Raw genomic sequence first — 72089 nt, forward strand, 5'->3', positions numbered from 1 at the left:
TTTCAATGTGTAGTATAATTCCCCAGGTAGAAAATATAGTTTACATCACTTTCCTGAACTTGTTACATAAGAAAACACTTTCAAAAGTTAAAAAAAAAATTTACTACTATGTCCAGGAAATGCCAATACTCCCTGGAACAGAGTGAGAAATTCTGGCTTTAGTCGCATATTTGATTTTTCCTTAGGAGTGAGTTACACCCCAGTTTATGTTTAATACTTTCTGTCAGGTCCAGAGAATCTGTATCATTATGGAGGCCATATATTCTTGATTTGATGTCAACTTCAATCACTTGGTTCATTGTTCCTCTAGGCACTTCAGAAATTTTTCAGAATTTCTTGCCCAATTTTTGATTCAGAAAATATGTTCACTACACGTATTAAAAATTGTTTGGCCACTCAAGACAACATGTTTTTCCACAACTAAGAAATTGTTTGTGCTGTTTATTAAAAGTCACCTGATAACTGGATGAGAGAAGGTAAGGCACAAGAGACAGCTCTGAGTGGTGTAAAGTTTTGTACGTCATGGTTTTAGTCTGTTTCATAATAACTATGTGGTATTACTGAAAATACTTAACTTCCCCAAACCCCAGTTTTTGTTTCCATAAAATAAGTAATACCTTTGCTCACCTGAAACTTCAGTTCAGTTCAGTTCAGTCGCTCAGTCGTGTCCGACTCTTTGCGACCCCATGAATCGCAGCACACCAGGCCTCCCTGTCCATCACCAACTCCCGGAGTTCACTCAAACTCACATCCATTGAGTCAGTGATGCCATCCAGCCATCTCATCCTCTGTCGTCCCCTTTTCCTCCTGCCCCCAATCCCTCCCAGCATCAGAGTCTTTTCCAATGAGTCAACTCTTTTCACATGAGGTGGCCAAAGTACTGGAGTTTTAGCTTTAGCATCATTCCTTCCAAAGAAATCCCAGGACTGATCTCCTTTAGAATGGACTGGTTGGATCTCCTTGCAGTCCAAGAGACTCTCAAGAGTCTTCTCCAACACCACAGTTCAAAAGCATCAATTTCTCAGTGCTCAGCCTTCTTCACAGTCCAACTCTCACATCCATACATGACCACTGGAAAAACCATAACCTAGACTAGACGGACCTTTGTTGGCAAAGTAATGTCTCTGCTTTTGAATATACTATCTAGGTTGGTCATAACTTTCCTTCCAAGTAAATCAATTATATTTCAATAAAAAAATTAAATTAAAAAATTGTTAAATAATAAACAACAAGAAATTAATGACAAAAATAATAACAATTTTGCTACCTCTCAGTCATTGTGAAGATTCTTCAGGTCTTGGCAATAACACTACCTCATAAGGGACCTTTTTCTTACCATACCCTTTAAAGACTGAACCATTTCATGCTCACCCCCAATTCTGTCCCTGATCCCCCTCCCAGCTTTATTACTCTTTTTTAACACTTGTCATAATCTGACATGCTCTATAGTTCTTTCTGGTCAGAATATTTAACATGAGATCCGCCCTCAATAAATTTCTAGTGCACAGGATAGTGCTGTTAACCCTAGGCATACAACTCTAGGCTGTTGTATGGTAGACCCCTAGAGTTAATTCACCTTGTGTAACCGAAACTTTATGCCCATGGAACAGCAATTCCCTACCCCTGCCTCAGCCGCTGGAAACCACCACTCTGCTCGTAAGAGTCTGGCTGTTGTAGATAGCTCAGATGAGTGAAATCATGCAGCATGAGTCCTTCTGTGACTGACTTATTCCATTTAGCATAATGTCCTCCAGATCATCCATGTGGTTGCATATGGTGGGATTTCCTTCTAACTCATGGATAAATAATGTTCCATTGTGTGAATATACCACATTTCCTTTACACATTCATCTATCAATGGACACGTTTACATTGTTCCCGTATCTTGGCTAAGATGAGTAATGCTTCGAAGAACATCAGAGTGCCCCCTCTTTGAGATCCTGTTTTAAGTTCTTTTGGATATATTCCCAGAAATGGAATTACTGCATCATATGGTAGTTCTATTTTTAATTTTTTGAGGAATTTTCATGCTGGTTTTCAAAGTGGCTGTACCACTTTGCACTCCTATCAAATGGGACAAACCTTCCAATTTCTCCACATCCTAACCAGCACTTGTTATCTCTTGTTTTGTTTTGTTGACCATAGCCATCCTAGGAGGTATGAGATGATACTGATTTGTATTTTGATTTGTATTTCCTAATGGTTGGTAATGTTGAGCACCTTTCAGGTACCTATTGCCCATTTGTATGTCTTCTTCAGAGAAATATCTAATCAAGTTATTTGCCTATTTTATAATCAAATCATTTGCTTTTTGTTTCTGTTTTTGCTATTGGGTTATATGAGTTCTTTATATATTTTGGAAATTAACCTCTTATCAGATATGTGCCTTGCAAATGTTTTCTCCTATTCCATAGATTGCCTTTATATTTACTTCTTTATTTGTTTATTTTTCATACACCCCCAACTAGAATGATATTTTCATCTATTTAACCTTCAAAACAGACTCTGACACATGAGTAAAACAAATCAATTTTTGTTGGCTTAATACAATTTTTAACTGATCAAATTTATGGAAACATTTGGAAAGTGATATTGGACTAAATCAACAGAATTGGAAATAAAGTTGGCCCTTAAACAGCACAGGTTTGAACTGCCTGGGTCTGCTTAGATGTGGATTTTTTTCAACAGTACATACTGCTGTACTTACTGCAGCACAACAGAATCTCACAGCTGGTTGAATCTGCAGATATGAAACTTCAGGTACTGAAGAACTGTGGTTAAGGAGGTACTGCAAGGTTGGAGGGCCAACTATAATATAATAGTGGGATTTTCTACTCCACAGGAGGGTCAGTGCCCCTGCATCCCCTTCCTACCCCCACCTCTGTATTGTTCAAGGGTCAACTCCAGTATCAATGAAATTAGGTGCATATGAAAGCTTAATATATATTTATAGCTGATTGTTGATAATACTGGGAAATTAACTGATAGGGAATAGTCATTATGGGCAATTGTAACCACAGAAAAATCTGTAGACCCAAAGGGATTATGAGGAAAATATAGAATTGGGTGGGAAATGAAAGAATGAAGAGGGCATTGCAGACGGACAAAACAACATATACAAGATCATGAAAGAAGAATAAGTTTGTCTTTTAAAAGTGGTTTCTTTAAAAAATGGACCAGTCTTCAAGGGAAGAATACATGTCAAAGACTAGTGGGAAATGCATCTGTAAACTCACTGAGTCACTCATTCAGCAGAGGCTTGTTGTGTACCTCTGACATGCTAGACTTTGGGTGAAGACTAGTGACAGTTAAGGGCCTGATGATGGACACTTTGGATATCAGGCAAAGAACTTGGAAGATGCTTGTGCTATCCCATGGGGTTATTTTCAAGATTAACAAAATAGGATGCTCATAGTGCTCTGTAAGCCATTATGTTCTATCATGATGTATATCTATATAATTACCTAGCTGGAGATTGATCTGGTGAAAACTCTGTGTTAAACCATGCATTTAACCAGGTAGTAACAGGCAATATATTTCTGAAGATCACACAGTGTATTAGAATTTAGGAAGCAAGGTTGTGGGGAAAGTAAAAAAAAGCTATAAAATAGATTAAGCACCATGAAGAAACAGACCTGTTTCACACTTTAAGAACAGAAGTGGCTAGATTAAATGATAAACTCAATCTTTCCCAAACTGGAGCCAAACCTTTAAAAAACTAATCAAAAACTAATGAAACATTCTTCTGTTACCTCACTTAGAAGTTGTTAGGTGGAAAATTGCAAGTGACTAGAGGAAACTGATTACTGTCTGTAAGATCCAACATCTACTAGAAAATATAGAAAAAGCAAATCTATGTCACATGCCTCGGTACACTCTTCTGCCACAAATTAACCAGTTTAACAGCATGAATAATTTTTCTCAAAACATCCTTACTGCTTTTATCCTCAAAGAACTGATCACGCCTTTTTTCATTCTGACAAACTTGTCAAAACCTTTGCTACCTGAAATGGAAAATTCCTCATGGATTCATCCCTATGATTTTTAAGCCTCTACTATGTTCCAGGCTTTCATTAAAGGTTGGCAATCAAAGATCAATGAGGCATAACTCCTCCTCTTAATGAGTCTTAATTTGGTGAGAGAATAGACATGGGAGTCAAAGGTTACAGTATGCGGTGATAAATGGCATATTGTAGTAAGTATTTTGCAGGTATTCTGGCAGCAAGAAGAATCCAGGGGAAGTATCTGACAAGACCAGAGATGGGAGTAAGAATATAAAATAGACAGATAAGGTCACAAACTATTTGGACAAGACCTCTGTTCTCATGAAGATGGTCAGTCATGTCTTCTGGGAGGAAGGGACATTTGAGCTAAGATCTGACTGAGAGGAGTCAGTTTTGCAAAGAACTGGAGGAGAACCAGGTAAAGTCGCAAGTGCAAAATCCCCAGTGAACTTGAATGTTTCAGAAACAGAAAGATCAGCAAAGAGATGAAGTCAGAGTGTTCACGTAGAACCTTCTAGATAAGACAATAGGGTTTATTCTAGGTGCAAGGGAAGCTGCTAAATAGTATCAAAAGGGATACTTTGATACTGCTACTGCTAAATCACTTCAGTCGTGTCCAACTCTGTGCGACCCCATAGACGGCAGCCCACCAGACTCCCCCATCCCTGGGATTCTCCAGGCAAGAACTCTGGAGTGGGTTGCCATTTCCTTCTCCAATGCATGAAAGTGAAAAGTCAAAGTGAAGTCACTCAGTCGTGTCTGACCCAGCAACCCCATGGACTACAAGCCTACCAGGCTTCTCCGTCCATGGGATTTTCCAGGCAGGAGTACTGGAGTGGGGTGGCATTGCCTTCTCCTACTTTGATACTAGGAAGGGATATACTTTGGCTTGCACTTTCTAAGTTCTCTCTGTAATATATGTTGAGGCTGGTTTTGGGGACAGGAGGTGAGTGGGTACAGTGGGACCCATAAGATGTGAGGCTTTTATAGAGATGTCAGTGTATACCAATAGGGGAAGGAGATGTAGAAGGATTTGGGATGTATTTGGGAGACAGAACTGAAAGGACATGATGGTGAATTTAGTCTGGATATGGAGGAGAAGAAGAAGCCAAAGATAACCCTAGACTGTTGGCTTTAGCAGTTGAGTATGTGCTAATTTATCATATCATAATAATAACTCATGCTTTGTTATTTTTATTATGCACCACTCAGAGCTCTAAGCACTGTATTACCTCATGTTATCCTCACAAAAAAAGCCACAAAATAGGTACTATTACCATCAACCCTATTGTACAGATAAAGGAAGGTAGGAATGGAGAGATTAAGCTTACTTGACTTTTAAATTTCAGCCTATGTTTGAATCCAGGCTCTACTCACTCCAGAGTTTGTGTGCTTAACCAAGGCCTTATTCTGTCTTATATTCCACGGTTGCTCAAGGCTAAAGGATGGGCTGATTTTAGGAGGTGACATATTATGTTTGAGATGCCTTACATGGAAATGTCAGATACACAGTGGGATAAGTATGGAAGTCAGGGGACAGATCCATTTGGAGACTTCAGTGGGGTCATGGCACACTGAAAGAATTTAAAGCTGTGAGGTTCAACTTGATATATCGAACAGAAATCTCTAATACAGCTTAGAAGATGCTCCAGACCAAGCCCTGGAATCCTGCAATTTGCATTTCTCAGACAGAAACTCACTTGAGAAACTGAGAAGCAACATTCAAGGCAGAAAGAACCTCAGAGGAGCAAAGATTCCCAGAAACTGAGCAGTTATAATATTGACTTGTTTTCAGCCAGACTCTGTCCTCATAGTGGCAACAGGGATGCAACGGCTCAGCCTGTATCCTTTCAACCTTAAGGTTTATTGAAAAGATAGACTGTGCCCAGGGAGCAAATCTTGGGATTCTATCTGACTGGATCTTCTTCTTTTTTTTTTTTCCTTTTTCCTTTTTCCTTTTTTTTTTTAATTTTACTTTACAATTCTGTATTGGTTTTGCCATACGTTGACATGAATCCACCACAGGTGTACATGCGTTCATGGGCCCATTTCTGAATTCTGCACCAATCACTGCAACTAGGGAGCTCTAAGGTAGGGTCCCAACCATGATATACAGATGAAAAGTGGGGATGCCATCACTCACTGTAGCTTGTGTTTTGTATGAAACTATCACCAGAATTTTGAAAATTACTATGGATGAAAAATATTAGAACAATCTGATTTCCATGAAGACAATTCTTTCTCATCAGTTCCAAAGAATCTCAAAAGGTTGTCTTACCATCCAAAGCCTGCTAACACTCATGGTTGCCCATATCTTAACCCCCAAATATGACTTCTCATTCTAAGCCACTCTAAGCCTGATCTCAAGTGGGCAGGACTCAACCATGAATGATATGGGTAAATGGAAAATAGAAAATCACCAGAGCCTCATTTCATATCAACTGCTTTGCAAGTAGTTCTATTTAGAGGAAATGTAACCACATGGTTGGGAAGCCATTTCACCCACTCTCTTGCAAGAGTTTCTATCATAGAAGAGTTTCTGTCATAGAAAGTAAGGTTAAGAACCAGCCATGGTTAGAATTTTCAACATCCTTGGCAACAGGGGTTTTTTGGTTCCTTCTCTTTCTCTCTGAACACATCATCCACCCACTCATTTATTTATTCAACAACAGTTTTATTGAGCACTTATTTGGAGAAGGCACCATTTAAATACTGGAGATACAACAGTAAGTAAACCATGCAAAAATCCCTATCATGAAATTTAAATTCTAGTAGCAGGAGACAGGTAACACTAAATAAAAATAATATGTAAGTAATTTATATAGTAGTTAAGTATAGAAAGGGGGAAAAGGGATGTGCAGGGCCGTGGTAGGAGTTGCACAATTTTAAAGAGGCTGTCTACCTCTCTTAGACACTTTTTTCTGTGTCAACTACATTTATTTATGAAGAATGTTTTCCTAATCAGTTAAAAACATAAAATCAGTGATGCAGGAAGACACTTCCCAAAGGGGAGAGGTGCGGCCTTAGAGGACTCCAGTTTACCAGCCCTGGTTTTCAAAGCCTGCTGGGAGTGCAGGGATCAGAGTTCATTCTTGGGAAAGTGGAACAATCATGATTTATTCCAAATCAGCTGGGATGATCAGTGTCTTAGATGGTAATGAATCTGCCCGCAATGCAGAAGACCCGTGTTGGATCCCTGGGTGAGAAAGATCCTCTGCAGCCAGAGTGGCTTCCCACTCTAGTATGCTTTCCTGGAGAACTGCAGGACAGAGGAGCCTGGCGGGCTACAGTCCGTGGGGTCGCAAAGGATCTGATATGACTGAGCGACTAACACTTTCATTTTCGCTTTCATTCCAAATCAGCTGGGAAGATGGGCCATCTTGTTTTAGGGTGTGGGGAGCAGAAGGAGTTGGTAAAACTTTGGACTGCAGCTAAAAAGGCAAGTTGGTGGGGGAGGGGGGGAAGGGAGGGTGTTCTTTACTCCCTTGAGGATTCTGAGGCCCCCATCTGTGCCTCCCGCAGCAGATGCAAACTCCTCCATTTACAGCTGAGCTTTTCTGTTTCCCTTGCACACCCAGAGCAACAGAGGGATGGGGTGATACACTCCCCACCTTGGGGACACAGGCAGAAACCATCCACGTTACTGTCGCTTGCTGACACTATGGACTTGGTCGGGGTACAGAGGAAGCACAATATACTATCCAAGGCATGTGGCTCTCTACTAAATTATTTGAAATGTTGAAACCAATTAAAATGTATTATAGTTATGTTTGGGGAAGTTTTCAAACTTATTTACTAAATAAATGGCCTGACATTTGGGGGTATGTATCTCAGAAAAAGAAAATGTAAATGGAGTATACATAGGAAAAGATGATCAATTTAACAAGCTGTCAGGAGCATGTAAACTAAAACAATGTGATTCTCTTTACTACCATCAGGCTGGCAAAAATGGGGAAATGTCAGTGATATCTGGTGCTAGCAAGAACTTGAAGAAATCAACAAAGGAAGAGTTGTGGGGGGAAACTGCCAGTATTTAGCATATCTTCTGACCCTCTAATATTACTTCTAGAAAGTATTCCTATAAAATAAAAGCACAGATCAAGATATACATACAAAGATGTTCATTACAGCCTGTTTTATGTGGACAGAAAAATGAAATAACAAGCAAATTGGAACAGTTAAACCAATTTTGCTGTACTCATTCCATGGAATATTTTGCAGTTAATCAAAATGAACATATATACATAGGAAAGATATCCCTGATGTGTTTTTCTCTCTAAAAAAAGGGAAAGATATGTATACATATATATTATTGTTGTCGATGAAACTAGAAACATTATGGGAAGAGCTCTAGCCAACCATCACCATTCGATCACTTAGGAAGTTGAAGACAGAGAAGTATTTCTTTTTCTTTTTATGCCTTGATAGCATTTCAGACTTAAAACAAGCATGTATTAGGCTTGGCTGATGAACCAAGATACCAGCCACCAGCAGCAACAGTGTTCACAGGACTGAATGTTCCCTAGTATGTCTGCCACCAGTGTCTGTGCCCCCAGAGTGAGCAGCAGCCACCCTCAAACCCAAACCCACACCCACTTTCTACCACCGTCCCCCCAACTCTCCCAGAGACTCTCCAAGACTCACAGGAAGGTCTGGCCCAGGCACCTATCAAATTACTGCTTTTGCCCTGGGTCCTAGTGCGTGTGAAATTTTGTGTGCACCCTTTAAGAGCGAAGTCTCTTATTTCCCCCAGTCCTGTAGGTCTCCTGTGATTAAACTCCACTGGTGTTCAAAGCTAAATGCCCTGGGGGCTTGTCTTCCTAGGCGCTGGACCCCCAGGCTGGGGAGCCTAATCTGTGGCTCAGAACTCTCACTCCTGTGGGAGAACCTCCGTGATATAATAATTCTCCAGTCGCCCACCCCAGGAGGTATGGGATTTGTTTACATAGTCAGTCCACTCCTCCTACCCATCTCATGGTTCTTTCCTTATGTCTTTAGTTGCAAAAGATCTTTCCTGGTAGGTTCCAGTCTTTCTCATCAATGGTTGTTCTGCAGATAGATGTGATTTTAGTGTGCCCATGACAGGTAAGCTCAGGCTCTTTCTACTCTGCCATCTTGGCCTCTCTCTACTCTTCATCTTGAGTTTAATTTTTCCTGCAAATTGATTTTATATATTGTTTCCAGGAAGTGAGATACTCCCATGTCTTGGTTGTGTGACTTTTTAAAATGAATGATCCAAGGCTTTCCTCTTCAGTAAAAATGAGGCTATTACCACTGTTTTTAAAAAATTCTCCAGGAATTTCTTCTGTGTGAAATTCATCTTAACATGAACTCAGACCAAGGTTTTTGTTTTATGGGATAAAATATCCAATATGTACTTAAAGCTGGTGTATCTAAATCCAGGTCTCCTGCAGCAGCAATTTCTTTCAGCCCCTATTTTTATAATTTTTAAAAACACTAATAAAGTATAAAAGAGAAAAGCAAGGGGATGACCATGATAAAACATGGCCCCAAGAACCCAAGTATTCATTAAGAACAGTTGGGAATTTAATTGGAAGAGAATAAGCTTTCACTATTGAAAGCACACCAAACCATGCTGTTTGAGATCAGGTGGGAAATTTGAAGCTGCATATTAGAGAAGAGCTTAGTGGGGAGGGGATGATGAAGCTGAGATGGAAACAAAAGGACGTGGTGAATGCCTGCAAATAGTTAATGTATGGCTGCATCACCCAACATCCATTCTCCCACCCCTCATGGCATGGGAGCCTCAATTTTTAGCTGGATGCTTTGTACTCCAAATAAAAGCTGTATTTCCCACCTTCTTTGCAGTTAGGTATGACTCTAAGTTCTGGCCCTGGTCTGTGCACACAAAAGGTGTGCTTCCAACTTGAAACTTTGAGCTTCTTCTCCCCCAACGTACCTCTTAACTAACACACCTGTCCTGTGGAAGATGGGTCACAATTACTCTAAACCCCAAATTTTGAAACTGGGAAAAATAGATAAGTAGATAAAATTCAAGAGGATAGATTTTAGATCAATGTAAATGATGGTCTAATGCTAATAGGTGAGATTATTTAGAGAAAGAGAGGGATGTTCCAGGAGGCAGTCTTTCTTAATTGTAAGCAAATGATACAGTGTTATAAAGAAGTTTCTAGTATAACATGCAAAGTTGAACAGCATGCCCTTATTGTTCCTTTCCAATTATGAGACTCTGTGCGCCTATGAGGGCTTCCCAGGTGGCTCAAGTGCTAAAGAATCCACCTGCTAATGCAGGAGACACAGGAGATGGGGGTTCGATCCTTGGGCAGGGAAGATCCCCTGGAGGAGGAAATGGCAAGCTACTCCAGTATTCTTGCCTGGAAAATCACATGGAGAGAGGAACCTGGTGCTCTACAGTCCATGGGGTTGCAAAGAGTCAGATACAACTTAGCAACTAAGTACAAACGCTCACACACACAGAGACATGCTCCTAGGAAATCCAGATTTCAACACATTTCTGTCTTGGCGAAAAGGAGATGCTAGAATCTCAGTACCGTTTATTTTTCTGAATCCTTGTTTACACTGCATGCCTGCTTGCAGTGCAATGAACCACTTCAGGGGTGTCTGACTCTTTGTGACCCCATGGACTGTAGCCCACCCATCTCCTCTGTCCATGGGATTCTTCACTCAAGAATACTGGAGTGGGTTGCCATTTTCTCCTCCAGGGCGTGTTTACCTTATCAATAGAAAACGTAAAATCCTAGAATTATCCTAGGCTATTTCCTCAGCACTGATTCCCTGTAAACCAGTTGGTCACTGAGTTATATCAATTTTACCTCCTAAATACCTCCAAAATCCATTTCCCTTCTCCAGCCTCACAGGCTTTTTTTTTTTTTTTGCATTGTTCCATTCCAAAAATACTTCCTGAATGTCTGCTCTAGGACAATGCCATACTCAGCACTGAGGACACGATGTTGAGTAAGACTCAGTCTGTCTTCAAGAAAGATATGTGAGCAAATAGAAAATTACAGTATGATGTGGTAAAAGCTATGCTTTGCAAGAGACCTATAACCCAGCCTGAGAGTCAGGGCTGGGAAGAGAGAACATAGAAGGCTTCCTGGAAGAGGCAACACCTGAGGTGAGTTTTAAAGGCTTCATTTTCTAAAACTTCATCTGTTAGTGCCGTGTGTCCTGACCTCCACTCCACTGCACCTTCTCCATGACTCCATTATTGCTTATATTTCACCATATGATTGTTTATCTATCTTCATTCCTAAGTCCTAAATTGCTAAAAAGCAATTATGAGTTTTATTGATAATTATGACCCCACTCATGACCATGAGGTCAGCAGACACTAAGCATTTAATGAATATTTACAGAATTGATTGGTTTTCATTTTAGTGAACAACTCTCAGCCCTAACGAAGGATATGATTCTCCTGACTTCTTAGGATGGGTAGTAACTCATAGCACAGTTCTGCAAGTACTTTTTAGAGTTTCTGCCGCTCCTTCTCCTCAGCCTGATAGAGCTTTCACTTTTTGTTCCTGGCACTGTGTGCACATCTGACCTCTCCAGAACCTCCCTAACAGTGACTCCCATAGCTTCCCTCCCTGGGAAGCCGTGTGGACCACGGCTACCTGGACAGAGACTGTTCTCCCTGAGGGTCGACCGGGGCAGGACTAGGGCTGTACCACCTTCTAGCATCCCTCGTGGCGAGCCACAGTCATCAGCCCAGTGGAATGACTGACTGGGTGAGTGTGCTTTCGTACCTCCGTCTCTGGAAACAATGACAGGAGCTCTGAAACCAGCTTGAAACCTGAACATCGTGGCTTGACTTTTTCTAAACTGGTCTCTGTGGGTAGGTTAAAATGATCATGTTCGAATTTCCAACTATTTTTCTAAGTTGGACCAGAATGAGGCAGTGGAAATTCATTAAAATGCAGTGTTTCCCAGTGTCTGAGACACGCTCCGCCTGGGGTTAGGAAGATGATTCTACAAGGTACACAAGGGAGCATGTTTCAGTTGAGACTATCTTTGTTTAAGTCTAACGACCTGTGTTAAAAGTCATATATTTATTTACAGCCACCTCTGAGTTGAGGCGAGTAAAAGAGTATGTTGATTTCAATTCCTTGTTGATGTAAATAATGACACAGATGCCCTTAGAGGACATGGGTAGAGAAGCACCGTTCACAAGCTTCAAATTTCACACCAACCAGTGATGATCCTGGCAGCAGATATGCCAGAGCTGAAAGAAACCTTGGAAGTTATCTGCTCCAATTTACTACTTTATTCACTTATTCACTCAACAAATATATATCCAGCACTTACCGTTTAAAAGGATCTGGGTAGAACTGCAGTGAATCAGAGAGGGACAGTCTAGTGGGAGAAACAGATACTAAATCTCAAAGGAATTACAAAGACAGGTTCTGTGAAGAAGTAAAAAGGGTATGAAAGCATTAATGGCAGGATGGTATCTGAATGAAACCTTAAAGGATCAGGAGAAATAAAGCAGGCAGAGCAGGGCTTGAGGGTGGTATTGGGGACAGGTGGGGGAAGAGAACAGAGTGTGTGAGGTCCTTTGAGGGCGTGTATCTGGCGTAAAGGAAGACCTCAGTCCCTCACTGGGCAGATATCTGTACCGATCGCCCGTGGTAGTTAATTTCAGTCAGGATTCATCCAGAAACGCAGGCCCAGGAAGTGAATTGGCCTGACGGTACACCTCCTGAGAGAAGCAGGGCGCAGGCCTCAGTCCATTCTCTCCAGAGTTCACGCACTTACTTTGTGCTGCTGTAGTGCCCTGCATTTAGACCCCCTTCTGGGTGCTGGAGACCCTCCAGGGAACAGAACAGGTAAAGGTCCTGCCCCCACAGAGCCTATATGCTGACATGGTGGAGAGTCAGTAAGTAAACAAGTCAAGCCAAGCACATCAGTGAGAGAGAGGTGGTTTAGAGAAAAGTGAGGAAAGACGTGCTTGATGCTTTGGATGGATGGCCCCCTGAGGATGCATGCAGAGCCTTGAAGGAAGTTGGGACAAATCAGATCTCTTGGTCTCACTGAGGGCTTGTTTTTACCACTCCAGGCTGTGTGGTAGTACTCAGGCTCTTTCTGCTCTCCCTGTGCTAAGAGCAGAGTCAAACCCTTAGCTCTAATTATATGCTGCCAGACAAAACATTTTAATAGGAAATGTAGTCTCCTAGGTGTGATCCAGGAGGGATCTGGCAGAAGGAATCTTCCCCTAGGAATGCTAAATTGCTTGGGGATTCTGGAGCATCCTGTGGGCATTTGGGGTATGCAGCTACTTCCCAGTATGCAACCATCACTGGTTCTGGTAAAGTCTAGAGTAGGACCTGTAATCAGAGGGAAACTCTTACCCTGAGCCCACAGTGACGCACCCGATATAGTTTCCTCCCTGTGCACCAGGACACCAGCTCCTCTCTTCTTAACTGCCTTTTCAAAATACTAGTCTTTACTCAAACACACTAAAAACCATGCTTTTCCCTTTGGTATTTTAAAAAAAGTTTGTGATTGACACCAGCACAAAGATACTGCTTTCTTGTTCAGTGATGATGTTTAAAATCCTACAGTGCTTCTGAGTTTATCAGCTTTTTAACTGTTCTGGGCAAGCAAAAGAATTTAAGAAACAAAAATGTCTAATTCATCAACAGGGAAGGGACATATGTCTACTTGTGGCTGATTCACATAGTTGTACAGCAGAAACTGATACGACATTGTAAAGCAATTATCCTCCAATTAAAAATAATTTAAAAACAACTTTGAATTCAATTACTCCAAAGTATCAGAATAGAGGTGAAATTTTATCCTGAAGGACCTAAAGTTGTCTGATTGGTACATGTGAATATTTCACATCCCCTCTAATACCTGGAGTTCCAAAGTAATGAAACAGCCTAAGAATGGTAACCAAGATGGGAGACTCTCGGCTCTGTGGAAAGTGAAAGTGAAAGTGAAGTCGCTCAGTCGTGTCCGACTCTTTGTGACCCCCTGGACTGTAGCCCACCAGGATCCTCTGTCCATGGGATTCTCCAGGCAAGTATACTGGAGTGCGTTGCCATTTCCTTCTCCAGGGGATCTTCCCAACCCAGGGATCAAACCCAGGTCTCCCGCATTGCAGGCAGACACTTTAACCTCTGAGCCACCAGGGAAGCTGGGCTCTGTGGAAGCACAGCACAAATTCAGCTGTGAGGGTGCCCGTTCCTAGAAAACACTGAGGGCCCTGAAAGTGAGGCAATGAGAGACCATGGATGGTTCACCACTTCCTCTTGGGTCCATGGGAAAGCCGGGGGGCAGATTCCTGACCCCCAAGATGCCAGCTATTCCAAATATTTCTCAACAAGGAACGCTGCCCCATTACTGATGGCCTCAAAGCCTGCCCTGGGAAGCCCTAAGTCAACAGCATGAAATGAAAGCAGAGTCCTCCAGGCTCCCTACCCCCAAACCCCTCCACTCACCACACCTTTCCCTGCCTGTGGACCTGTCTGATAATGAGGTCCCCAGTGGGATTCAATTGAATTCAGTTACTCCAAAGTATCAGAACAGAGGTGAAATTTTATCCTGAAGGACCTAAAGTTGTCTGATTGGTACATGTGAATATTTCACATCCCCTCTAATACCTGGAGTTCCAAAGTAATGAAACAGCCTAAGAATGGTAACCAAGATGGGAGACTTGTGCACCCAAGGGGCACAGGGTGTTGATGGGGAAGGCAGGAAGGAGAAGGGACAAGAAACAAAGGGGTAATTTTGGAATATGAAAGAGAAGGTAGTCCCCAGTGGATAGATACATGACTGCAGCTGCTGCTGCTGCTGCTAAGTCGCTTCAGTCGTGTCTGACTCTCTGCCACCCCATAGATGGCAGCCCACAAGGCTCCCCCGTTGCTGGGATTCTCCAGACAAGAACACTGGAGTGGGTTGCCATTGCCTTCTTGTGATTGAAAAGACTGGATGGTGAGAAAACAAGAGAAGAGATGCCAAGGATGAAAACCACAAAGGCCTTCAGGACACCCTGTCTATTCCTATCACAAAACACCAAGTCCTGGAGTTGTCCGTGTGCAGCAGAGGCAGAATGGATGCTTTGTGGAAATGAATTAGCCATCACACAAACTGCTCTCTGAAACTGCTCATGATTACTATGCTGAAGCAGGCCCGTTTGATGTAAAACAATACTCGGGCTGTATGACTCATTCAGCTGAAGGGCTGGCTGTATGGGTAAGGTTTTAGATAGTATGGCAAGTTTCCTGTGGTAGAATCTGAACTGCATTCAGACTTCTATTTGGCCTCTAATAACATTCTTAACTGCATTGCACCTGGAAGGAACATAATCAAGCTTTAGCATCATTTCCACTTAGTTCCTTGTAGTCTATGTAGCTTGAGTTATCTGTCAAAAATGTGTCTAGTAAACCATTCCAAGCAGTTAGTTTACATGTGCAACCATTTGATCTGATCTGATACTTACCCATTGTACTGAATGAAATTCTAGCATACTCTCTTAGAAAGGACATCCAGGACAAAGAAATACAACTTATTTCATTAAAATCAAAATCTGCTAGGGGCTAAGATCACACTGGGCATAATTAATTATCATCAAGCCCTACGCTATGCTATGCTTACTCCTTAAGTAGACAATAATTATATACATGGCATCTATGTAAGTCTCACTATATTGTATCCCAGAAATCTGTCATTTTCTTTGAGCAAATACTACATGATTTAATTATGGTTATGCACTTTTAGATTAAACTCATACAATGCACTTGGGAATGACAAAACATGTTCAAGATGAAAGCATTCTTTGAAAATACAGAAAATGTGCATATTAATGACAACTTATCTCCAAAATGTTATTGCATTAAATTCCTCTAGTCATCTAACTTGCTGTTAGTACTATGTACAAAATATTTAAAAGGAAATACACTGCTGTAAATTGATTTCTGGCTGTGCTCATTATATTTCAAAATAATAATCAAATCAATCCACTTGGCTCCTTGAATTACTTAATACTTTCCAAGAATTGTTTAATCCAGGAAAGAAGAATATCCAGTTCACTGATGGCTTTGTAGATTCCTTTCTTTCCAATCTGCAGATAAAGTAGAAATATTAGAAGCAGAAATATTTCATATCTTAGAAAAAAGTACTCAAAGACAAGAATTTGGTATACTAACCTCATAAAATGTTCTTTTCATCCTGGTAATGGATTTCATCTCTCTAGCTGATGAAACACAGGAAATCTAAGAAATTAGCAGTAAATACAGAAATATTGCTGAAGAAGGACTAGTATTCACTCTTCCATCCACTCAACCAGCAATTTTTGAGCATGTTGTGGGCATGAAATACGCTGGCAAATAAATAATGCCTGGCCTCTGTCCTAACAGAGTTTACAGTTTCATGAGAGAGAATAATGATAAATTTTAAAAAAACAAATGAAAAATTAAAATTTACAAACTGAAACTAAAGCTGTGTTTGTAATGCACGACTCTATGATAGGGATCAACAGAAACTACCCTCTTTCAACTGGATGGTCAGAGAGGGTTCTTTTGAGGAATGACACTTAAATTAAGGTCTGAAAAGGGGGGGGTGCAGCAGGTATATGAGGAAGTGAAGAAAGAAAAGAGGGATTTGGAAAGGATACCCAGGTGGAATAATTAAGGGAACCTGAGCGAAAGGTGTGCAAATGTCCTGAGGCAAGAAAGACTACGCCTTCCAGAAACTTAAAGAAACCATGGCTGGAGCAAGAGAGATGCTAGAAAACACAAGAGATGTGGGAATGATGAGGAAAAAATTTTACTTTTTGAAAAATTGCCCTGGCTATTTTAAATATTGATGTTGAGTCCCAGGAGAAAGCACCAGGAAATGAATATTAGTTTCTAAATTAGGAGGAAGAGTAAGCTAGTGTCTTGAGAAGATAGCTTGTAGCCTGACTTGGGGTGGAGAAATTGGGAAATGCTGATCTCCTTTGAGGAGGTGAGTTTTCAAATATGAGCACGAGAATCACTTAGGAGTCATGGAGGAAGAAATTCTCCATCTTCTTTTCCTCATCTTTTTCTCCCACAGATTCCCATAGGGAACACCTTGCATAGGAAGGTAGAAATTCTTCCTGTGAAAGAGGCTTTTGTGATGAGGCATGGAAGAGCTACACACAGAATGTGAAGGTTCCGTCTGCAGGACTCACAAGCACAAGGGCTGAACCTCCCTGTGATAAGAGCGATCAATTTAGATCAGATCCTGTGAGGCCAAAACAACGTGGAACCGTTCCAGGACCAGAATAGCCAGAATAGCCAGGTAGCCAGAATCAGAGCATACAGTTAGAAAGAATTCATTCCTTTATTAAACAAGCATTCATGAAGTGCCTACTAAGTGTCACATCATGTGCCAGGCACTAAAGACATAATAACGAGCAAAACAGAGCTAGCAAATAGATAGGGGTAGACGGGAAAATCAACAAAATACAAGATCAATAATAGAAGATAAAAATCCAGCAGTTCTTCTTTACCCCAGTTTCCCTCCATGTGAAGATTGTTAGATAAAAATAATAGTAGTCAATGTGTATTTTGTTAGCATTCTGTGTCAGGCACTAATATGAAGGCTTTGGTTATATTAACTCATTCAGTCCTCAAAACAACCTTATGAGGTAGGTACTATTATCACCCTCATTTTACAGGTTAGAAAACCCAAGCATTGAAGTTAATATTCTGTCAATGTTCACATAGTATTAATAAGTGGAAGAGCTGAGATCTAAACCCAGGTATTTTGACTCCAGAGTATGTATTTAAAAGCCACTATATTACACTATTTATACACTATTATACTATTTTTTTATATTAAAAATCCTGCATAACTTGGAAAAGATATTCCAGCCAAGCCATTCTCCTGTTGAAAATCTTAAATATCCAGTTCCAAAGAAAGATTAGTTCAAAGATCTCTACTCTGTATTCAGTTCAGTTCAGTCGCTCAGTCGTGTCCGACTCTCTGAGACCCCATGAATCGCAGCACGCCAGGCCTCCCTGTCCATCACCATCTCCTGGAGTTCATTCAGACTCACGTCCTTCGAGTCCGTGATACCATCCAGCCATCTCATCCTCGGTCGTCCCCTTCTCCTCCTGCCCTCAATCCCTCCCAGCATCAGAGTCTTTTCCAATGAGTCAACGCTTTGCATGAGGTGGCCAAAGTACTGGAGCTTCAGCTTTAGCATCATTCCTTCCAAAGAAATCCCAGGGTTGATCTCCTTTAGAATGGACTGGTTGGATCTCCTTGCAGTCCAAGGGACTCTCAAGAGTCTTCTCCAACACCACAGTTCAAAAGCATCAATTCTTCAGCACTCAGCTTTCTTCACAGTCCAACTCTCACATCCATACATGACCACTGGAAAAACCATAGCCTTGACTAGACAGACCTTAGTCGGCAAAGTAATGTCTCTGCTTTTGAATATACTATCTAGGTTGGTCATAACTTTTCTTCCAAGGAGTAAGCGTCTTTTAATTTCATGGCTGCAGTCACCATCTCCAGACTCTGTATTATCCCAGGGGAAATACTGGGAATGCCTCTAAAAGCCTAAGCTAATTGACAGAGAAAGACACACAGAGACAGAGACTTCAACCTGAAAATGCACAGTGTGATAATAAACAAAAGACGAAAACCTCTGTGTGTGTGTGTGTTTGCTCCCTTTGTTCATTTGTTTTCCAGATTGGAACTGCAAAAGTAAATTCTAGAAATACCGAGTCTAGTTCCAGCCAGGAGAGTAGTTCTGGAAATAATCATTGTAGAGAAGACTGCCTATCACTTTTTAAATAGAGAATTTGGCTAGATGCTAAATCAGTCCAATCAGAAATTATCTAGTATAAATGTAGTTGGCCCAAACATTGCAACTGGAAGAGAGGACTTCATGAGGATAATCAATACTTTCCGATTCCAATATATCCATAGTTCTTAGATGCCAAGAGCAGTCACAAGGAACTGAATAAGCTAGTCATAGGGCACAACACCAAGCATGGCTGTGTCAGGATTTAAAATTTTAACACTAGAATCCACCTGCCAGTGCAGGAAACAGGGGTTTGATCTCTCATCCAGGAAGATCAGCAACTAAGCCCATGAGCCATAACTACTGAGCCTTGCACTCTGAAGCCTAGGAACTGCAACCACTGGAGCACGCACACCCTACAGCCCTTGCTCTGCAACAACAGAAGCCACTGCAATGAGAAACCTGTGCTATGCAACTAGAGAGTAGCCCCACTTGCCACAACTAGAGAAAAACCCGTGCAGTAATGAAGAGTCAGCATAGCCAAAAAAAAATAAATATTAAAAAAAAAAAGATTTAACACTGAAAATGTGAAACCAAAGAAGCCAACCAAATTCTGGACATTACAGAAATTAAATGTCATTAAGGCATTCCTTAATGATGAGGCCCTCTCCCCAGACAGCTTGGGCCTACAGGGCCTCCCATAAATAGGGTAGGAATTACAAGAAAGGTTTCTGACTTCACTCTATCTAAGGCACACGCTACCCTAAGAAGAACAAAGAGAGCAGAAGAGGAAAAAAACAAGGTTTGGCAAAAAATAAGAACCCATCACTTAATAGTGGCAGTGTTTCCTCTAGAGCTCTGTAGGTTTATGGGATTCTTTCTGGTGCCTTGAGATCATTTACTATAAATGACCTCTAGTAAATGCAAGAGGTTTTCATTTTCCTCACTGTTATAAATATGTCTATAGACCCAGTAGGATAGCCTGATTTTACTGCTAATTCCTATTTCTTTGCTTGGAAGGAGGAATTTACAAAACAGTGATTCCCTTTACCTTATATTTCAAGGTATAGTTCCATTTGCAGAAAACAGCATGGAAAACCAAAGGGCAGCAGTTTTGTTCTAAGAATGGCTGCAGGATTTGACAGACTAAGGCAAAGCAGTTATGATCTGGACAAGAGGCAATGTATTAGTAGGGCTGGAATAACCAGGGACTGGCTCAAAAACAAAAAAATAATGTGTGTGTGATAGTCACAGAATAGCAAACACAAGGCAACAGCCTAATCATTCACCATTAAGTCAATGGATATTTATTGCATACTTACTATACGCTAAGCATATAATCGTGTCTCTGACTACAAAGCATTGATTTTACTTAATTTATAAAAGTGCCCTAAATGCTGAAAACCGCCTTGGGGCACAAGCAATGGCTCGTAACTGTCAGAGACAGCGAAGGAAAATCGCAATACTATGTGATGAATACTGTGATTTAAAAACAAAAACCCATTCTGGGGACACAGCAGAAGCCATCTGAGGGCTCCCAGAGCCTTCCAGAAGGAAAAAACAAGAGAGTTGCATCTTGAAAGGTGACTAAAATGGAGTGGAAGAAACAGAAAGAATAGATGAGTAGGCAGAAGAAGCCGGATGCTAGAAGGGTGGAGAGAACAGAGATTTTTTATTATTTAATTTGTTATTATTGTTATCATTTTGGGGGCAACACCTGGCAGCATGTGGGATCCTAGTTCCCTAACCAGGGATCGAACCTGGGCTGCCTGCATTGGGACTGTGGAGTCTTAAGCACTGGACAACCAGGGAAGTCCAGCAATGATAATTCAAACACCCTTCTGGTCTCAGATTCAGTTACCTGTGATATGGCCCCCGACCTCCAGCCCTCAGCATCCTCTTGTTTGCCCCCTTCATGGCACCTATCAAAATATGAGAGTTGCTGAAACTGACTGAGAGTATTCTCAAAAGAGTTCTGTACAGAAAGAGATATTATCTCTAAATTTTTGTGGAATTTCCAGCATCTGGAATAGTGTTCAGCAACACTAGATACTCAGTGCTTGTTTAATGACTGAATCAATGAATGAAATGCAAGCATCAGCTTAGAGCTTTGGGGTTCACAAAGTCCACTGGTTTAATATTAATAGTAGTCTGAAGTGTATACTGGGCATTAGTGAGCTCTGTTTAAAACAGTTTGATGAAAAAATTAATGTAATCCTTAAATCTGAATGCCTAATATCCACAACGTGTTTGAAAAATCATGAAAGTATGTATTGTGTATTATATGCTGCTGCTAAGTCGCTTCAGTCGTATCCGACTTTGTGCGACCCCATAGACGGCAGCCTACCAGGGTTACCCCTGTCCCTGGGATTCTCCAGGCAAGAACTATGGAGTGGGTTGCCATTTCATTCTTGAGTGCATGAAAGTGAAAAGTGAAAGTGAAGTCACTCACTCACATCTGACTCTTCGAGACCCCATGGACTGCAGCCCACCAGGCTGCTCCGTCCATGGGATTTTCCAGGCAAGAGTACTGGAGTGGGGTGCCATTGCCTTCTCCGAAAGCAAAAATGAATAATCCCTCTCCACTGATAATTCTGAGGAAATGAAATAGCTTGGCCAGGGAGTGGACAGCTGTACATGTCATAGTCTCTCACCTTGCATTGTCACAAATAATGACCTCAAATTCTTCCTACAAACAGACTTTTACTATACTATAGTCTTTTGTGAGCATGTACTATAGTCTTTTATGAGGCTTCCCAGGTGGCACTAGTGTTAAAGAACCTGCCTGCCAACACAGGAGACCGTAAGAGATGCGGGTTCAGTCCCTGGATTGGGAAGATCCCCTGGAGGTGGGCATGACAACCGCTCCAGTCTTCTTGCCTGGAGAATCCCATGGACAGAGGGCTGGAGGTCGGGGGCCATACCACAGGTAACTGAATCGCACAGAGTCAGACACGACTTAATTGACTTAGCACAGCACAGCACAACTAAGGAATAACTTTGACAGAAGAGAAATTCTATAATATAATCAGAAAATATATTTACCAAAGTTAAAACTGATGACTTATAAATGACCTCTTTATCTTTCACTTAAAGTAACACTATAAGTAAAACACTAACATTAGGCACTAAAAAGGTATTTGATTGTTTAAGAGAATCTCTCGTTTGGAAATCGTTGAGAAAATGTAATTGAAAGAAAATTAGTGTTCTGAGTATGGAAAACAGTAAGGAAAGATATGAACAATTTTACAGAACTACTACGTATTAGGCACTTTGACATAGTATTTTATTTAATTCTTCCAAAAACCACATGATGAGATTATTAGTATTGTTAAAGACAAGTTTAGGACTTTATAGTCAATGAAAGAATAAACCAAGATTAGTCTTACTTCCTGCTTCAGTTTTGATCAGTTCAGCCAATTATGATTTTTAAAATATTCAAAATTGAAAACATAAATAATTGGCAATGCTTCACAACTTGATAAGCTAGTTGCAACTGATGATACAAATTACTTATCAAACATTCTACAGGAATTAGAGACACAAATATTCTATTTGACAAGACTTACTAAACTTAAAAATTAATCACATACAATTAATGTAAAGGAACAGAGCTCTCTAATTACCAATTACTATTTAGACTCTCAAGATATTAATTAAAGTAGATGATGAAACCTTGAAAACTAATGTACTCTTTTTCCAGTTTCAACTTGGAGCACTAGCAATTACGCAAATTATCCTATGAATTCAACTAAGCAACTATTAAATTCCCTTTCAAGTCTGAGAGTTTTTCTATAAGAATCTTTAAAACATCTTTTTACAAAGAGGCAATTTCCAAATATCATTTAGACAAATACCATGGGATCGCAAAGAGTCAGACACACTGAGAGACTTCAACTTTCACTTTCACTTTTCAGGGCTAACAAAGATTAAAAATAAAAATATGTATGTCATCCATTGCTTTTTTTCTTTAAACAATTATGCCACCTGAATTACCCAAATCAGACTTATAAAATATATAATATTTTACTAGGTGCTGCAATACCTGGAATGTTCTCAGAAACAATCAGATGACATTCAAATATAGTGGTGCTGGGATTCCAGACATTGGAGTCTATCGTGAAAATCGTTGTAAGGCCGTGTCTTAAGAATGGCTCAAGAAGACGCCAGTCTCAGTGGATTTATAGAGAAACCCTAAACTTTAAAGATCATCCCCATGGAAAAGAAATGCAAAAAAGCAAAATGGTTGTCTGGGAAGGCCTTACAAATAGCTGTGAAAAGAAAAGAAGCAAAAAGCAAAGGAGAAAAGGAAAGATACAAGCATCTGAATGCAGAGTTCCAAAGAATAGCAAGAAGAGATAAGAAAGCCTTCCTCAGAGATCAGTGCAAAGAAATAGAGGAAAACAAGAGAATGGGAAAGACTAGAGATCTCTTCAAGAAAATTAGAGATACCAAGGGAACATTTCATGCAAAGATGGGCTCAATAAAGGACAGAAATGGTATGGACCTAACAGAAGCAAAAGATATTAAGAAGAGGTGGCAAGAATACACAGAAGAATTGTACAAAAAAGATCTTCATGACCAAGATAATCACGATGGTGGGATCACTCACCTAGAGCCAGAAATCCTGGAATGTGAAATCTAGTGGGCCTTAGAAAGCATCACTACGAACAAAGCTAGTGGAGGTGATGAAATTTCAGTGGAGCTATTTCAAATCCTGAAAGATGATGCTGTGAAAGTGCTGCACTCAATATGCCAGCACATTTGGAAAACTCAGCAGTGGCCACAGGACTTGAAAAGGTCAGTTATCATTCCAATCCCAAAGAAAGGCAATGCCAAAAAATGCTCAAACTACCGCACAATTGCACTCATCTCACATGCTAGTAAAGTAATGCTCAAAATTCTGCAAGCCGGGCTTCAGCAACATGTCAACCGTGAACTTCCAGATGTTCAAACTGGTTTTAGAAAAGGCAGAGGAACCAGAGATCAAATTGCCAACATTGGCTGGATCATCGAAAAAGCAAGAGAGTTCCAGAAAAACATCTCTTTCTGGTTTATTGACTATGCCAAAGCCTTTGGATCACAATAAACTGTGGAAAATTCTGAAAGAGATGGGAATACCAGACCACCTGACCTGCCTCTTGAGAAACCTATATGCAGGTCAGGAAGCAACAGTTAGAACTGGACATGGAACAACAGACTGGTTCCAAATAGGAAAAGGAGTACATCAGGGCTGTATACTGTCACCCTGCTTATTTAACTTCTATGCAGAGTCCATTATGAGAAACGCTGGGCTGGAAGAAACACAAGCTGGAATCAAGATTGCCCGGAGAAATATCAATAACCTCCCTTATGACACCACCCTTATGGCAGAAAGTGAAGAGGAACTAAAAAGTCTCTTGATGAAAGTGAAAGAGGAGAGTGAAAAAGTTGGCTTAAAGTTCAACATTCAGAAAACGAAGATCATGGTATCTGGTCCCATTACTTCATGGGAAATAGATGGGGAAACAGTGTCAGACTTTATTTTGGGGGGCTCCAAAATCACTGCAGATGGTGACTACAGCCATGAAATTAAAAGACTCTTACTCCTTGGAAGAAAAGTTATGACCAACCTAGATAGTATATTCAAAAGCAGAGACATTACTTTGCCAACAAAGGTCCATCTAGTCAAGGCTATGGTTTTTCCAGTGGTCATGTATGGATGTGAGAGTTGGACTGTGAAGAAAGCTGCGTGCTGAAGAATTGATGCTTTTGAACTGTGGTGTTGGAGAAGACTCTTGAGAGTCCCTTGGACTGCAAGGAGATCCAACCAGTCCATTCTAAAGGAGATCAACCCTGGGATTTCTTTGAAGGAATGATGCTAAAGCTGAAGCTCCAGTACTTTGGCCACCTCATGCAAAGAGTTGACTCATTGGAAAAGACCCTGATGCTGGGAGGGATTGGGGGCAGGAGGAGAAGGGGACGACAGAGGATGAGATGGCTGGATGGCATCACTGACTCGATGGACATGAGTCTGAGTGAACTACGGGAATTGGTGATGGACAGGGAGGCCTGGCGTGCTGCAATTCATGGGGTCGCAAAGAGTCGGACACGACTGAGCGACTGAACTGAACTGAACTGAAACCTTAAAGAACCAGAAAGACTTCTCAAAAATGAAAAGGAATTTATGTCCATGAGTTGATAATGAAGCTAAGAGAAAATAACAACTCATTGATCACCTTGTAAGAATATTAGAAAATCAATCCTTATATTGAAAACTGATAAATAATGAAAAAGAATTACATGTTTCTTTTTAACAGTACAGATGAAATTGTTGGAGCAAATGAAATGACAAGTTAATTAAAAATATAATGTCATTTGGTAACTTTTAAAAATATCTCATATATTTGCATAAACAGTTGACCATAAATAAAATTGTACACTATCTAGAAAATCACAATATTTAAAACAGGTAAGAACCAGAATTACATGTTTATTCTGACTTTCTTATATGATAAGGTCCTCAGGACAGCCAAACAATTAGTTAGGGGAGATTCTTTTTACATAATTATCCCTATTTATAAATAAAGGAAATAGAATTTCAAAAGCATTATTGTGCAATGTTTTATGAATTAATAGATCTAAACAATAATTATCAGAGACTGATAACAGAAATAGAGGTCATATAGTACATTCTAGAAGCTAAAGGAAAGGTGGATCATGTGAAGTAGGAAAAGGGGAAATATTAAAAAGAACAAATTCAGACTTCCAGTAACAAACGCCATAATGTCTAAGACGAAAAATACGCTGAATGGGACTAAAGTAGCTTAGATATTACAGACTAAAAGATTTGTAAATTTTGTAAACTTGAAGATATAGCAATAGGAACTATCCACAATAAAACACAGAAGAACATTGCCATTGACCATAAAAACGAGAACAAGGATGCTGAACAGTTTTAACTCCATACACTACTGGTAGAAATGTAAGCTGATTTAGCCACTCTAGGAAACAGCTTGGCTGTCTATTGCATAATTAAACACACACCTAACCCATGATCCAGCCTAGATGTTTACCACTGCTACCTCTCAATTGTTTACTCAACAGAAGTGTGAATCTCTCTCCAAACAAAGACTTGCATGGCATTTCTCCAGGCAAGATTACTGGAGTGAATTGCCATTTCCTTCTCCAGGAGATCTTTCCCACCTACGGATTGAACCCCAGGTCTCCTACACTGCAGGTGGATTCTTTACTGACTGGGCCACTGGGGAAGTATATAAATATTAATAGCAGCTTTATTTGTGATAATGAAAAACTGGAAAAAATAAATAGCCATCAATAGATGAATAGATAAAGTGTGGTATATCATTACAGTGGAATGCTAATTGGCAATGAAAAAGGGAGAAGTAATCAATACACTCAATAAATGAATGAATCTCAAAATAATTATACTGGGTAGAAGAAGTCAGACTTTAAAGAATATGACACATATATAGATTTTCCTCATCTTATAATTGTCTCAAGTCCTAATAAACCTATTTTAGTTGAAAATATCTTAAGTCAAAAATGCATTTAAGGGACTCCCCTGGATGTGAGAGTTGGACTGTGAAGAAGGCTGAGCGCTGAAGAATTGATGCTTTTGAACTGTGATGTTGGAGAAGACTCTTGAGAGTCCCTTGGACTGCAAAGAGATCCAACCAGTCCATTCTGAAGGAGATCAGCCCTGGGATTTCTTTGGAAGGAATGATGCTAAAGCTGAAAGTCCAGTACTTTGGCCACCTCATGCGAAGAGTTGACTCATTGGAAAAGACTTTGATGCTGGGAGGGATTGGGGGCAGGAGGAGAAGGGGACGACAGAGGATGAGATGGCTGGATGGCATCACTGACTCGATGGACATGAGTCTGAGTGAACTCTGGGAGTTGGTGATAGACAGGGAGGCCTGGCGTGCTGAGATGCATGGGGTCGCAAAGAATCGGACACGACTGAGCAACTGAACTGAACTGAACTGGCAGTCCAGTGGTTAAGACTTCTTTCAACGTAGGGAGTATGGGTTCAATCTCTGGTCAGGGAGCTAATATCACACATGCCTCAAAGTCAAAAAACTGAGACATAAAACAGAAACAAGGTTGTAATGAATTCAACAAAGACTTAAAAATATGCATAGTATACCTAACTTTCCAAGCATCATAGCTTAGTCTAGCCTAGCTTAAACATGTTCAGAACACTTACATTGGCCTACAATGGAGAAAAATCACCGAACACAAGCCTATTTCATGATGAAATGTTGAATATCTCATAGACTTTATTCAATACTGTAATGTAAGTGAAAAACAGCATCATTGTTTGGGTACAGAGCAGTGGTGAGTGAGTTGGTTGTTTACCCTCATGATCTCATGGCTGACCAGGAGCTGGGGCTGCCTCTGCTGTCCAATATCAAGAGAGAGTACTGTGCCAGGAATCACTAGCCCAGGAAAACTGGAAACACATACCTTTTGTACCTCTATAAAGTCAAAAATCACACCATTGTAAGTTAGGGATCATCTGTAAAACCATTTACATTAAATCCTAGTAAATGCAAATAAATCTACAGTGACAGAAAGCTGATCAGTGGTCCTCTGGAACCAGTGTTGGGGAGGGAGAAGGAAGGAGATTACCAAGCTAAACAAAGAAACTTTGAGGGGTGATGGATGTGTTCATCATCTAAATTGTGGTGGTGATTTCACAAATATACACATATGTCAAAACTACCAAATAACACACTCTAAATCCATTCAGTTAACTGCATGCTAATTATATATCAATAAATCTGTTAACAAATACATCATAAATATAAACATACAACACAAATATAAACAAAATTATCACTCCTATGATTGTATTTATGCATGGGATTTGTCAAACTTTTAACAGACCTAAAGCAATTTATTAACCTTTCTCTAAGCTTTTTCCTTCTGATCTCACAGTGAATGACACCACCAACCAGCCAGCTTTCCAAGTAGAAACCTTGGGCTCATCTCAGTCTACTGCTGCTGCTGCTAAGTCACTTCAGCTGTTTCCGACTCTGTGCGACCCCATGGACAGCAGCCCACCAGGCTCTTCTGTCCTTGGGATTCTCCATGCAAGAACACTGGAGGAGGTTGCCATTTCCTTCTCCAATACAGGAAAGTGGAAAGTGAAAAGTGAAAGCGAAGTTGCTCAGTCGGGTCTGACTGTGCGACCCCATGGAGTGCAGCCGACCAGGCTCCATGGGATTTTCCAGGCAAGAGTACTGGAGTGGGGTGCCGTTACCTTCTCCACATCCCAGTCTGGGCTTCCCTAATGGCTCAGATGATAAGGAATCTGCCTGCAGTGCAGGAGACCTGGGTTTGATCCCTGCAGAAGGGAATGGCTACCCACTCCAGTATTTTGCTTGGAGAATTCCATGGACAGAGATGCTTGGCAGACTACAGTCCATGGGGTCAAAGAGCCAGACACTTCCACTTTCATCCCAGTCTGCTCTCTTCCTCAGACTCTCCTTGTCCTTCCTTATGGCACTAGTGTGCACACTTTAGTCCAAGCACATTATTGCAGTGCTCTTTTCATTGTTTGTTTTGCCTGGAATCTCACCCCTGCAGACATACAGATGGCCAACAGGCACGTGCAAAGATGCTCAATATCACTAACCATTAGTGACATGCAAATCAAAACTATAATGAGGTATCACCTCACGCTGGTCAGATGGCCATCATCGAAAAGTCTATGAATAATAAATGCTGGAGAGGATGTGGGGAAAAAGGAATCCTACAATGTTGGTGAGAACGTAAATTGCTGCAGCCTTTTTAGTTTTCCATTTTAAATATAGCAGTGTGTACATGGCGATCCCAAACTCCCTAACTATCCCTCCCTTCCCTCGACTCTTTTCCCCTCTGTGAGTCTGTTTTTGTTTTGTAAAATAAGCTCATTTGTATAATTTCTTTTTCGATTCCTATAAGGGATATTATACAGATATTTCCAGAGATTCATTCATCAGTCAGAATCACCACACCTAGGAATGTCTGCATCCAATAAAAAAAGAGATGACTGGAGTGGATAATAGATGCTATTTCTGGTTTTCTTTTTCTAACTCCAGATTCTATAGACCAAGACATGGATTTAGTCTCAGAATCAATTCCTCGAAAGTCTGCCCAGGTTTCAGTAAGAGAGTGAGGAGAGCTTTAAAGCAACCAGCAGAGCCACATGGAAGGGGGAGAAGAGTTTCTGCAACTTGCAAAGCTTTGATTCATTGGCACATTCAGAATTAATGATAGCCTGAGGTCCCTGGAAGGAAGGGGGAAAAAAGAAACAAAGTGACAGTTACGCATCAGGGGGAGGGCACAGCTGCCCTGCCTAGGAAAGCTGCCCCCACGCCTATCTCCCCAAATTAAAGCAGACGTTCAAAAAAGAAGAAAGGGAAATATCACATGTAAAGAAATGTCACCTACTTCGCATTTTATATCTTCTCCCTCCTAACCTCTGCCCCATCCACTGATTCAGAATTCCACATAGAGCAGCAAAGGCCCAGTTAATTTATATTACACGTACTTGCTTCTGTAGCCAAAAAGAAAAAATGGTGATTGCCAGAGAAACTAAATGCAAGCCTGTTATTAAAATTAAACTGATATTGATAAAATTAAACTCAGATATTGCTTTAGGGAACTAAAACAATATCTGAGGCGACTTTCTAAAGCTCAGCTTAATTTTTCGACTCTCTTTTTTACAGTTTCACGGAGGCGGTTTGTTTACTCCAGCACATAAGCTCCTTAGCTTGTGAGCCAAATTAACCAAAGCTAATAAGGGTTGTATTGGGAGGGGAGATTAGAAGGAAAGACCAGAATTAGGTGGCCCTCAGTATGGTTGGCTAGGCGATGTGCTTGTATTTGGCCACAAGGGGGAGCCAGCCGCCTTGGGAAGCCTCCACGATCAGCCTGAGAGGTTGTGCCGCCCTACTTTGTAATACCCTACTCCCATCCTGCAGTAGCCAAAGTCTCTCAAGAAAAGCTCTTGACAAATTAAGGTCTCTTTAGGAAATGACTTCTTCCACAACAAGTCAAGGAAAATCAGAGTTCCTAGATAGCTCTATGGTTTCTAAGTTTTTCGTCTGAAATATTTCTCAGTTTAGGTTATAACTATTATGTGGTCTCTAGCTATATGAGCTGAAGAAATAAAATCAATGATCAAAGCAAACGTGGCTTTTGGGAGTTCCAGGTGTCCAGATATACTGTACTGTATCAGACAAGGATTTCTAGTACCTCAGCATCATTAACAAACTTCATTTACAATAATATTATATTAAATTGGATGGCTCTGTTCCTTATTATTTTAATGGAATATGAGAGTTTTGGGGAAACTATGCAGCTTATTTAACTTATATGAAGAGTACATCATACGAAATGCCAGGTTGGATGAAGCACAAGCTGAAATCAAGATTGCTAGGAGAAATATCAATAACCTCAGATATGCAGATGACACCACCCTTATGGCAGAAAGTGAAGAACCTCTGATTTAAGGAGCCTCTTGATGAAAGTGAAAGAGGAGAGTGAAAAAGTTGGCTTAAAACTCATCATTCAGAAAACTAAGATCATGGCATCTGGTCCCATCATTTCATGCCAAATAGATGGGGAAACAATGGAAACAGTAGCTGACTTTATTTTGGGGGGAGGGCTTCAAAATCATTGCAGATGGTGACTGCAGCCATGAAATTAAAAGATGCTTGCTCCTTGGAAGAAAAGCTATTACCAAACTAGACAGCATATTAAAAAGCAGAAACATTACTTTGCCAACAAAGGTCTGTCTAGTCAAAGCTATGGTTTTTCCTGTGGTCATGTATGGATATGAGAGTTGGACTATAAAGAAAGCTGAGTGCCAAAGAATTGATGCTTTTGAACTGTGGTGTTGGAGAAGACTCTTGAGAGTCCCTTGGACTGCAAGGAGATCCAACCAGTCCATCCTAAAGGAATCAGTCCTGAATATTCATTGGAAGGACTGATGCTGAAGCTGAAACTCCAATACTTCAGCCACCTGATGCGAAGAACCGACTCACTGGAAAAGACCCTGATGCTGGGAAAGATTGAAGGCGGGAGGAGAAGGAGATGACAGAGGATGAGATGGTTGGATGGCATCAGCAACATGATGGACATGAGTTTGAGTAGCTCCGGGAGTTGGTGATGGACAGGGAAGCCTGGCGTGCTGCAGTCCATGGGGTCACATTCGGACACAACTGAGTGACTGAACTGAACTGAATGCAACCCAAGTCCCAAAGGAGGATATAACTTAAACACAAACTAACCAAAGGGAGCATAAATTTGTTGTATTTTTTACCCTACTGACCAGCTCACCCTTATAAAAGTTCTCTGCACTGTAGGCTGGAATTTGGATTACTGTGTACTTTCATGGACCACAAGAAAAAAGATGTCCTGATATTTTAAAACTGAAAATCTGCTACCAACAGCCCAGATTTTAAGTTTCATGACCCTGATGCCCAAGGATAGAAAGCTCATTACCTTCTGGCGACCCAAGGACTGTAATAACCTTCTCTACCCCCTACTTTGTACCACCTACCAGTACAACCACAGGAGACTGGAGACAGCATACTTAGAACAAAATCCACGCCACAGAAAAGACTCAACACTTCTCACAGAGGCAAGCCAACTAATATTGCACAGATCCTGGCTTGGTTGTTTTGCTTTGTTTTGTTTTTCTGTACTGATCTTTAATATCATGGGCGTTAGAAATACGGTCACTTCTGCCTTCTTAATTAATACCCCATTGCTTAGGGTACCACAGTATCAACCAATTTAGGTGCCAAAGAAGAACACACTTCTTTTATCACTTTCTTTTGATTGAGACTTTGCCTTGTAAAGGATACAATTCTATACTTACACAAATAAATATGAAAAAGTCAATCTAAAAGCACTTATCAATATGGGAAAGAGAGAGGAGGTAAGAGAAAGTGAGCAACAGAGAAAGAGGAAAAGGAGAGAGAGAAAGGAAAAAAGGAAAGAAAGGAAAGAAGAAAAACAATGACATTCTAGAAAAGTGTTTGGCACATCATTGGTTCTTCAGAAATATTTGTTAAATGAATGAATTAGTTGGGATTTGCACAAAGAGACTGATCTCAAAAACTAAATATTGACCTGAGGCGCATCTCATGTTCATTTAGCTCTCTTCAACTTATTTTACATGTCATTCCTTAAGAAGTAGTACATAGTGGCATGACAAGTTACGCAGGATTATTTGATATAGTTTCCCTGGTGATGGATTCTCCATTTGGACTACAAGCCAACAATTAAAAAACCCCTGTACTCACCCTTTGGGGTGAAGACAAAATATGCTATCTTCTAGGTGGATGTCTAGGATCAAAACCGTATTTGCTGTGCATACTTACACAACGGCTCAATTTCTGCCTAAGGCTATGAAAGTCTTCCACAAAGTGCATTTCCTTGCAAACCTGTAATTGGAGTTGACCAAAAACGTCTTCCATGAAGAAGGACAGAAGTTGTTCCTGGAATCTGCAGTTTTTCTATAAATAAGATAGGAAAAAATTGTATAAGGTAAACCATGAGCAGCTTTTGTAAAATGAATCAAAATATCCCCCTGATTATTACTTCATGACCATCTGGAAAAATTCAAAATGCAAGGAGAAAAGCATGCCACAAGCAGAAATGTGAGAAAGAAAAGCACCCCCTGGCTTACCATAAATAGCTTTTTTGTTTTCTTTTTTAATAACCGTATATTTTTTATGCGATCTTCCTACAATAAAACAAAGAGAAATAAGATTTATCCAGCATTTCAAATGTCCCTTAGGTCTTCGTTTCTAAGCAGAGCCTAATACTTACTGGAATCGTTGCTCTGAGGCTTGCTGCCTTGACATAGAGAGTATCAACGGCTTGGGACAGGGTTCCCGTTGGGTAACAACTTCCAGCAAAGGATGATTGCTTGTGCTTAGCAATGGCAAGATACAGAGTGACAAAGAGCAACCCAGATCTCAAAATGCAACTCACCCACATTTCCTTCCACCCCACTCAGCTCGTGTCACTACAGTAACCAGACAGTTACTTGTGCTGGCTAGACGGGAGGGTAACCTACTTACTTTAGCCCTCAAGGTCGCCTCTCCAATGAGATGCTGTGAAAGATAACTTACAGTTTAGAAAGAGGAAGATCACTTCAGTTCTAATTTTTTAGAGCTTGCTTCATAATCAAAAAACATTGACCACACCATACTGTGACATTAAGTAAAAGCTCAAATTTACTGGCAAGATTGGGGCCCTGTTTCCAAAAAGAATTCAGAACCTCAGATGTGTCTCACAAGAGATTTCATTATTTTAAAAGCCAAGCAATGCCAGTAAAAGAATCCTGATCTCCTGGAGGCTGTGTGACTGTTCTTAAATATGGGAAAAAAATCTGCTTTTGTAACTAGTATCCCAGAAAAAGTGTAGAATGAGCAGCCCTGGGAAGCCTGCTCATGGCCTCATATGGGTTTGACATTTGTCCTTTGCCAGATCCTTCACCTGCCCACCCGTACCCCACCAGAAGCCATCATTCTGCAGCCCACCATCAAGACTCAAGAGAAAAATTTTCCAACTGTTTTCAAGAATTTTTCCACCTCATACATTGTAACTCCCTCAACATATTCAAGACTTTTTTTGAACCAGGACCTGGAATTAAGACCTACTTAATTAACTTACCTAATTAATCTATTAATTTAATAGGTTCTCTATCATGTGTCCATGGGATTCCCTGGTGGCTCAGATGGTAAAGAGTCTGCCTGCAGTGCCAGAGATCCGGGTTCTATCCCTGGGTCAGGAAGATCCCCTGGAGAAGAAAATGGCAATCCACTCCAGTATCCTTGCCTGGAAAATTCCATGGATGAAGGAATCTGGCAGGCTTCAGAGTCGGACACAAGTAACTGCACTTTCTTTCTTTCTTTCTTTATCATCTGTCCAAGCTAAGCACCCAGACTTTTCCTTTAACTCTAAATTTCCAATAGAGTGAAAACTCCTTACCTTTCCATCTCTGAATTCTCAGCACCTACTGTGATGCCTCAGGTAAAGAAGCAACATGTTCAGTATTAGCTGAATAATACTTCCCTTTCCACATTATGAGATGCTGCTATAACTGCTTTGTTTTTTCGTTTATTCCATTAACAAATTTTTACCAAGCATCTATCTGTACAAAGAACAGTGCTTGGAACCATGGGCCCACATACTAAAGTAGACGCTCCATGGACTTCTGTCCTTTACTCTGTCCCAGTTCTTCCCATGGCGACAAGTATGGTTCCTTTTGCATAGCATCCCCAGGATAAGACGTGGACACAGCTCAGAATCATATACTGAGAAGCAGCGCTAGGTCACCAAAGCCCAGACGAATGGCACCAACCTCAATCTAGGCAAGTTAACACTAAAACTCTGGTTGTGAGTAAGAGATTCGACAAAACTAGGAAGAATCAGTAAACAGGCATCAGAACACAAAAGTGAATTCAGGGCGTCAAAGGAGGAAAGAGAAAGTATTAAGTAAAAATTGCAAGTGAGTGAGTGAGTGAGTGAAGTCGCTCAGTTGTGTCCGACTCTTTGTGACCCCATGGACTATAGCCTACCAGGCTCTTCTCTCCATGGGATTTTCCAGGCAGTAGTACTGGAGTGGATTGCCATTTCCTTCTCCAGGGGATCTTCCCGACCCAGGGATCGAACCCAGGTCTCCCACATTGTTGACAGACCAGGGAAGTCAAGCTCCCAAACACAGGGAGTATTTTCCATTGTTTCAAAAAGTAGGTGGATCAGGACTTCCTTGGTGGTGTAGTTGTTAAGACTCTGGGCTTCCCAAGCAGGGAGCATGGGTTCGATCCCTGGTGAACTAAGATTCCCACGTGCTGTGTGGTATGGTCACAATAAAGTATAAATAAAAAAACAAGTATGATTCTAACTGATGAACAAGGTCAATTTTTAAAAAGTGACTTAAAAGAAATAAAACAAGATTCGATTTTTTAAAAAAATAAGTGGATCTCTTTGGAGAGCCCAAATGTCATTTCCACAGAAGTACCTCTGCTAATTAAGGACACTCCCTTTGAAATGAAATGAGAACTCTTCCCAAAGACCTACCAGAAGACTGTCGATCAGGAGTGCAAAGTGGATTGACTGAAGTTTTATAAGAGTTCAGGAAAAGGAAGAATGGGTTTTTTTTCTTTTTTAACTAATTAATTATTTTAATTGGAGGCTAATTACTTTACAATATTGTAGTGGTTTTTGCCATACATTGACATGAATCAGCCATGGGTGAACATGTGTCCTCCATCTTGAACCCCCCTCCCAACCCCCTCCCCACCCCATCCCTCAGGGTCATCCCACTGCACCAGCTTTGAGTTTTTAACTGGGAGTAGCTTAAAGGATGTTGGAACTGGATGTGGAATATCTTCAGGGTTTCTTGGTTTTGGTTTTGTTTTTTCAAGCAGAGTGATGCCTATTGTTCAAAGTTCTTTTAGACAAAAGAGTGTGAACATTAGGAATCAAAACCCCAAATGCTTTCAGCAGGCATGGGATTAACACACTGAGTGGGTAGACATAAGACATCAGGGACTTATACTATACATGGCCACCAAACGTAAAGTCTATCCAGTCGTATAGCCTATAGCAATAAAAACACCGTACAGAATACTGCTAGGAGCATACACTGCCTTGAGCAGCTAAAATCTGGGGGCCCCGATATGTACCAACAAAACATACATGCAACTCCAATTGCTAATATTGACAGTCAGCGGGGTTGCTGGTTTTTTGACCTCTGATAGTTGCACTTCCATAAATATTTTGTCTCTCAACTCCTCATGATCCAGGAAAGATCACGTATGTCCCAAGAGTGCTTCTGCTTTAGCTTTCAGCCAATTTAAGAAAACCAGTTTTTTCAGGACTGAAAACTGTGTCACCCCAATGATCACAGTCATCCTATACCTTAGTCAGCAGACCTGCCTCGTTAGAGTGCATTAAAGACTCAAATCTGACCTCACAGGATGACTAGTGAACAGGGTACTCAAAGCACAGATCCTGAAGACAATTCCCAAGGTGTGTTCCAAAAGTCCTAAACTGTAAAAGAACCATTAGAAGAAGTACACGGTGTCCTTCGGGTGCCAATTTAAAAGAGAAGTTTCTGCTCATTTGGATTTATTTTTATTATATCACTTCCACAATTTTCTTCTACAGACTTGTATAAAAATTGCTGTTAATTACAAGGATATTTGGTTTTGAAACTCAGATCCACTTCTCATTAGTTATTATGGCATTGGGAAAGTTACTAATCCTCTTTAAGCTTCAGTTTGTGTCATCGTTAAAACAGGACAATAATTACACCTACTGCAAAGGGTTATCATGAGCAAAAAGTATAACAGTATGAATAGAATGGTTAGCACAATGCCAGCTATAGCAGCTCTCTGAAAGTGGTAGCTACTGCATTATTAGTTTTCAAATAATAAATATGTCTTAGTCCGTTCAGGTGTTCTAACAAAATACCACCCTTGGTAGGTTTCAAAGAACAGAAATTTATTCCTCACAGCTCTTCAGGCTGGAAGTCCAGGATCAACAGGCCAGCATGGTCACTTTCTAGGAAGGGTTCTGTCCTGGGTTGCAGTCTGCTAACCTTTCTCAGTGTCCTCACGTGCTGGAAGGAGTGAGGAGCTCTCTGGAAACTCTTCTTTAAAGGCAGGAATCCCATTCACCATGGCTCTGCCTTCATGACCAAATTACCTCTCCAAAACACCATCAGCTTGGTATCTAGGTTTCAACAGACAAACTGGAGGTAGGGGCAGGGGGTAAAAACCCAAATATGCAGACCATGGCACAATGCATGTGTAACGCTCTGAATAATGTTCAAGTTCATTACAAGCCTGGAGAAGCCCTGAGAAACGGGTGAAGAAAATGAGAAAAGGGAAGGATGAACGATCTGACAGCATTTCAGAACGTGTGCACTTGAAGCGTTCCGTTTACCCCCCACACACCCAGAGGGCAGACTAGGGCCAATGGAGTGAATATTTTAAGGCTGCCACTCCTACATAATATGCAAGAGACCATTCAAACACTTTATCTGCCCCAATGCACAGTGAATGCCCCAGTTCCTAAAGGCTGACATGACAGCCATTTCCCACGAAATTTAAGTCCCTTCCCTCCCAGAAGAATGCTAGCAGCTAGCAGCTTGATTTTCAAACATGTCCAATAAGCAAAATGAGATCACCAGCTCCTGCAGAGAGTCACAGCTCACTCTGAGTGCTCAATGGTGCATCTGCTCCTCTGTAGGAGGAAAAAAAATGGGGATTTTTAATTTGCTAAATCGTTTTGTTGACTCTAAGATGCTTTGTTTTCACATGTTAATATCTCTGAAATCCTAGCCTGTTTTCTAATCCATGGAGTCTTACAATTACATCACTGAATCAGAGTCTGTACAGTCGTCTCTTTCTAATGGCATCATCACTTCAGTTGAACTGTGTGTGTGGCTATTACTGTGGGTATTGAGCTTAAGTGCTGTTCAGATGCCTTTGGAGAGGTTATCCTAAGATTTGGCCTTGACACTAAAGTTAATGTGTTTATAGAAAGGCGTAGAGCAACAGTGGACTACAAATCTGATATTAGAGAAGTAAATATTTGTCTTTGGAAGAATGACCAAAAATACATATTTTCTTGCAAAGCAACAGCCACATGCTGAAAGTTAAGAAAGCACTGTATTGTAGTTTATTCAGCAACATGTTTCTTGGATGGTAAATGAAAGAATACTGCAACTTTCAATATATTGCATCTTAAATTTGTTGATATTTGATGTTTAATGACCTCAAAGATGGGTATGATCCTCAGGATCATAAACCCCTAAAATCAACGCAGACGTGAATAAGAAGCAGATAGATCTATTTAAACCAGTCATCCAAAGAAAACCAAAAACAAAAGACACTGAAATCCAATGTTTTTCCCAGGATAGAATCAGAAGATATAGACATGAAATAGTTATAGATAGATAGTTTGTTTCGTACAATGATAGCTTGAGTTTTGTCCCCTCAGAAATTGTAGGTCCTGCTTTACTGAACCATCCAAGAAATCTGTTTATCTTATATTTACATCCTTATAGGGATGGATGAGAACAGGTTAGAGGGAGGAAGAAGAGTTCTGTCAATGGTCTGTGTTGAAGAAAGGGGGTTATTGAAGTTGGATACATGAGCAACATAAGGAAGAATCAGCTTGGAAATTCACTGAGGGTCTCCCCCTATGTTCCAGGCCTTGTGCTAGGCAGCTGGTATTCTATATTTTCACTCTTCATCATTAATTCGTTCATTCACCAGGTTCTTAAACTGAGTCCTTGTCATCCCCCAGGCTTATTGGAGGTTGTTGGGAGAAGAATGATTTTGTATCCTAATGTTCAGGGTATAACTAAATACTTCCCATTATACTTGAGAATGTAGTTAGTCTTAGAGCATCTGGTATTGCTCCATTTTACAGAGAAAAAAATCAGAGGTCCAGGGAAGTTGAATCACATGCCTGGTGACAGTTCAGAAAGGCAGAGAATTCCACCCATGTTTGTGAGACTCCAAAGCTCATGTGTTTTCCACTCTGTGTGTGGGCTCCCTCCACACCAGAGAGCGGGACACAAGGAGTGTTGGAGGCATTGGTGGACACCACAGGAAACAGAAGATGGGAAAACAGTGACCTAAGGAAAAAAGAACAAAAAGACAAAAGTAAGGAATAATAAAACAAATCTTTGTGATATTGTATAACCCTTGTATATTCACTATAGGAATATCTAATCTTATATCTAATCATAAATATTTTCCTTTCCTTGATCTTCCCAGTACTTCTAAAAACGGTAAAGGAGCTTTTGTTTTGTTCTTGGTTTACAGGTAAGAGAGCTGAGACTGAAAGAAGTTAAATGACTAGAGTCTGAAGGTGCAAAGACAGGAAGCAGCAACCTGGGCTTTGACCCAAGTCTTTGGACAGCAAATCCCATGGTGTTTCCACTGTACCATTTTGACTCCAGATTAATAAGTAAACATTATGGATGATGGAGTTCAAGATCTTTTGATGGACAGTGAGAAAAAAACAACACACCAATACAAAAAAAAAAAATTTATTATCCATTCCAATAGCTATCAGGCAGTATCCCATAGCTTTGAAGAGCTTCCCTGGTGGCTCAGTGGTATAGAATCCACCTGCCAATGCAGGAAATACAGAAATGTGGGTTCAACTTCAAGTTCGATCCCTGGCTGAGAATGATCCCCTGGAGAAGGAAATGATAACCCACTCCAGTATTCTTTCCTGGTAAATCCCATGGACAGAGGGGCCTAGCAGGCTACTCCCATGGCGTCATTAAAGAGTCAGACACAGCATAGCAACTAAACAACAGCAATAGCTGTGTTCAGTTCAGTTCAGTCGCTCAGTCATGTCTGACTCCTTGTAACCCCATGAATTGCAGCACGCCAGGCCTCCCTGTCCATCACCAACTCCCGGAGTTCACCCAAACTCACGTCCATTGAGTTGGTGATGCCATCCAGCCATCTCATTCTCTGTCATCCCCTTCTCCTCCTGCCCCCAATCCCTCCCAGCATCAGAGTCTTTTCCAATGAGTCAACTCTTCACATGAGGTGGCCAAAGTATTGGAGTTTCAGCTTTAGTATCATTCTTTCCAAAGAACATCCATGGCTGATCTCCTTTAGAATGGACTGGTTGGATCTCCTTGCAGTCCAAGGGACTCTCAGGAGTCCCAACACCACAGTTCAAAATAATCAATTCTTCGGTGCTCAGCCTTCTTCACAGTCCAACTCTCACATCCATACATGACCACTGGAAAAACCATAGCCTTGACTAGACGGAACTTTGTTGGCAAAGTAATGTCTCTGCTTTTTAATATGCTATCTAGGTTGGTCATAACTTTCCTTCCAAGGAGTAAGCATCTTTTAATTTCATGGCTGCAGTCACAATCTGCAGTGATTTTGGAGCCCCCCAAAATAAAGTCTGACAGTTTCCACTCTTTCCCCATCTATCTGCCATTAAGTGATGGGACTGGATGCCATGAATTAGTTTTCTGAATATTGAGCTTTAAGCCAACTTTTTCACTCTCCTCTTTCACTTTCATCAAAAGGCTCTTTAGCTCGTCTTCACTTTCTGCCATAAGGGTGGTATCATCTGCATATCTGAGGTTATTGATATTTCTCCCGGCAATCTTGATTTCAGCTTGTGCTTCTTCCAGCCCAGCATTTCTCATGATATACTCTGCATATAAGTTAGATAAGCAGGGTAACAGTATATAGCCTTGATGTACTCCTTTTCCTATTTGGAATCAGTCTGTTGTTCCATGTCCAGTTCTAACTGTTGCTTCTTGACCTGCATATAGTTTCTCAAGAGGCAGGTCAGGTGGTCTGGTATTCCCATCTCTTTCAGAATTTTCCATAGTTTATTGTGATCCACACAGTCAAAGGTTTTGGCATAGTCAAGAAAGCAGAAAGAGATGTTTTTCTGGAACTCTCCTGCTTTTTCCATGATCCAGCGGATGTTGGCAATTTGATCTCTGGTTCCTCTGCCTTTTCTAAAACCAGCTTGAATAGCTGTGTAGGTGTTGGTTATCTTAGCATTTTCAGTTTTGACATGTTGGTAGGGTACATATTGGTCATTTGTTCTCTGGCAATGAAAGGCATGACATCCATAAAACCTGCAAAGAATATAGTACCCTAGCCATGATTTCAAAATAGCAAAGAAGTCATAAGCAGATTTCTTATAATAACCCACCACAACTGGGATGAGAGAAATGCACCTCTGCCACAGTCTGCCTCACCCTTAGCCCAGAAGAAGAAAAGAGAGAGAAGAGGACACACCACGATGCACCAATCCGAGCCTCCTCCAAAGTTTTATCAAAGCACGTGGCTTAAAAAATAGCCTTTCTGACTCATTTTCTAAGTGCATTAGAAAGAAAGTTGACAGTGATAACTGCAAGAATTGAGACAGAATTTAGAAATTGCAACAGTGAGAGTCCTAGAAATAGATGTATCCTTTCCATCCAAAAGGGTTCATCGCTGGTCCTCCTCAGTCCTGAGGTTCTGGGGCAGGCAGCATACGTGCCTGATAGATTGATTCTACTCAGACTAAGCAATACACTTGAATTTCAACTTGCAGGCCACTAGAAGCCTGATTTTTCCCTTACAGACTTCCTCTCACATTCAGCATAAAAGTGAAATCCTTTCAATGGCCTAAGGGCCTGATTTGCTATTCTTTTATTCCTCTCAGCTTTCCTTCTATTTCCCCCATCCCCCCACCACCCCGCACACCTCTTTAGCCACGAAACCTCCATTCCAACTCGCCAAAATGCCTGTATCTCAGAGCCTTTGCACTGGCTCTTCTCTCTGCCTGAAATGCTTCCCCCACTAGATATCTATATGGCCAGCTCTTCTAAGTCTTTCAAGTCTTTGTTTAAATGCCACCTTCCCAGCTGGTCTTTCCTAGGATCCGTTAAGGGCTAAACTTTGTCCCTCCAAAATTCATATGTTGAAGTCCTAACCCCCAGCACCCCCAGAATATGGCTATATTTGGAGGTATGGCCTTTAAAGAGGTAATGTTATGTGGCAGCCTGGATGGGAAGGGAGTTTGGGGGAGAATGGATACGTGTATATGTATTGCTGAGTCCCTTCTTTGTTCACCAGAAACTATCACAACTCACAACATTGTTGCTTAATTGGCTATAACCCAGTACAAAATAAAAAAGGTTTTTAAAAAGAGGTAGTCAAGTTAATTACCTGTCTGGGCAGGTCCTAATTCAATGCAACTCATGCCCTCATGAAAAGAGATTAGGACACAGACATACATAGAGGATTCTTCCCTGGTGGCTCAGACGGTAAAGAATCTCCCTGCAATGCAGGAGACCTAGGTTCGATCCCTAGATCAGAAAGATCCCCTGGAGAAGGGAACAGCTACCCACTCCAGTATCCTTGCCTGGAGAATGCCATGGACAGAGGAGCCTGGCGGGCTACAGTCCATGGAATTACAAAGAGTAGGACATGCTGCTGCTGCTGCTGCTGCTCAGTCACTTCAGTCGTGTCCGACTCTGTGCGACCCCATAGACGGCAGCCCACCAGGCTCCCCCGTCCCTGGGATTCTCCAGGCAAGAACACTGGAGTGGGTTGCCATTTCCTTCTCCAATGCAGGAAAGTGAAAAGTGAAAAGTTAAATTGAAGTCGCTCAGTCATATCTGACTCCTAGCGACCCCGTGAACTGCAGCCCACCAGGCTCCTCCGTCCATGGGATTATCCAGGCAAGAGCACTGGAGTGGGGTGCCATTGCCTTCTCTGAGTAGGACATGACTGAGAGACTAACACGATACATGGACAAGGGCTTCCCAGGTGGCGCTAGTGAGACAGAGGAGCCTAACAGGCTGTAGTTCATAGGGTCACGCAGAGTCAGACCCGACTGAAGCGACTTAGCATGCACACACACACAGAGGAAAGACCATGTAAGGACACAGAGAGAAGGTGGCCATCTGTAAGGCAAGGAGGGAGGCCTCAGAAGAAACCAATCCTGCTGACATCTTGAGGTCAGACTTCATCTCCAGAACTGCCACTCAGCCTGTGTGCTACTTTGTTATGGCAGCCCTTGCAGGCTAATACAATACCCTAATGAGAATTAACCCTATCCTCAGCTCCTCTGTCTCCGTTTTCTGTTTTATTTTTTCCAAATATCTCGTCATTATCTAACATACCTTTCAGTTATATGTTTTGTTTACTATCTATCTCCTTTTGCTAAAATCTAAGTTCTATCAGGGCAGGGAATTTTTTTCTGCTTGGTCATTGCAGTTATTTTAATGCTATTAATAAATATCAACTAGCATATAGTATATGCTCAATAAATACTGTTGGATTACTGATTACACTCCCATCATCACCACGGAACACTCGGTGGGGTGAGAGAAGACCAAAAGACAGTCAGGGCTCTAAGGAGGAAGGAGAAAGAAAGTGGGTGCTGACCTAAAGATAATAAACTCTGCCTCGGCAGCTCGACCCACTTCTAAGCTATGTCGGGCAGCCACAAGCAGCTCTTTATCTTCTCCTTTTACCTATAAGATCTGCAGAGCCCACAGTGGGCTCCCCTTCCGCCTTCGATATTGTTTCCTGTCTCTCCTCTGCATTTCACACCAAACCAGACGTGTAGGAGGATCCGATCAGCTGAGCATCTCGGCTTGATGCGAACTTCTCATGCAGCTCTGCATTGGGGGATGCTAGCTACTGCTTTTTGTTCTGTGTTTTTCTCTCCTACACACCAGCTGTTCACTTTACTGCAGTTAAATGCATCTGTGTTTTGGTATTACCAGCCTGGGTGTTCTCATTAGCAGGAACCAGCTAATGAGAGATCTCTTATTCCCACAAATTTGTTTTTGATGCTAGTGTCTTCCAGGGATTCTGTCTGAATCAATGTATTTGTTAATTCCTTCAAAATGCCATATATATATATATATATACTATATATATAGATATATACTATATATATGTACTATATATATATGTATACATATATGTGTATATATGTAGAATATATATACTATTCTACTGCTCATAGCAGATCTTATCCATGAGATAGGCAGTATTAATTTATATACATATTAGCTAAGGCAGTATTAATTTATATACATATTAGCTTCCCAGGTGGCTCAGTGGTAAAGAATCTGTCTGCCAATATAGGAGAGGCTCAATCCCTGAGTTGGGAAGATCCCCTGAAGAAGAATGGCAACTCACTGAAGTATTTTTGCCTGGGAAATCCCATGGATGGAGGAGCCTGGCAGGCTACAATCTATGGGGTCGCAAAGAGTCGGACATGACTTAGGGACTAAACAACAGGCGATATTCCAGATGCTAAGCAAAACAAACCAAAACGCTAACCCTCACAGAGCTTAGATTCTAGTAAGGAATTGGCTCAGCCCAGGTACCTCATGCATCTGCCCTCACAATCTGTTTTCCAGCCACACTGGGGACCTGTGATCTTCCTCTGAGCACTCTGTCTCCTTTCATGTCTGTTTGTTTTGCTCACCATCTGAAATAGTGCCTGGAACATTGCTATGGTTTTGTCCCTAAATCATGTCTGACGATATGCTTCCCAGGGGGCGCTAGTGGTAAAGAACATGCCTGCCGGTGTGGGTTTGATCCCTGGGTCGGGAAGATCCCTTGGAGGAAGGCATGGCAACCCAATGATGTATTCTTGCCTGGAGAATCTCATGGACAGAGGAGCCTGACAGGCTACAGCCCATAGGATCACACAGAGTCAGACATGACGGAAGCAACTTAGCATGAATGTGTGTGTGTGTACATATATGTCATTTTGAAGGAATGAATCAGAAAATGAGCCAGACATTTAAACCCCATAGAAATAAGGGAGGCACTGTGACTCAGACAGACATTCTTGCTGAACATCCTTAACAGCTGTAACAAGAAAAGAGTTGAAGGAAGGGTCACACAAAAGAGAAGCAACCAATACACAAAGCTGAGAGGAGTCAGCATGACTTGGGTGTAAATAGCTCTCCCATCCTCTAGTGGGCGCAATAGCCTGACTTGGACGGGGTTCTCACGTGCCAGGTATGGATGCAGCAGGGAAAAGGGGGAGGCTCAGAAGGAAGGAGTAAGAGTACTCCTGGGCCAAAAGGGAGAAGAAAGCCTTTTAGGTACTTCAGGTAATGCTGCATGTTGACCTAAATGCCTCTCTTTCCCGTGGAGAAATCTATTGTGGAAATAGGAATTTTTAAAATTAAAAAGTATGTTTATTTTAGAATCCACTGCTTTCTATTTTGCTTCATTGCAGGGTCATACATTTCCGCAACTTAGATATGCCAGAAACTGGCTTTATTTATTGTCCATGGAAGTGAAAGTGAAAGTCTCTCAGTCCTATCTGATTCTTTGTGACCACATGAACTATATAGTCCATGGAATTCTCCAGGCCAGAATACTGGAGTGGGTAACCTTTCCCTTCTCCAGGGGATCTTCCCAACCCAGGGACTGAACCCAGGTCTCCCACATTGCAGGTGGATTCTTTACCAGCTGAGTCACCAGGGAAGCCCTTTATTGTAAAAAAAAAAAAAAAAAAAGATATCTAAACTAGTAGACTCCATCCTGCTACTGGGCAGGAGTTGGGAGGAGAACAGAAGAGAGAACACAGACATACAGGTCAGAATCCCAGTGGAAAACATACTCAAGCTGGGTAATGGAAAAGAGTTATTCTTTTAATTGATGTATAGGTTATTTACAATATTGTGTTAGTTTCAACTATACAGCAAAGCAATTCAGTTGATAGGTAGACAGAGATATATAGACATAGATAGATATGGGCTTCCTAGGTGATGTAGTGGTAAAGAATTTGCCTACCAATGCAGAAGACACAAGAGATGCAGATTCGATCCCTGGGCTGGGAAGATCTCCTGGAGCAGGAAATGGCAACCCGTTCTTGCCTGAAGATTTCCATGGACAGGGGAGCACGGCGGGCTACAGTCCATGGGGGTCACAAAGAGTTGGACATGGCTGAGTACACACACACACACACGATAGATATAGATATTTCATATTATTTTCCATTATAGATTATTACAAGCTATTGGATATAGTTCCCTGTGTTATACAGTAAATCCTCGTTGTTCGTCTGTTCTATATATTGTAGTGTGTATCATTAATCCCATACTTCATTTGTTGCTCTTCTCCTTCCCTTTCCCCTTGGTAACCATAAGTTTTGTTTTCTATAAGTTTCTGTTTGGATTCATTTGTATTGTTTTTTAGATTTCACATATAAGTGATACCATATATTTGCCCTTCCTCTTCCTGACTTATATCATTTAGTATGATAATCTCTAGTTCTATTCATGTTGCTGCAAATGGCAATATTTCCCTCTTTTATGGCTGAGTAATATTCCCTTGCATATATATATACTGCAGCTTCTTAAACAAATCATCTGTTGATGGGAACTTGGGTTGTTTCCATGTCTTGGCTATTGTAAATAGTGTTGCTACCAACATTAGGGTGCATGTATCTTTTCAAATTAGAGTTTTCATCTCTTCCAGGTAAATGTCCAGGAGTAGGATTGCTGGATCATGTGGTAATTTTAAGTTTTTTAAGAAACTTCCATAGGTTTTCCATAGTGGTTGAACTAATTTATGTTTAAAAAATTTTTTTTGTTGATGTACAGTTGATTTACAATATTGTGTTTGAAGAAGAACTTAATAAAGGATTGACTTTTTTAAGGTGTGGAGAGAGTTTAAGGAACCCTGTAAAGAAGTAGTGTGATGCCCCCAAACTAACAATAGCTGGAAGCCCATTAGGGACCAGGATTGAGAGCAATTTCCAGATCTAGGAAGGAGAATCATATGGACGAGAGCTGTCTGCATGAGCTGAGGTTTTGGGTAGAAGTAGACAACCAACCTGCAAGGCAACTTGGATGGAGGGTTACAGAGGAATATGTATTTTAGCTGTATTGTCTTCTTTCAGTCTCCTAACTTATTTCACTTGCCAAATGAAATCAAAATCCAGAAAGTCAGCACGTATAGGGAGCAATTCATGTATGTCAATTTCTCTGGAGACAAAGCAGAGTGGGAAAGAACAGATGATGGATCTGGAGGGCCAAAGTAGCACAACCCATTCCTCTTCTCTTCAACTCCCACTCTTGTCTTTGTTCAGATGAGAAATGCTTGTCTCCAACACAGGAAATACTCAGAATCTCATCAACACCACCATATGGAGGATGTCAATGTGGTCATAGTCCCACCTGAAAACTGAAATTTCAGCCCTCTTTAGTACTCTTCATATAAGAGAGGAGGGAGGAGGAAAAAAGAGGACAAAGAATGAATTAACAGAAAACATATCTGCTATAATTCCTGCTTTTATAGCTGTTCACAGGACTTTAATAATCATGAATCTTCCACCACCTATCCCTTTACCGTCTGCCTGCCCCTTCATTCCATGTGGTCCTTCATCTGATAAAGGGACTAAACCTCATTCCTTCCGAAATGGAGGTCTTGAGGATCCTGTCTCTTTGGGGCTGATGCAGTCTTTCATTGACCAGACTGTTGGGCAAGTTGGCAAGACAATCAAGTGAACCTCTTTGGTGAAGTTACAGTCTACCTAGCCCCCAGGGTATAGCAGTAATACAGTTTCCTCTTGGGAATTGAGGCCTCTCTTCTGGCTCAGACGGTAAAGTGTCTGCCTACAATGCGGGAGACCTGGGTTTGATCCCTGGGTCAGGAAGATCCTCTGGAGAAGGAAATGGCAACCCACTCCAGTTCTCTTGCCTGGAAAATCCCATGGATAGAGGAGCCTGGTAGGCTACAGTCCATGGGGTCGCTAAGAGTAGGACACGACTGAGCGACTACATTTCTTGGCAGTTAAGATCAGTCATCCCAGCCTCGTCTGGGCTTTCCTGATGGCTCAGAGGGTAAAGAAACTGCCTGCAATGCAGGAGACACAGGAGACTCAGGTTCAATTCCCAGGTCAAGAAGATCCCTGGAGAAGGAAATGGCAACCCACTCCAGTGTTCTTGCCTGGAGAATCCCATGGAGAGAGGAGCCTGGAAGGCTACAATACATGGGGTCACGAAAAGTCAGACATGACTTAGCATGAAGCACAACAACAGTCCAGACTTGTCTAGCTGTTTTGTCAACAACAATAAGCATTCCTTGAAGTAGATTTTAAAGATAAATTCACTATGGTGGGGGTTGCCTCGGGGACAATAGGATCCTGGCTTTCAACCTTGGTGTCACTGCATTCTCCTTATTTGATTTAAGTGACTGCACTCAAATCTTGAAATCTTAACCTCCTTTCAGTACAAAAATCACTGTCTTTATCATCATTCCTATATGAAGCACTGCATGCTACTGAATATTATGGTGTAAACGAAGTTACAGGAGAAAAACTAAAGGCTCACTTTTCCTGTTAGTGAATCTGATCTATACACAGCCCTTAAGTCCCAGGACACCAAGTCACGAGTCACACTCACACACAGTCACACTCTGGCTCTAACCTCATCTATTTCAGTTCAATCACCACTTTCCTTTAAAAAAAAAAAAACTTATTTATTTTAATTGGAGAACAACTACTTTACAATATTGTGATGGTTTTTGCCATACATCAGCATGGATTGGCCACAGGTATACATGTGTACCTCCCATCCTGAAACCCCCTCACAACTCCCTCTCCACCCTAACCCTCTGTGTTGCCCCCATAGCACCAGCTTTGGGTGCCCCTCCAATGACTGCACTGGCCTTGTTTCTATTCTTACCCTCCTAGGACTATTCTCCACCCAACAGTCATGAGTCATATCAAGTCTTCCCACACTTGAATCCCTCAAGGGGCATCTCCTCAATCCTAAATGCTGGTTAGGGTCTCAGGGGTCTTGTGTCTCGTACAAGCTCACAGATTAGTCTTCTTAAATACCTGAATGTTGCCATCTGCTGCTGGGGAAGTAGACACCCAAGGCTTCTGCCAGTGCCAAGAACAAGCCATGCCAACAGCACCAGCCAAATGCTAGTCACTGCCACTGATGCCAAAAAAATAAAAGAGTTGCTACAGCAACTGCCAGTGATTATGTCAAGATTCCCCATGAGGAATTTGGACTATCTCATGTCACTGTCACATTTCCAGCACTGCTCTCCAGACTTGGACAGGATCCTGGCACCTTATTCCTTATATGCACTGGCATTCAGAATTTTTAAATCTCTTCATTTCAGACTCCCTGTCATAGGATGGAAGCATCTGTGAATCCAGTCTTAAAGGTATTTTTCCACTGATGGCTTGATTTCTAAAAGATTGGTCAAAAACAAGTGCAGTACCAAATTTTTCTCAAGTCATTACCCTGAAACTTAGTTGGAAGAAGAGAGAAAAGAGTCCTAAAACTCAGCTTAACCCATAAATAATTCTCATCCCATCATCCTAGAAGCTTAGCTTCAGTACCTTTCAGCATTTGGAGCCAACACCAAAAGTATTAACTCTGCTTTATCCACAAGTGAACGTGCAATTTACATATGTGTTCACAATCACCATTAGTCTTTTTCTTTAAGTGAAGTATAGTTGCTGTAGTTGCTTATTGCCAAATTCAGACTGAAATTGAAGAAAGTGGAGAAAACCACTAGGCCATTCAGGAATTACCTAAATCAAATCCCTTATGACTATACAGTGGAAGTGAGAAATAGATTTAAGAGACTAAATCTGATAGACAGAGTGCCTGATGAACTATGGATGGAATCATGACATTGTACAAGAGACAGAAATCAAGACCATCCCCAAGAAAAAGAAATGCAAATAAGCAGGAGGAGGCCTTACAAATAGCTGTGAAAAGAAGGGAAGTGAAAAGCAAAGGAGAAAAGGAAAGATATACCCATTTGAATGCAGAGTTCCAAAGAATAGAAAAGAGACACAAGAAAGCCTTCCTCAACGATCAATGCAAATAGAGGAAAACAAGAGAATGGGAAAGACTAGAGATCACTTCAGGAAAATTAGAGATACCAAGGGAACATTTCATGCAAAGATGGGCACAATAAAGGACAGAAATGGTACGGACCTAACAGAAACAGAAGATATTAAGAAGAGCTGGTAAGAATACACAGAAGAACTATACAAAAAAGATCTTCATGACCCAGATAATCGCAATGGTGTGATCACTCACCTAGAGCCAGACATCCTGGAATGTGAAGGCAAGTGGGCCTTAGGAAGCATCACTACGAACAAAGCTAGTGGAGGTGATGGAATTCCAGTTGAGCTATTTCAGATCCTGAAAGATGATGCTGTGAAAGTGCTGCACTCAATACGCCAGCAAATTTGGAAAACTCAGCAGTGGCCACAGGACTGGAAAAGGTCAGTTTTCATTCCAATCCCAAAGAGGCCAAATAATGCTCAAACTACCACACAACTGCACTCATCTCACACGCTAGTAAAGTAATGCTCAAAATTCTCCAAGCCAAGCTTCAGCAATACGTGAACCATGAACTTCCAGATGTTCAAGCTGGTTTTAGAAAAGGCAGAGGAACCAGAGATCAAATTGCCAACATCTGCTGGATCATCGAAAAAGCAGGAGAGTTCCAGAAAAACATCTATTTCTGCTTTATTGACTATGCCAAAGCCTTTGACTGTGTGGATCACAATAAACTGTGGAAAATTCTGAAAGAGATGGGAATACCAGACCACCTGACCTGCCTCTTGAGAAACCTATATGCAGGTCAGGAAGCAACAGTTAGAACTGGACATGGAACAACAGACTGGTTCCAAATAGGAAAAGGAGTACATCAGGGCTGTATACTGTCACCCTGCTTATTTAACTTCTATGCAGAGTACATCATGAGAAACGCTGGGCTGGAAGAAGCACAAGCTGGAATCAAGATTGCCGGGAGAAATATCAATAACCTCAGGTATGCAGATGACACCACCCTTATGGCAGAAAGTGAAGAAGAACTAAAGAGCCTCTTGATGAAAGTGAAAGAGAAGAGTGAAAAAGTTGGCTTAAAACTCAACATTCAGAAAACTAAGATCATGGCATCTGGTCCCATCACTTCATGGGAAATAGATGGGGAAACAGTGGAAACAGTGTCAGACTTTATTTTTCTGGGCTCCAAAATCACTGCAGATGGTGATTGCTGCCATGAAATTAAAAGACAGTCCTTGGAAGGCAAGTTATGACCAACCTGCTGCTGCTGTTGCTGCTAAGTCACTTCAGTCATGTCCGACTCTGTGCGACCCCATAGACAGCACACCACCAGGCTCCCCATCCCTAGATAGCATATTATAAACAGAGATATTACTTTGCCAACAAAGGTCCATCTAGTCAAGGCTATGGTTTTTCCAGTGGTCATGTATGGATGTGAGAGTTGGACTGTGAAGAAAGCTGAGCACAGAAGAATTGATGCTTTTGAACTGTGGTGTTGGAGAAGACTCTTGAGAGTCCCTTGGACTGCAAGGAGATCCAACCAGTCCATTCTGAAGGAGATCAGTCCTGGGTGTTCATTGGAAGGACTGATGTTGAAGCAGAAACTCCAATACTTTGGCCACCTGATTCGAAGAGTTGACTCATTTGAAAAGACCCTGATGCTGGGAAAGATTGAGAGCAGGAGGAGAAGGGGATGACGGAGGATGAGTTGGTTGGATGGCATCACCAACTCCATGGACATGAGTTTGGGTGAACTCCAGGAGCTGGTGATGGACAGGGTTCTGCGGTTCATGGGGTCACAAAGAGTCGGACACGACTGAGCGACTGAACTGAACTGATAGTTGCTGTACAACATTATATAAGTTACAGGTGTATGATATAGTGATTCATGATTTTTAAAGGTTATACTTCGCTTCTTCTTCATTAAAACACCAAATGGTGGATGACGCCAGTCCTGCGGGGGCCCCGGGGGCCCTGGAATGGGAGGCCGCGTTGGCCGCCGCGTTGGCCTCTGCGGAGGCTTCGGCAGTGCATCCGGGGCAGGGGTCCCGGCCGGGGTTGGGGCCGGGTCAGAGGCCGCGGAGTTCGTTCGTGGAGGCAAAGCCGAGGACAAGAAGTGGCTCCTGGTTACCAAGCTGGGCCTCCTCATCAAGGACATGCAGATCAAGTCCCTGGAGGAGATCCACCTTTTCTCTCTGCCCATCAAGGAGTCTGAGATTATTGAGTTTTTCCTGGGAACATCCCTCAAGGATGAGGTTTTGAAGATTATGCCCGTGCAAAAGGAGACCCATGCTGGCCCCCGGACCAGGTTCAAGGCATTTGTTGCCAACCAGGATTACAACGGACATGTCGGTCTGGGTATTCCAAGGAAGTAGCCCCTTCCATCCGTGGGGCCATCGTCCTGGCCAAGCTGTCCACCGTCCCCGTGGGAAGAGGCTACTGGGGGAACAAGATCGGCAAGCCCCACACGATTCCTTGCAAGGTGACTGGCCGCTGTGGTTCCGTGCTGGTGCGCCTCATCCCTGCCCCCAGAGGCACTGGCATCGTCTCCGCCCCTGTGCCCAAGAAGCTGCTGATGATGGCCGCCATCGACGACTGCTACACTTCTGCCAGGGGCTGCACCGCCACCCTGGGCAACTTTGCCAAGGCCACTTTTGATGCCATTCCCAAGACCTACAGTTGTCTCACCCCTGACCTCTGGAAAGAGTCCGAGTTCACCAAGTCTCCACATCAGGAATACACTGACCATCTTGCGAAGACCCACACCAGAGTCTCCATGCAGAGAACCCAGGCCCCAGCTGTAGCCACAACACAATTTTATAAAGAGAATAATAAAGTGAATGAAACCGAAAAAATAAATAAATAAAGGTTATACTTCATTTATCAGAGAAGGCAATGGCTACCCACTCTAGTACTCTTGCCTGGAAAATACCATGGATGGAGGAGCCTGGTTGGCTACAGTCCATGGGGTCGGGAAGAGTTGGACACAACTGAGTGACTTCACTTTCACTTTTCACTTTCATGCATTGGAGGAGGAAATGGCAACCCACTCCAGTATTCTTGCCTGGAAAATCCCAGGGACAGAGGAGCCTGGTGGGCTGCCATCTGTGGGGTAGCACAGAATTGGACATGACTGACACAACTTAGCAGCAGCAGCATACTTCATTTATAGTTATAAAATATTCACTGTGTTTCCCACGCTGTACAATATATCCTTGTAGCTTATTTTATACCTAATAGTTTGTAAATCTTATTCCACTGAACATTGCCCTTCTCCCCACAGGCAACCACTTCTTTGTGCTCTGTATATTAATCCTCATCGGTCTTGACCTCATCCTTCAGGAGCTTGGCAAACTATTGGTGAGTGCCCTTAAAATAATTCCTGGTTTTTTGAAGAAGAAAGCATTTTAGACTGCTGACCACCAACTTTCACCTTTTATGGAAAGACCTATACAAGCTTCAGTGCTGGTGGTGTTTGTCCATTCTTCTAGACAAAACTAGTCCAACTTTTATCTCTATTCTCTTCTCTGTACTGCTGCACAAATCTTGACAATGTCCAGCTTTTGCCCTCAGGTGTGTTTCATCTTCCACTCTCAAGACTTCTCTATCAGGGCTAAACTCCACTAGCAGATGAGACTCCCCAAACTCAATCAGCTTCCCCTTTCTTTCCTGATTCACAGGCAAACTGGAGGATGCCCTGCCTAACAAGCTCAACCTAGAAATAAAAGCAATTCATTTATATCAACAGAGGCAATATGTATTTCCCCTCCAGCATCATTCTTTTCTTTTATCCACAAACTGCTAATGATGCAGATGAATTCTTTTAAATTTCTTACCTTTTTACTTTCAGAATCACATGCTGAATCAGCACAATAAATCTATATAGGTAACACAGAAGATCCCCTAGAAATCAGATAGACCTAGCTTAAAAAGATTCAACTACTCATAGTGACACAATATTTTAAACATGGTTCTGATTCAGTTTTCTCACCAGTAAAAGGGGATAATACTAATAGCACCTCATTTGCTTAGAGTCAGGAATAAAATCATTTATACAGCTTTTGGACCCATTTAGCAAATAGGAATGATTACATGATGATGATGGTGATGATGGTAGTGAAAACATTGAAGGGGAAAAAAGTCACAAAGCGACCAGATTTAGGATATCAATGTGTTTATTGAGACTAAATAATAGCTCCATAATTATTATTATAAATATTACTATTCACCTTATAATTAAGTAGAAATATTTTACAATGCTTCCATAAATAAACTCATATTAGTAAAGTGACATAAATAATAAGACATATACTTGTTACAATAAATTAATTCATAAATATAAAGTATTAATTATGGAAATGAAGTTATTTAGGGGCTTTTTCTAAAGAGATAGAAAGTAATCTTTTTGTGGGGAAATAGTTAAATTTCTGTGTATAAAACACTGACTACAATAAAAAGTTATTAATATGCTTGGAAGGTCTAGCTTCTGATCCTATGGATACAAGTGACATTGTTCTCATTTTGAAGCTAAGCCAGGGTTTTTTTTTAGAATTTACACAGGACTGTGGAGTTTGGCTTCCCCTTTTCCTTTTGATCAAAGAAAACCTCAGGGGATCTTATTGTTTAACAGGTGAGAAAGGTTAGTAATCCATTTTCCAGCCTTGCTCTACTTGAGCACATTCACGTTTCAGGGTTATAAACAGCAAGTTCAGTTCTCCAATGACTTTAATCTCTCCACTCTCTCCAAGCTGTGAAAATAAGAACACACAAGTATTTCAGCATTTATACCATGTTTTCTAAAGAGAAACAAATTAGAGAGAGATGAGATAGTTAGGTTGTTGGAACAGAAGCCAAGTTTTAGCCTTTTATAAAAGATTAGTGATAATACCCTCTTTCAAAAGTAAGTGACCTCATCTGTCAGGGCACCTATGAGCATCAGTCTCAGCTGGTTGATGTGTTAAATCACTGCTGAACCAGAGCAAGCAGGTAGAGGCTGTGCTGGGATCCAGGGGACCCAAGCACCACTCATCCCTCCTTGCCCTGCCTCTGAGCCCCACGACTATCTGTGACCAACAGTCTTGGATCAAAACTACCACATTTACCAAAACATGTGGACTTTTTCTGTTTCCATTTTCTGGACCAAGGTGAGGGAAAACAAGTTTTCACTTTTGTGGGGGAAATATCAAATGCCTCCTATCTAGTTGCTTTAACAGTGAAAGGCCAGATATAGAGTCTAACACCCTTTCTTTTCTCCTCCTTCCAAGTAGTAGGCAAAAGAGTCTTTTAAACCCTATGGGAGAGGGAACACAAGTCTAAATCCCCTCCTCTGAAACTTGTCTAATCTGTTAAATGTGCTCAAGATTATTTCAAAGGAAACAGCAACCCTAAGTCATCATTGTCCTCTAGACTTTGGTCTTTCTCTTCCTGCTTTCTTCCATCTTTCCACCTTTCGATACTTCCTTTGACATAATGACAAGAGATATTTTTTTTTAATATCTCAAAGACTCCCAAGATGATAAAGAATTCTACTGTCTGTTCTCTGTTCTGCCACAGCCTCTTTCTGCTTTTCTTCAGGGACAGGGGATTACTATCCCCTCAAGATGCTCTCCCATTTCAGTGCTGACCAGTGTTTATGCATGCTCAGATTTCTCTGAATATTATTCCTCTCTCACTAGGCTTTCTGGAACTACAGGGTAAAAAAAATAGTGTAACAACTCATCCACATGGCAACTGATTGCTAATGTGAAAGTCAATTCCCTTAAAATGGATTAAGAGCTTTAAAATCTGTTTTCCCACACAAATCCCCATCAGCTTTTTCTCTCCCACACTCCACTTTTCTAAAGACAACAAAGTAAGCTCATATGAGGAATTTTTCACACCAGAAATGCAAAGTACTTCTTGGCCATGGCATGCTAATATTCAGCCCTCCGTGTCTAGCTAATCATTCTATGACAAGAGAATTTATCTTCACAATGAAAAACAACAAATCCTTCAGTTATCAAAGGAAGACATTGACAATGTTCATTAAATCACATTCGGGAAGAGATACTTTTTATTAAAAAAAAAATCAAGATGGAAAAAAGAGGGAATTGAGGTTACGCTTGTTACTGAAAATTCCATCAACCAGAGCCTTCTTGTTTCTGAGGTTTAATTGTACCTGCTTGCCAAATCATCACTTTTGCTGCTGCTCATGGTAGCTCTGGTTTTCGAATGAGTCACAGCAGCTGAGCTGAACCTTCCCCTGTTGTTCTTTTCCCCCAAATAGGCCGCCTGACCATATCATTCTCTGTCAAAATATACACTAACCTATATCAGATAGATGCTCACTAGCACATTATCGAGGGAAGGAAGAGACCAGGAAAGAAGGAAAAGGAAAGAGGAAGAAAGAGGGCTTCCAGTGTGGACATTCATTCCCCTACAATGAATCCATTACTAATAGTAATACTTCTATTCTATTTGAAACTGTGTAAGAGAAACTGGGGGGTCATTCACTCTCACTTTTAAATTAAAACCAATGGCTGCTGGGTATTTTAATAGTTAAATATAAGTATCAAACCATTCCAGAAATTCATCCTATGTGCAAGTCCAGCTCTTTTATTATGGCTGTTCTAGGTATATTTCTCCAAGTTTTACATCATCATGTGAATGACTTCAAAATTATTTCAAATAAGTTTTACCCAGTTTTCTGGTTTTGAACAAATGCTTCTTCAGACTAAATGAATCAGTAGGTATCTTAAATTTCCCTAAGAACTAACAAGACTAACGATAATATCCAGCATTTCTAGCCTGGATGGGATTCAGAGGTCCTGCAGTCTATTCTGACTCTGACACTGGCCATCCCTAGCACATGGGTGACAATATTAGATGACTTAAGTTCCCAGCCAGTTCTAGAATTTGCAAAATTTGGAAACCGACTTATAAACATGTAGACACATCTATATGTATGTGCACCTAAATAATCAACCCAGTGGCAGGAGAGGCAAGTAAAAAATCATGACATGGGAGCAAAAGGGAAAGAAAAGGAAGAAAAACGATATTTGTCTCTTCTATCAAATGATTTAGCGCTAATAGTTGTTAGTAGTACCTTTTTCACTGTGTTCTTCAGATTCTGTACATTTCTCTGGATGTGCTGGTTGTCAGACTCAATATGCTACAAAATGGAAATGAGAGTAACAAGTTTAACATTGTTGTACTGAAGCTTTTTGAAACTCAGCCTTCCTAACTGAAGTATGTTACAATTCATCTGGAATTAAAGTTCTTAGCAATTTTGCCCACAACGACCTAGATATCAATAGTGACCTAGATTTTCTGACCTCTTCAATCCCTGGGACACCAAAATCCAGTCATTTCCCTTACACAGAACCTCACTTCACCTTTGGGAAACCCTACTGAGGTTGAAGTTTGTGGAAAGAGCGGAGTGGTTTATGCAAATCCTATCAAGAATAAAACCATAACAGCACCTCATCAAAAACATGGGCTCAGAACAAGAAACCTACATAAAATATCTCATGTGAACAGGGCCCTCCTCAATAAATACTAGGCCCCCTTTGCTCAGCCTACTCCACCAAAATATTTTTCTTAGTTTTCAATATTCAGAGGCATCAAGCTCACGCACCTCCGACTTTTGTCACTTCCGTTATCAAAAGGGCAGCAGCCTTCACCCACCCACCCACTGCCAAATATCAAATCTTCTTGTTTCTCCCTTTCTCTCTTTCCCATCCCCTCCCTCCATCAACTTATATTCAGTGACTCCATTTGCACCATCTGTATGTTTCCTTAAAGCTCCCAACACCTTTCTCATCTCACATAGTCCGCATTGCTTTTTCCCAGGGACAAATGAGCCTCCTGTGGTCTTTCAGACCCTGCCCATCACAATCAACTCAAAATGTGACTCAGTTAAAGCAAAAGCAAACAGGTTGTGATGCCAAATGATTTCTGTAATGGTGTGACGGAGGCACCTCTTAGTACCAGCATGGAAGGGGCACTGGGGTGGGAAGGAAGAGGGTTCCACACAGAAGAAAGAGGAAAGGCAGGCACCTGGGAGGATCGGACTTAGGCTGGAGAAGAACTTACACATTGGCTTAGCTTTTTGCTGAGCTTGGAGAAGAAGGGCACCACCTTCTTCATATGGGGGTGGAATTCATCAGATCGGGGGAACAGCACCTCTTCAAGAATAAAGTTCAGCACCTGCTTCAGGACATAGCAGCGCTTCGTCACCTGCTGGTGAAAGTGAAACAGCAGGGCTCAAATTAGGCGACATCCACAAGACCCGGCCCATCCTCACCACCGCTCCAAGTCACCACAAGTGGCATCATGCCTCTGGCTTACATTGATTCCCTGGAACAATTTGTTCCCAATGAGACGAACATCTGTGATGTTATCTGCCAAACTAGCCTGGAAGAGAAGAAAAGACTAAGTGCCTGGACATCATAAAGCTAGAAGAAATGTCTATAAGGAGAGCTGTACTCTGTCCCCTCTTCCCAGAGCAGCACTGTGAGGACTAAAGAAAGGGCTCTTTAGTGCATGGGTTTAAAATGATGCTCAGGGGTTGCAGGGAGGGATAAATAAGAAGTTTGGGGTTAACATACACCACAATGTATAAAGTCGATAAATAACAAGAAGTTACTATATAGTACAGGGAACCATACTCAATATTTTATAATAACCAATAAGGGGAACGAATATATAAAAGAATATACATATATTATATATACACGTATATATGTATACTTATACATATATATAGACTCGAATCAGTATGCTGTACACTGGAAAATAACATGACCCTGTAAACCAACTACACTTCAAAATAAATTAAAAAAATAAGATAGAAAAGTATAATGTACAGCATAGGTAATATAGCCAATATGTTATAATAACTATAAATGGAGAATAGTCTTTAAAAATTGTGGATCACTATGCTGTATACCTGGAACTTAAATAATACTGTCAATGAACTATACTTCAGTAAAAAAAAAAAAAGAATGGACTTAAAGCTCCTAGAATAGAGCTCATAACAGAGTAAGTGCTCGAAAATGTGAATTTCTTGCTCTTCAGAAAATAAAAGAATGCTGAGGAGTAAAGGGAACCGTAAACAGTCTGATGGGTTACTACATGGCTCCTTTGGGGGTAAAACTGAATGTGCATATGCTACAGGGCAAAATGGCAGGTCTTGAGGTAAAGCTTGATCTCCAAAAAGTCTTAAAAGAGACATAGAAAGTGATGACAGGTATACCAGTAGAGATTAATGTTTGTCTGTTAAAGATCTTAGATGTCCTCTGAAGAAATTTTAAGAACTGTTCAGGTTCCAAGTAGAAAAGATGCAAAAGAGAAAGCCTGAGATGAGTACCTCCTGAGCCAGAGTGAAGGTGTGGTTGAAGATGTAGGGCTCCTGGAAGTCGGACTTGTTGAGCCTACAGTGCGACGTGGTGGGCGCAGCCGCTCCGCCCCGGGCGCACAGCACCACCACAAGGAGGCAGCCAGCGGCCAGAGCGGCCCTCAGGGGAGAGCTCACATACTTCTGCAGGGCAGCCATCGTGGACAAACAAACCTGAGCAGTGGGTGACCAGGGAAGAAGAACCTGGTATCAAGAGAACAAGAAACAAAATCAACATTAAGGGAAAAAACTAAGTATCCAGAAGTAATGGACCCAGCAAGCCAATCCTACCAGGCTCGTTGGAGGACTTACCTGTTTCGAGGCTTCTGCTTGTGATAGGAAAGTAGAAGCTGCTGCTTTTATAGCCCCCAGGACACCAAACTGTGTGTGTGAAAAATATGACATCAGCAATTATCTAATTTCCAGTGCTGTCTTCTGAGAACTACCTAACCACCATAGGGGCCCACAGAGCACCACCTCCAAGCCTTCCCACCTTGATACGCCAGCATTTCCCTAAAACGTCACTGTTAGGCCCGGGGCGTGCTTTTACAGACAAATCCCAGAAAGTTTCTAAACCCTACATACTTTTCAAAGAAAATGACTGCTTTGTCTTTGTAGATTCCAGGTTTAGTTTAAAATTTTCTGATCTCTTGTAGTGAGTAAACATTTTGGTCACGGACTCATTTTCCTAGCAGCTTCATAGATTCTTATCTCTTTAGAGGTGATCAAAAAAAAAAAAGGACCTATATCCTTTACTTTAAAATAAGCAGTAATGGCAGCTTGGAGACAATTCTATTTTTTTAATTTTATGTCCTTTTTAAAAAAATATGATGAATGCTGAAGAAGACTTAAATTTTAAAATACCAATATTGGCTAACATAATTTTCCTCCCATTCTATGGCATTTTTTAAGCGACCAAACAATTACAAGAGATGCAAATATATCTTAAATTTTTCATTAAATCATAATCAATATCAATTTAAACTTGAAAATATTAATGCTGAACAATCTGATCAGTATTTTTCCTAACATGCAAGTATTTTAAGAATACAGTCAAGTAGTTCATTTTACCTGCACTCATTCTAAACAACACACAAGTCCCCCCAAAAATATTTCCAAAAACCTTATAACACTTTTTATTAGATACATGAAAGTCTAAAGAAGAGAATCTGGCAATTTAATGATTATAGGTGGTTTTTATTAAAATACATTGAACTCTAAATAATACCTAAACCTGAAACCTTCCCAAGGAGGTGGGATCAGGGGACAAGGGCACTGATATATTGCTAAGGGAAGGAATGTAAATTCGAGCAGATTAGTTTGATCAGATTTTTCTTTTTGCAACAAGCTTGGATCAGGAGCATCAAAGAAGGCATGTGAATAATTGTAGAAATCTGAGCATTTTGTGGCAAGGGGCCACAGTGAAGAGTTAAGACAGCATGAGGACACTGAGCATTTGGGAAGGTAATTAAAAGGGAAGGTTAGAGAGAGTACACAAAAACCATACCCACTGCACAAGTTTGCTCGAGCTGATTCATGAATGCCAGATGAGAAAACTCTTCTTTTCCAATTTCCTACAATATATGATATAACCATTTTTGTCCAAAATGCTATATAATTAAATCAGCATTTGAGTTAAGAGTTAAGCTGTTAACTCTATGCATAGTTAAGCTCTCTATATAGAGTTAAACTATATAATGGATTAAATTAGGCTTCTGTTGGTTTGCCTGGGAACCTTACAAACATACATAATTTTGTTCCCAGCAGAAAATAAATTCTGACATTATTAAATTATATGCTCTTGAGGGAAAAGTCTATCTCTCTCTTTCATCTTTGTATCTCCAGCACTTAGAACAGTGCTATACACATAGGAAGGACTTGGTAAGAGCATATTGAATGAATGGATAAATAGATTAAATAATTTACTAAGTGTCTTTGGGAACCTGCATGGAGGTAATTTGGGAATTGCCTTCTTATGTTGGGGTTTGACCCAGTACTACTTGCCAGCTTCATTAGTGTTCCTGTATAAGGAATAAATAGCTGTGAAACAAAAATAGAATGCCAGAAAATTGCAAACCAGTCTTTAGTAGCAGCAATACATCTATTGTTCATTATGTGGCCCTGATGAACAACCATCTTATTAGTAAGATAGTGTTAATGGAGCCAAGATCTTAGATTTTAGTGAGCTTGACAAGGCCTATAAGGGGAAAGTCTGCTCTAGGGCTGTGTGTGGATTTCCAAACCATCATACAAGGAGTCTCACAGGTATGTGCTATTAGGAGAGATAGTAGATACATCATAAAACTGCTTCTGTGAAAACAACTATTCATAGAGACATATGTGTGCTAAATAATTCCAGATTATTAATGTGTCTTCTCTAAAGTTATTTCTTTGTGAATTTTCAAGTCTCTCCCAGAAGCCACACTGGATAAAGGGCAACCGCAGCATCATGCTCCCTGACCCCAGACAGATGATCTTATCTACATGCAACAATCTGCCTGGCCTAATGCAGACTGGCCAAGGGTAACCAGAGTGTGAGTGAAAGATTAAGAAAGAGAACCATTTCTAGTCTCCAGCCAGAGGCAGGCTTTGTGTCTCATTCAAACACCATCCCAGCACCTAGAGCAGTGCCAGACACATGGCAGGTGATGAATGATGAATATCGCTGGCTGCACGATTACACTCCTTCCTGACTCACTGGCCAATGCTTGGAAATCCAGTCCATTCCTTTAAAGTACACATCTCTCTAGAAGCAGGACTTTAGGTAGCTCAGGTAAGACGTTTTATATTCATCATACTCCTCAGTACAACTTACACGAGCATTGTTCCCTATGAGGTTCCTTCTGTGTGTGTATGTTTGTGTGTGTGTGTGTGTGTGAGAGAGAGAGAGAGCTCCTACCCTCATTGTTCTTCCCTCTGCACCCATCACCCACGACCACCCCTAAGCCTGCTATAAACAACTGCTCTCATGTATTTGGCATACATTTGTAAATATATATTCATCCTTGTAAACTGCTGTTTAGTGGGGGTACAGTTTTTATTTTATAGAAATGGCTCTTTTTCTTAACCTTTCACTCACACTGTGTTCTTGCAATCTATTTGTGTTGCTGTGTGTAGGTCCTGTTCCTAACATGACATTCTATCCTGTGTCTCCACGTTTTATTATTGGTTCCCACGTTTTATGACTTATTGCTTGTAAACCACCTCTGCTTCACTGCTCTACAGACATCACAGCACTGCTGCTCTTGCTGAGTCGCTTCAGTCGTGTCCGACTCTGTGCGACCCCATAGACGGCAGCCCATCAGGCTCCCCTGTCCCTGGGATTCTCCAGGCAAGAACACTGGAGTGGGTTGCCATTGCCTTCTCCAATGCATGAAAGTGAAAAGTGAAAGTGAAGTCGTTCAGTTGCGACCCCATGGACTGCAGCCCACTAGGCTCCTCTGTCCATGGGGTTTTCCAGGCAAGAGTACTGGAGTGGGGTGCCATTGCCTTCTCCCATCACAGCACTAAGCAACCTCATTGCATCCAAGTCATTTTAATGGTAATTTTGGAGAGTATTTTTGAAATAGTTACCCACGAATAGGTCTACTGGGCCATAGATATGACTTCATTTACTAGACACAGCAGAGTCAGTATTGATTTCTTCTCTCATATCAGTGAAGTAATATTTCTGTTTTCTAAGAGCCACACACACACTTGACATCATTCAGGTTTTTTTAGAGGTTTAAAATGGCATCTCATTGTTAAAATTAGCATTTTTCATATGTTTGCAGCCACTACAGTCCTTTTTTATAAATCGATTGTTTACATCAATTGCCCATTTTTTAATGGGCTTTGGTCTTTCATTGTTACTGTTAGTGATAATTTGTGAGTGTACCCTATATATTTTATGTATTATTTTCTTTTGGGTTGTACACGTAACAAACTCTTCTCCCAGTTTGTGTCCTGCCTGTTAACTTTGTCTACTTCTCCTCTGTTGAACAGAAAATGTGATTTGGATGTCATCTTAAATTTCTTTTTTTCATTGTATGATTTGTACTTGCCAAGGTTTTGTGTAAAAAGTCTCCCTTCATCCTTAGGTCACAAAGGACCTTAGACATATTTCTCTGTCTTTTCTTGTATTTACCCTATAATTTTGCCTTTCACAATCAGGTTTTTAATGCTTTTTGTATATGATGGAAAGTAGGGAATCGGTTTTATTTTTTCCACTTAATGAGACAGTTTTCCCAACACAGTTACTAAAACAGTGAGTCCTTCATCATATGTGAATTTCTCATTAATAAACAGTTATCTTTGATCGCTCTGCTTTTTTCCCATTGATTTATTTGGTTTTCTCTTTTTGTTCTTGAGCCAATTCCATATTTTTTATTACTGAGTCTTTATATCTAGACATTTACCCTCTTTTCTCTACTTTTTCAAGGCTGGCTTAGCTATTCATGAACTTTTGCATATATTTTACATAAATTTTATAACAGATTTGTCAAGTTCCTGGAAAAATGCTGCAGAAACTTTAGAATATCGTTTAAGACTAATTCAGAGAGAATTAGCATCTTTACAATATGAATTCATTCCATTCCAGAGCATTTACCATCTCTCGGCTACATAAATAAGATCTTCTTTTATACCCTTTGATAGTGTTTCCAAATTGTCTCCCTGAGGTCTGGTTATATTTTTAATTCCTAGATACATCACAGTAGAAGATATTAAGCTGTTATTAATCGCTTTCCCTTGGTTGTGAATGAGTACCAACTTGGCTTGGAGAAAGAGATTATGGGATGCTCATTTCCTAAAAACAAAACAAGTGTGTGGTTTTTTCAAGGTCACTAGAGAGGAGAGCTAAAAGTATGCAGCAAAGAACAAGCTGGAGACTAGCTGCTGCTGCTGCTGCGTCCCTTCAGTCGTGTCTGACTCTGTGCGACCCATAGACGGCAGCCCACCAGGCTCCGCCATCCTTGGGAGACTAGCTAGGGTTCCTAAACGTGAACTTTCTCTCCTTTTCAGTTCTGCTCGAAGATAACCCTGTCAGCACCCAGGACAACTTCCTACCATGTCCACCCTCCTTCTTAACACTTTGCCCACAAAGACACTTGTTAACCATAGGCACCTTTCTCTCCTTCCTGAGGACTAAACCTTGTAAATCTGCACTTCACTTCATCTTAAAGGGAACACTATACCCACGGGGATATGTCATAATATAAATGAGTACAGGTTCCTCTCTAGTAATACCAAGTACTCAAACTGACTTAAATTATAAAAGAAAATAATGTTTATGCAATTTCTCACTACTCTAGGGCATAAACACAGAATTTGGCATTGTCTTCTTAACGTCTGTCCTTTACTAGCATAGATTTTTTTAAATCTGTAGATCCATCCCAGTCTCTCTTTTCATTGATTATTTTAACTAGTAAAGGGAAGTCAAATCACTATTAAAAAATCCTAATTCACACTTGCTTATGCCACCAGATATTCAAAGTCATTGCTAATTACCTATTATCAGTGAATCTTTTATCTCAACTCTCTAATCAGTTTTAGGATTATCAGTTTTTCTCACAATCTTTTGCCCAGGTTAAATTGTATTTTTAAATGTTGCTTTAAAAATTCATATTGAAAATCTGTGTATCTTAGTGCAGTTTTACCAAACTTTCTGTCTCTGATGGGAAAATTGTGGGCCAAGTAAACTAGACCTTTCCTAGGTTTTCTTGACCCTGTTGAAGTTGTTAAAACACAACTGATAAAATACAGTTCCAATTCTGAGGTGATTTGGTTTTAAAATTTCACAAATGTCAGTCCTGAGAAAATGCCCCCTTTCCCTTTTCTTTGTCACTGTCCTAATTCAAAGGCTGTTTGTGCTATAAATAGGGTGAAGCATTACCAACTTAGGTTAGTTGGACAAGATTTCACTCTAACTCAGCGGCAAGTCTGAAATGCAATATGTTTTAAAAGAAGTGCCATTTTGTTATTACTTCCAAATTCTTAATAACCAGGCAAACTAAGCTAATCTATTTCAGTCTCTTTAACAAATATCTGTTTTGTTTCTATTAGAATATAGTACCAAGTCAGGATTCTTGAACCCATGTTTAACACTTAAAAAAAAAAATACAGTAATAGTTAACGTAGTAATTTGGTTTAGTAGCCTTAAGATTCATCTGAAGTGGGAGGAAGTACTTTTGAGAGGAAGCATAAGAAGTAACTGAACACTGACTAGAGAACTAGAATTGAAATTGACCTCATGTCAGTCCATGAACGCAGATTTAGAGAAATCAGAAGTACCTACAGGCCCTTCAATGAGTAGGGAGGGAATTATATACAAGAACCAGATGGAAATAGTATTGTAATACTTAAAATGCTAGAAGAGAGGGGAGTTAACAATAAGTAACAAACAAGTGGAAACATACAGTTGAATGGGTCAAAGAGGAAATATCTGACTGAGGCTTACCAGGAAGTAGAGCAGCGGCAGCACTGTGTACTGGATGAGAAAAGGGGGAGTCTGCATTATTTATTCACTTATTCATTTGCCCATTGTAACATCAGCTCCATAAGAGCACAGGCTCTCTGTGGCACTGTGCTTAGAACATAATTTTCTATGTGTATGTTACAGTAATGAAAGTTTTAGCATCACTATTCCTCAGAATCAGTGACACCTTTTCAGCAGTGACCCTGTCCACATTTTTCTCTAATTCAGACAATAATTTCCAGGGCTGTTTCTGCTCAGTTCTATACTTCTCCAGAAGGGTTGACCTTCACTCTCTATTCAGGTTCCTCTTCTTAGGTTATGGACAAAGCCAAGGCCACACTTGTCGATTTCTAGAGCTCATCCTACACATCCTACATTTAGTTTCTCCAAGTATGATAATTCCTACTTCTTTATCTTGAGAACTCAATGCAATAATGAGAGCTGAATATCTGCCATGTGCCTAGTATTGTCTTGGGCTTTGGGGGATGCAAAATGAATAAGACATGGCCCTGACCTCAAGACGCTTATTAATACAATTGATTTGATAACATTTTTAATTCAAGTGCTATGTCCCAGGCACTGGACGGACACTAGGGGTGCACAAATGAATAAGGGGAATTTCTTGCTTTCAGAGCACTCAGAGTATAATGGAGATGGTGATTACTCAAAGAGAAAAATAATATTCTATGTAGTATTAACCTACAAGTTAACATTAAAGGAATAAAACATGTTATAATGGAATTATAACCATTCCAGTAGAGGTGTCTGATTAAAAACTGATACTGGAAACTCATTCAAGACTGCAAGATGTTGAATCTGAGTAAAACTGTTAATATTATTAATTTTGCGATCAGTTTAAAGAATGGAAGAGGGTTTCCTAAGGAGAGGAAATGGGAGGGAAAACAAACCCTGGAGATGGAGCTGATAGAACTGAAATGACTAGTTAGATTAGAATGGAATGGTGTTGAGAAATGGTGGCAAAGGTGAGGTGGGTGTAGGTAGGGTAACAGCAGCTTTGAATACCAGCCAGAACAGTCTGGACTTGAGACAGTGGGCAATAGAGAGCCATTACCGATCCCTGGGTGGGGAAGATCTCCTAAAGGAAGGCACAGCAACCCACTCCAGTATTCTCACCTGGAGAATCCCATGACTGAGGAGCCTGACAGGCTACCGTCCATGGCATCTCAAAGAGTTGTACACGACAAAGGGACTTAGCATGCACAGACAGTTGTGCATGGAAGGGACTTGTATAGGCAATAGCCTAAAAAGACAGCCTGAGAGTTACTGGAGCGTGAATCCAAGAGGCAGAAACTGGCAGCAAGGAGACGAGCTAGGAGACTGTGACAGCAACAGCTGGGGTACTGGTGCCAGAAGAAACAATGAAGACAGGCCAGTGGTTAGGACTCCAAGTTCCACTGCACGAGGCGTGGGTTCTACCCCTGGTCAGGGAACTAAGATCCCACATGTCTTGTGGCATGGCCAAAAAGTATATAAATAAAATTGTTAAATGTTAAATAAATGTAAAAACTTTTCAAAAACACGAAACAAACAAACAATGAAGAAAACGGTCAGAATCCAAATATACTTGAGCCACCAATGGGTAAGATTTAGAGTTAATGCTAGTTTGAGTTTGTGACAAAAAAGATATTTAATATTTTCAGACAATTCAGTATAAAGAAAAAAAAATGTCAGCTACTTAAAATGTTTTAGGAACGAGTGAACTGTGAGGCATAGTCCCGTAGAGTGCTTGTGATCAGCCTGAATGGTCTGCCTAACAGTTGGCATATCTAGAGGGTAGAGGTGCCATATGTGGGGGGAGGAGGGGCCTGAGAAGCTGCAGCCACTTAAGAGAAAGAGATCAATGAAATAGGAAACGGTGACTCTGAGGGAAACTTAGGCCAAATTTAGAAGCTTTGGAAGGACTCACTAGACTGCTGCCATTGATTATATCTCAGTAGCCCAAAGGCTTCTAACCAACTTTCTCCTTTTGGTCATTTCTTGAGCCCAACAGATTCCATTCTGTTCTCAGGGGTTACTCCTCCTCCTCTACTCCAGCTGAAATGACTCGGGGGGGTGGGGCAGAAGTGGATGGGGGTGATGGGGTGGGTAACTAATTGGAATAGAGATGAAACATGGCTGCCCCTGTGGAATGGGGTGCAGTGCGGGGAAGGGATAAGAATGGCATGCTGGGGGCACAGAGCTTGTATGTTTTGGAGAGAGGGGTAAAAGGGAATTGTTGGCTCCTGGATTTTGTCCTCATAGAGTTGACCTTCTCACCTAAGACAGAGATCTGCTAAGTGAAAACTGCTAGAAAACAAACATTCTAGTTGCTTTGATGGCTTCTCAACAGAGCCTGAGAAGGAGCCTGAACTGAGTAAGACCAAAACCCTTCTACTCAGACACTCAGACATCTGGAGGCAACTGAGTAATGAAAACAGACATCCTCAGCTTCAGTGTAGACTGTCCTCATCTCCACACATTCTCAACAGAGAGAAGCACGGATGAGAATTGTTTATACTGAATTTGACCCCAACGCAGGACTTTATCCAAAAGCATCAAGGATGGGACAAGAGACGTTTTTGCTTGAGGAAGATCTTTGGCACGACATTTTAAACTCTCTTGCATACAAACACTCCTTGCAGTTCACCGTTGGGCTCTTCTCCCCATACCCAATCCTCCAGCCCCACCCAGAAGCTCTCTTTTTGGGCTCCCTAAGAATTGAATTAAAATTCTTTAACCTGGATTCCTCTTGGTCTCTGAATCTGATTTTTTCTGCTAACCACTTAGACATTTTCAGGCTGTTCTCAGCCAACCATGAAAATATGCCCCTGTTGGGCTTTCAGAAACTCTACCAGATCCTGCTGCTGCTGCTGCAGCTGCTGCTGCTGCTGCTGCTGCTGCTGCTAAGTCGCTTCAGTCGTGGCCGACTCTGTGCGACCCCATAGACAGCAGATCCTGAGACAGAAAAAAAGAAAGGACATTTGATGATGTTAGTATAGTTTCTGTTGGAAAGAAAAGAGGCACTTTATCCGTGGACAGCATGACTGACTGAGTCACACGTTCTAATCTTTCTTTCCTTTTCCTCATTAATAATAATGGGGTCAATTGTTTGCATTTCTCAAAAACTATTATCTTCAGTTAGAATTGATTTGAAGCAAAACTGTGGAATAAAACAAGGGTGCTTTGGGACCTTCATCTCTTCCCTTCCACATCATTTCATTCACCATCATCTCTCTAGCTCCAACCTCTTCCTCAGACTCTTTTATAGAGTCATAAAGCATAAAACTAGTATCATCCATAATTTTCAGCTGCTGCCTATGTTTTATCTCATTTTCTCTTCATAATAACCTCTCAAATTATGTTATTCCAAATTCTGCAGAGAAGAAATATGAGGATCAGAAAGCGAAATAACTTTCTCCAAGTCACACAGCTACACAATGACAACTTTGGGGCTCATGAAGGGTTTTTTCCCTCTCCATGCTATCTCAGAGTGAGGTGTCAAGCTAAATGCATCTCCGATGATAGGATTTCAGGTATTAGTGATCCAGGCAAAGCAAAGATTTGGTTAGCAAAGAGTTTCCTGGAATCCATGAATCTATACCGCTTTCTTTTCCACCAAGTCCCACAGTACCTTGTGCTCATTCCTATCACGGCACATGTGAATTTGCATGTAAACTGCCTGACTATTTCTCTATCTTCCCAACTACATGGTCGATTCCACCAGCGCAGGGAGCATGGACAGGTCAGCTTTTATTTGCTTCTCCCTGTAATTCCATTAAATATTGTGGTCTGAGTCTGTCTGTCTGTTTCTCTCTCTCATACACACACACATATTCTCCAACACTTTATAGGGATGGCCTGGAGTAAAATGAAAAGAACAAGAAGTGAGGTGATGGCTATTCTACATAACATCCAACAAATGACATGATTACTCAAACTGAACCGAGAGAGTGTTTTTAATAGGAAGTCTCCCTCTACATTAGGAGCAGAGATTGAGAGAGAATGACAAGGAAATAGACGAGTGCCATGGATATCAAAAGGACATAAGGAACAAACCCCTTCTTTATTTTGTGAAGGATAAAGTCTGCACCTATGTGATCCCAGCCTTGCTGTGGTTCATTCTCTGAGCTAAGAACAGACCTGGAATTTCACTCAAAGAAGTCTTCTCAAAAAGGATGCTGTCTTCATGTATCACAAAAGTTATCCAGTTCTTACCACCACGTGCAGACACACATGCCCCCAGAGTGACCCAGCTCCAAAGACTGCCCAGCTTCGCAGCTTTCCCACTCTCTGCACAGTTACCAGGTCATCCTGAGGGCACTCTAGATGAAAAATTGAAGCTGTGGGTAATTGTTCGTCAAATCCATTTCACCTGCCTTCACTATTCAAGCTCATTTTAAGACTTGCATGTCCTCCAAGTGTCTTGTAGCCTAAACAATATTTGCCCAAATGGTTTTCCAGGAACGTGGAATCAGCTGTGTCTAGTCAGAACTGAACTGGTTGAGACTAGTTAGGACCACGGACTCACCAACTGGACATGAGTGAGGATCCACTCATGATCATTTGACCTCAGAGAGGCCAAAAACTCCACCCTCAGATGGTGCTAAGCACCTCTACATTTGAACGTGCAGAGGCCTGGAGCTTAATTACACCTGCCCAGAACCACAACCACTGCACCTTCTTTCAATCACTTTTCCCCAGGCTTCCCATGCCTCAAACCACTCTGCAGCCTCATTCCCCATCCCATAAATACCCTGAGCCCCTCGCTTTCAGGGAGCGTGGTCTGATACTTGTTCTCCCATCTCCTCTCTTGATTGCCTTGGGAATAAACCCTGCCTTTGCTCCAAACCCTGGCACCTCAGGATTTTGTCTTAGTGCGCTCAGGCAAACAAACCTGGCTAACAAACCCACAACGGCAGCCACAACTCACCTTCTTTACTAGACCTGTTCTCTTCTACCTTGTGTTGAGCCCAGACTGCTCAGGGTGTCCAGCATTTCCCCCATGGGGGCACAGCCTCAGCAGAAACATGCCATGCCCTGGACCTTACCTCTTGTCCCAAACCTTATCAAAAATTGTTCTGACCTTTGTTTCCACTACCCATTGTGGCAGCAGGTAATTATTTGAAACAATTTGTTGTTATTGTTGTTTTTTTCAGTCCCTAAGTTGTGTCTGACTCTTCTTGACTCTGTGGACTGTAGCCCACCGGGTTCCTCTGTCCATGGGCTCTCCCAAGCAAGAATATTGGAGTGGATTGCCATTTCTCTCACCAGAGGATCTTCCCAAACCAGAGATCGAACCTGCCTCTCCTGCATGGACAGGCACATTCTTTACTACTGAGCCACAACTGAGACAATCATGGCTAACTAAGCACTAATAGCTAAGAAATTCTGTCAATAGGCATTTTTGCATAAGTCTTTAACATTTTAGCTCAAAGGAATGACTAGTGGGAAGCTGATACAAAAAGACAGGCTTGTAGAGGAAAGATTTTGGATACGTGCCTCTAGGCAACTTTCTTTGCCTCTTATGAATGCGTTGGTCTAGGCCCTATCCTGACTCTCTGACTTTCTTATAACATTAAAATTTCCGTGACTTCTTTGGAAATATTTGTGGTTGGCTGCATTCACTGTAGTTGAGATAGAGTAGAGGATTTTTCTTATATTCTCAAACAAGATCCCAGAATGAATGACTGAATTATTTGGCACCAGGTTGACCTGGGGGACTTTATCACATGCACACTACTAGGCTTCCCTGGTGGCCCAGATGGTAAAGAATCTCCCTGCAAGGTGGGAGACCTGGGTTTGATCCCTGGATTGGAAAGACCCCCTGGGGAAGGAAATGGCTGCCTGCTCTGGTATTCTGGCCCAGAGAATTCCATGGACTGTATAGTCCATGGGGTCGCAAAGAGTCAGACACAACTGAGCGACTTTCGGACACTACTGGGTAGCCAGGCTGTCCAGAAAATCTCTTCCAGAGGCCCTTCTGAGAACATGTTCTACTATCATGTTTGCCTATGGGATTCCCCTGCATCACCCCCGTGGTTTAGTATTCTCGACAATGACATACTCAATGAAGGGGATTGAGGGAAAGAGCTGGAAGCCAGCATCACTTAACCTCAAGAGCCACAAATGCTTCCTTCTTTCATTTTTTCACACCCACAAACAGAACCAAAACTCTACCTTGATCTTTTGAGATAATCCACTTTCCTAGATGTCTATATTTGTCACACAATGTTGCTAGGTGCTGGCAAAAGCATCATTCATCACAATGATTTAAATTAATTGAATTAATTTGAAATAAATTCGAAGTTCTGACATTCTGATAGAGGTTCTGTCCTGAAATCCTGATATGGGCACCTACAACGTTTCCATGAATTTACTAAAAGTCTCTTCTTCCCATGAGTCAGTCTCTCACAAGAGCATTTATTGAGTGACTTCTGTGTGCCTGACGCTGGTCTAGTCCTCATTAGGCAGGAGGAAAGAAAGATAAGGAAAAACTCCCCATCTTATATTTGAGTCAATGAGACAAACACAAAGAGGTAGCAAATTGGAAACATTAAAATAACATGATGCTGACATTAAATATGATAGAAATTTAGAGCAGGGTGATTGTTGGGCTGTACCCTGTAGGTCTACAAGCCCTGTGCTTGACCAGCCTCAAGACCAAAGAAAGAGCCCTGAGTCATCGACAGAGATGTAGATGGTTGAATGGACGGGAATCTTACTTATCTGAAGCAAGGTCCTGGAGCAACACCCCACCATGTTATGAAGTCTTTGCTATGGGGAGCAAGCCAGTTATAGGGGTAGGTTGCCAGTTATAGATTGATGTCAGGTTGACACATTGGTTACCAGGGAAACCAGGAGAAGAGCAGACCCTTCACTGCCCCTTTGATAAGCTATCCTAGTGGAACCTTTCTGATCTAAAATTTAGAACAAACATAAACTGGTGCTGGGGGAAAGTTCGTAGGCATTTACTGATTCAACTCTGTAAGTAAGACAAAAATTTAGTCAGGTAAGTAGGGTGTAAGCGAAGTGGCACTGGTTGAGCAGGGGGTGTGCAGAGAGTGAGAGAACAACCATCTTAAATGGCAGGATCATAGTGAGAAACATGTACAAATTTCATGTTAAAAATCTCTCTTTTTATAAATCTTGCT

General features: G+C 41.2%; 2 protein-coding genes and 1 pseudogene across 2 annotated transcripts; 1 reads left to right on the plus strand and 2 right to left on the minus strand.

Moving 5' to 3' along the window:
• Nucleotides 1–15678: 15678 nt before the first annotated feature.
• On the minus strand, nucleotides 15679–32733 carry IL26 (interleukin 26). Its single transcript, XM_040233402.1, has 5 exons — nucleotides 32563–32733; nucleotides 32420–32476; nucleotides 32112–32246; nucleotides 16157–16222; nucleotides 15679–16071 (listed from the first exon to the last, which is right to left on the minus strand). The coding sequence occupies exons 1-5, from the start codon at nucleotides 32731–32733 to the stop codon at nucleotides 15985–15987; spliced, it is 516 nt and encodes a 171-aa protein (XP_040089336.1). The 3' UTR covers nucleotides 15679–15984.
• An 8536-nt stretch (nucleotides 32734–41269) lies between these two features.
• Nucleotides 41270–51974, plus strand: LOC120858066 (annotated as a pseudogene).
• Nucleotides 51975–53654: 1680 nt separating this feature from the next.
• Nucleotides 53655–58643, minus strand: IL22 (interleukin 22). Its single transcript, XM_040233403.1, has 5 exons — nucleotides 58458–58643; nucleotides 57437–57502; nucleotides 57182–57325; nucleotides 56193–56258; nucleotides 53655–53856 (listed from the first exon to the last, which is right to left on the minus strand). Exons 1-5 carry the CDS (start codon nucleotides 58641–58643, stop codon nucleotides 53749–53751), a joined length of 570 nt encoding a protein of 189 aa, XP_040089337.1. The 3' UTR covers nucleotides 53655–53748.
• Nucleotides 58644–72089: the final 13446 nt, after the last annotated feature.

Source organism: Oryx dammah, unplaced genomic scaffold, assembly GCF_014754425.2.
Source record: "Oryx dammah isolate SB20612 unplaced genomic scaffold, SCBI_Odam_1.1 HiC_scaffold_29, whole genome shotgun sequence".
NCBI classification, from domain to species: domain Eukaryota; kingdom Metazoa; phylum Chordata; class Mammalia; order Artiodactyla; family Bovidae; genus Oryx; species Oryx dammah.

Coding starts and splice junctions, on each gene's coding strand:
- IL26 (XM_040233402.1), bottom strand. CDS start 32,733: ATGTGGGTGAGTTGCATTTTGAGATCTGGGTTGCTCTTTGTCACTCTG. Junction 32,247..32,419: donor AAACAAAAAAGCTATTTATG/GTAAGCCAGGGG, acceptor TCTTATTTATAG/AAAAACTGCAGATTCCAGGA. Junction 16,223..32,111: donor GGCAGAAATTGAGCCGTTGT/GTAAGTATGCAC, acceptor CTAATTTCTTAG/ATTTCCTGTGTTTCATCAGC.
- IL22 (XM_040233403.1), bottom strand. CDS start 58,643: ATGGCTGCCCTGCAGAAGTATGTGAGCTCTCCCCTGAGGGCCGCTCTG. Junction 57,503..58,457: donor CCTTCACTCTGGCTCAGGAG/GTACTCATCTCA, acceptor CTTCTCTTCCAG/GCTAGTTTGGCAGATAACAT. Junction 53,857..56,192: donor TGAAGAACACAGTGAAAAAG/GTACTACTAACA, acceptor TTATTTTCACAG/CTTGGAGAGAGTGGAGAGAT.